The sequence below is a fragment of the Pipistrellus hanaki genome (assembly GCF_964339955.1).
Source record: "Pipistrellus hanaki genome assembly, chromosome: 1".
Lineage (NCBI taxonomy): Eukaryota > Metazoa > Chordata > Mammalia > Chiroptera > Vespertilionidae > Pipistrellus > Pipistrellus hanaki.
In genome coordinates, this window is record NC_140503.1 from 75,444,069 (window position 1) to 75,516,157 (window position 72,089).

Sequence of the window (72,089 nt, forward strand, 5' to 3'; positions counted from 1 at the left end):
TAAAAGTCCAAACCCATCTGCAGATATGAAACAGAAATGGCAAAAGATAAGGCAGATTTCTAATCAATGGAATTCTAATATGCATTAAACTCTATGCTCAAGTTTAGATCATTTATGACACAAGGTATGATTCCAACAAGGTCTCTTACCCACAGCAAATTATCTGCTAAACTTTTCATTTTTGCAAGACTGTCTCTTAACAGTTTCTATAATTGTCTTAAAATATATAAACAGAGAACTACACAAGATGAAAACAGCTGCATGGATTTAGTTCTTTTTTATTGATTTTCTATTCCTTCATTTTTTGCCTGCAGCAATTCTTAGTTTTACAAAAAATAAGAAAAAGTAAACAAAAGAGATTAAGAAGTGTGGTACACAATAATAAAAGTGAATAGAAGATCATTTTAATGTCGCCATTTTTTAACCATTTCAAAATTGCATAGTTTCATATACATAAAAACCACCTGAAGTAGGGCACTATTACCAGCAGGTCCCAAGGAAAGGATAGAATTTATAGGTCAAGAAAAGGATGTACTTGCTAAGGACATCTGGAAAAGGGTATCCAGAGCACTTAATTATCAAGATGATGGCTAAATTCCTCACCGTTGCTAGAGAAGCTTCATAGAAGGGACTCTTATGCACTGGACTGTATCCTCCTAAAATTCACATGTCAAAGTTCTTACCCCAGTAACCTAGGATATGATTGCAGCTAGAGATCTTAATAGGATCTCTAAAAAAGGTAATCAAGTAAATGAGGTCTCTGGGGAAAGCCTAATCCAATATGACTGGTGTTCTTATAAAAATATAGAGGCCTAGTGCACAAAATTTTGTGCACGGGACAAGGGGGTCCCCTCAGCTCAGCCTGCAACCTTTCCAATCTGGGACCCTTCAGGGGAGTTGGATATCCTTCTCACAATCTGGGACCAGTGGCTCCTAACTGCTCATCTGCCTGCCTGCCTGCCTGATTGCCCCTAACTGCCCCCACTACTGTCCTGGTCACCCCCTGCCAGCCTAATCACCCCCAACTGCCCCCTCCAGAGGTCTGGTTGTCCCTAACCACCTCCCCCACTGGCCTGGTTGCCCCTTACTACCCCCTCCCCCGCCAGCCTGGTTGCCCCTAAGTGCTGCCCCACCAGCCTGGTCACCCCTTACTGCCCCCCATGCCAGCTTGGGTGCCACCAACTGCCCCCCCACAGCCTGTTCACCCATCACTGCCCCCCTCTGCCGGCCTGGATGCCCCACACAGCCTGCTTGTTCAGTCGTTTGGTCATCTTTCACTACCCCCCCCCCCCCCCCGTCAACCTAGTGACTCCACGCAGGTCATCCATTCAGTTGTGATGGTCACTTAAGCTTTTATTATTATAGATAAGAAGAGGAACCCTGGATGCTGTGGCTCAGTTCCTTGGAGCATGGTCCTGTACACTGAAGGTCGTGGGCACATACCCACCAGGTTGTGGGTTTGATCCCTGGTTGATCCGGGTGTCTCTGGGAGGCAACTGAACAGTGTTTCTCTTTCACATCAATGTCTCTCTCTCTCTCTCTCTCTCTCTCTCTCTCTCTCTCTCTCTCTCTCTCTCTCTCTCTCTCTCTCTCTCCTTTCCCTTCCTCTATCTCTAAAATCATTAAAAACATATCCTCTGGTAAGGATTAAAAAACATTTTTATAAAATAAGATAAGAAAAGGATATTAAGACACAAGCATCCACCGAGGGAAGACCATATGAAGATATAAAGAAAAGATGACCAAGGATTGATTTCAAAAATAAAACCAACTCTGCTAATATCTTCATCTTGAACTTCCAAGCCCCCCAAATTGTGGAGAAATAAATTTCTGTTGTTTTAGCAACCCAGTTTGTGATACTTTGTTATGCCAGCCCAACCAAATTAATATAGTTTGGAAAATGTCAGTGTGGCTAAATCTTGAGTTTTAAAGGATCAATGATAATCCATAAGTTAAAGCATTTTTATTTTTTATCCATTCTTAATATATGTTAACTAGCTTCTTTTATTTTTCCCCATTTATCTTTTATTAAGGTATCTCCCAGAAATTATGAATAGGAATTAAAATAAAAATTAGTTTCGTAAAAGGATTTATTGAGCCTATGTCTCTAAGTGGTTAGAGCACATGTGTCAAACACAAGGCCCTCGGGCCAAATCCAGCCCGCCAGGCCTTGCAATGTGGCCCGCACCGCGCTGTCATCACTGCACTCCGCTGTCAGTTTATGACATTGTCAGTTTATGACTGTTCAGTAAACCATTCGGCCCGCGATTTAGGCTGGATCTTAGATTTTGGCCCCTTCTCTGATTGAGTTCGACACCCCTAGGTTAGAGCATTGGCCTGCACACCAAAAGGTCAAGAGTTCCATTACTGGTCAAGTGCATGTACCTTGGTTGCAGATTTGATCCCCATCCCCAGTGCAGGCACATGCAGATAACAACCAACCTCTCTCTCTCTCTCTCTCTCTCTCTCTCTCTCTCTCTCTCTCTCTCTTCCCATCCCCCTTCCACCTCCCTTCTACCTTCCACTCTCTCTGAAAATCATTTGAAAAAATATCCTATGGTGATAATTATAAAAAAAAAAGAAAAAAAAGATTTGTTGTAAGGATATAATGTAAGAAAAAATACCTGTCTTTTCTCTCCTTGAATTCTACATGAGCAGAACCAGGTGCTCTCTCCTATGTGCTGCTATTATTTATTGCACATAGAGTATTGTATTATAGCTTTCCTCTAGATGATGAACTCTGAGCAAATAGGAATTCTTTTCCTGTTGTTTGGGCTTTTTTGCACACATCTATAGATGCCCTCCTAGTGTCTGGAACATAATATTCCTCGTACTTGAACAGTCTTGACACACACTGGGCACTTAAATATAATAGATCCTTAATAAATACTGGGTAAGTAAAGGAAACCTACAACATTTGGTAACTTTCATCTTTTTTATTAATGCATAAATAGAACTTAAGTGACTTTCCCAAGATTACTTTTGGTGTTCGAGGGGACAAAAAAAAATCCTTTTGGATTCTGAACTGTTAAGAAACAAAGGAGTCTGAAAACAGAGATTGGAAAGTCATCCTTATTAGTAAGACTAAACTGAAGAACATATCTAAAATATATATAAAAGCATAATGTGCAAATTGACCAGACAGCAGAACAAACAGTGCTATGACACACACTGACTACCAGGGGTTAGGTGCTCAATGCAGGAGCTGCCCCCAGCCCAACAGCCCTGATTGCCAGATCCGGGCCTGCCAGCCAACTTCTCAGTTCTACCCTCCACCTACCCCAATGGCTGGCAGGCCCCAATCACCCAATGGGGAATAGGGAACCAGTGGTGGTGGTGGTGGTGGATATGGATGGGGCCAGGCCAAGGTGGGTGGGAGCCAGCAGGGGAAGATAGGCCCTGCCTAGAGACTCTACCCATGCATGAATTTTGTGCACCAGACTTCTTGTATATGTATAAGAACCAAGGGGTTCCTAATACAGAAACCTAAAATTAGTTGTAGAGAGACTTGTCTATCAGTCTCAAACAACTGGCTTGGCTGGCGTTCTCACTATGGGGGTGTGGGGTAGGGGAAACAGAATGACTCCTTCCTTTACAACTGAATCCTGTAGAGAGGAAGAAGGGAAAAGTGGCACTTTGATACTCATGAATAAGATAAGTCACCGCATCTCTCTTAGAGAATAGTATGAAGGGGGCAAAAACTAATCAGAAGAGTTGTCCTAGTGGAGTTCCCCTCTGCAGAGAAGGAAATTCCAAGAGAAAGTGTTCCCAGCCTCCTCCTTCTCAACAAGCCTGCAGTGCTCCTTACTATAGGATCATGTTTGGCAAACTGCGGCTCTTGAGCCACATGAGGCTCTTTGGCCCCTTGAGTGTGGCTCTTTCACAAAATGCCACTGCCTGGGCGAGTCTATTTTGAAGAAGTGGCGTTAGAAGAAGATTAAGTTTAAAAAAAAATTTGGATCTCAAAAGAAATTTCAATTGTTGGGCTGTTGATATTTGGCTCTATTGACTAATGAGTTTGCCGACTACTGCTATAGGACTTGTCTCCTTATAGTGACTCAGCTGAATTGGAAATAAAAAGAGAGTTCACATAACCTGAGTTTGAGTCCCTATCTAGAATTAAATTAATTGTGGCCATTAGTCTTTAAATTTTCTCTGCAACCCTAGCATAAAGCCTTATTATAAAGCTCCACATTTGGCACATGGTACAGACCAAATAGCAAACCCAATGATCATTTAGTAAAAGTACCACAAACAGGAATAACCTTGGAGTGCTCTGACCTGGCACAAACTTGAAAGGGCAGAGATTGAAAAAGGGAAACTCTGAATGGAGGGAGGTGGGGAGTTTGGGCATGAGGAAAGGAAATTTTTGACTGTTTTAGTGCATCTACTTGCTGTTTTCATAAATAAGGAACAAAAAAAATTTTCCTCTGGATTGTTAATTGATCCTTCTAAGAAGCCCTGGGTGCCATAGTAAAGAATTATCACCTCCCACGTCTGCGGTGCTGGTAAATGTTTAACACCCAGCTCTTGGGGTGGGAAGGCCCCTAGTTTGTAGTGTTTGCTGGTTTCTCTAACCATGGCCCATTTGGAGCTCCTACAGAGAAAACAGAAACGAACTCACACAATTCCTGAAAACGGGAATCAGCTCTCACAAGTCACTGCAGGCCAGGTCCAGAACAGCAGTGCCAGCAAACAGAGGGCAGGGAGAGAGACGCTCCACTGGAGAGGCCACAGTGCCACCTAAGTGTCTCAGCTGTGTCATGGGCCAGGTGAAACAACTCTTGGGAGCCCACGAAATCCGGAAACACATGCAGGTGTCATGCTTTGCTGGGGAGACGACCTAGTTCTGACACACTTATGGTTGAGGAACTTGCCCAGGCTCAGGCTGAGAGGGAAATCTTATAGAAGGAAGGAAGGAAGAAAAGGAGGGAGGGAGAGAGGAAGGGAGGGAGGGAGAGAGGGAGGGAGGAAGGGAGGGAGGGAGGGAGGGAGGGAGGGAGGGAGGGAGGGAGGGAGGAAAGGGAAGGAAAACACAGAAGGAGCTGTACAGGAAACAGAATCTTTTTATGCCAAAATAGCCATACTGATGGCATCTACTATCCTAATCCTACTAACAAGGACTTAAGTATTACTCAACAACCTTGTAGTTGCTAGATGCTAAGAAAACTTTGACAGAAATGAGAAACTGCCAAGGTAATTAGTGCAAAAAAATACACTGAACTTTCCACTGACCACATACTGAAAATGGTAAAACTGTTCATTTATATCCAGTGTGTGTAAAATGACTAAATGCAAGCCTTTTCCATACCGAAAGGGCTTATATGTGCACAGAAGTGCAGAATGAAACTTTAATTTTAATCGTGCCTCTTTTGGTGCTAATTAAGCCAATTGCAAATCCCTTTGTGAGTGCACAGCGACTTTCTGCAGGTAGCTAATTAGAGGCTGTGTCTGACTGAGCGCAAGGAAACCTGTAAAGGTAAATGAAGACTGGGAAACCCCAGATGACAGAAGAGATGGCAAATGCTATTATTTTATAGATGAAGCATTCGAAGGGGGTAATGGAATGCAAACTCCTTTTAACCGTTCTTGGATATTTGCATACTAGATTACATTGTTATACTTGGGAATATGGTGGCGAACAGGAAAATATAACAGTCAGGTAAGGAAAGTTATTACATCTGTCAGAAGTCATTAGTGCATCTTTTGAATTTCTTTTTTCCCCCTGTGAAACTCTGCTCTTCCATTGTTATTTCATAATAAAACCATTGTCAAACATAGTAAATTTTACAGCTTCATCTACTTATCTGTCTTCATTAATGCCTTCTCAAATTCTCATTTATTTTGATCAGAACAAACAAAACATTTTCTAATTCTGTTGTTCGGGTACCCTAAGTGATAGTTCCGCATATCAAAGACTGAGCCTTGTGCTCTTCTAAACAGTCTTATTTATTTTCCGGAGTCACAGCTTAAAAAGTGGAAAACTACGGTACGGTCTGCCTCTTTCCAACCTTCAGCTTTCTAATAGGACTTCATATTTGCCAGATGCATCAATGAGAAAAGTTCTCACAGTATCATATGAATCAGTCACACGGGCTAGTAGTCTCCGGTTCTATGAATTTCACTGAGTTCTCCAGCAAACCTCAGGCATGTGCCTAAGGATCACCACACTCACCTGTTAACCAGTCATTTCAAAACTGGATGCTGCAACCTTTGTGTGCCTCTATTGACCTCAGCACCTGCTCATTTCCTCTGCAAGCCCCTAGGAAATGTCCTTACTAGTTTCTGAGTCTAAAGAATAGAGCCAGTGCCTCAGAGTTGTCCTTCCTTCACCTCAACCTTCTATCCAAACCACTCAACATCGGTCTCCATTCTCTCCTATCTTTGCAGATGTTTTCATTTGGCCTAGCTTTTTTGGATTTTCTATCACATCCTATCTGGAAGTGGTATTACTTGCACTTATTTACAAATAATCAGAAGCACAAGAGATGGTCTTCATTCTGTTTACCTGCTTACCTAGCAGGCAGTCTTGCTCACATTTGTACCATGTTTAATTGCTCCCACCTCAGGCAGAAATCCCAAGGGCCTCTAACTCATTGCAAGGTGTGCCTCAATCGTGCATACTCAGCTGTGCATGTAACAAACTTTTGCACACAAGAGGAAATATATTTATGTCCCCCTCCCCTATTTAAAAAATCACATCCCGTACACTTGGAAAGCATGTGATGGTAGCCAAACATCCTATCAATTCACTAAGGAAAACAGGGAATTTACCTCTAAAGACTGGTCACTTAAAAATAGATAAAATGTTGAGCTCTGCAGTTTATCATTGGCACACAGCCTGGAACCTGAAAGAGAGAATGTTGTGGACAAGTAACACTTCATTAAAAATTGAAAATATCCTACTCGCATCAGTAGTATGTTCCTTTCAGCTTCTTACACTGGCCGTGTGATCTCTGTGACAGTGATCTCAGTGAAGCAGTGTGGGGTGCGCTTTGCAGGCCAGAAAAATGACATCATGCTTTTATAAGAAAAGCTTGAGAGAAAAATAAGATATTTCCAAAAAAAATATTTATAAGAGAACAATAGCCAGGAATTTGAAGCAATGGTTTGAAAAGGGTGTTTAAGGCTCAGAGCCCAACCAGATCAGCAATTTAACAGACACCTGATTTGCAAATGCTGGTAGTCTGAATTTGGTTTAATAGGGAGCTTTCTGTTGGTTGATATCCATTGCCAGAGATGTGATTTTTTTCTGTGCTTTTCTGGGCTAGTGTTTGGGGTTGATATTTGGCATGATCTTCTCTTAAATTAATTAGCCAGAATGGGTGCTAAAAAGAGAGACTCTGTACTATGAGCTCAACACCAAAGTAAAAACAATAGCAGTGTCTCAGAGCTATTTTCTTGGATATTTATTGAGCCTTATTAAATTTGGAACCAGCCAAGAAGAATACAACAGCTGTTGTGAATTTCAAACAAAAGCAAAACATCTCTTCTCTTCTTCTCCCCTGTGTAGTGTCCCTGTAAGCTGGTAAACTCCTTGGGCAGAACCTGTCTTACTTATGCTTACCAACTGGAAAGTGGTGTTTACGTATATAATGTGATACCAGTAAGAATAATCCAAGAGATTTGTTTTGATTTACTTCTCATTTCAGGGCATTTAGGAATAGCTGTTAAAGAAGGAGCTGAACGCTAAAGCCTACCAAAACTGATTTCCACAAGACTCCAAGACTTTGGGCTTGTTTTCTATGCTCTTTCTGCCATTCTCCACACCCTAAATCTCCACTAAGGAATTCTAAGAACAGATTTAAAAGTGTAATAGTGCTATATAGAAACAGTCATTGGTATTAACTTGATCCCGTGCCTCAGAAAAACTGAAAATGCGGAAGCAAGTTTCTAGTTATCTACTCTAAAGCACAGGTCAGGATGCAATCTGATTTTGAAATAGTAAGACAAAACAACAAATGAACAGAAACTATAACAGAAGCCAGCCAAAGAAAGATAAATACCATATAATTTCACTCATAGGTGGAACTTAATGAATAAATTGAACTAATAAGCAAAATAGAGACGGCCTCATAGATAGATAGCAGGCAGACAGCTCTGGTGTAGGGATTTGGGGGAGGGACTGAGGGATTGAACAAAAAAGAATAAAAGAGAGAAAGAATTCATGGACATGGACAATGGTGTGGTGATTGCCAGGGGACGGTCATTGAGAAAGGTGGGTGGAGGTGGAAGAAGGTATAGGTATAGGGGAGTAAATGGTGATGAAAAAATGAAATAAAGGAAAAAAGCCTTTACATTATAAAAATGTTTGTGTTTTGGACATTGTTTAAAATAGAGGTAATATCCATCATGTGACTTCAAAGTCACCTGGGAATTTAGGGAGCCGCATTTTCTTAATTATATCAGCGTAAGGAGTAATGTTTTCTCAGCAATAAATTTGAATTTAGTTTAAATATTAGAAAAAATGAGTTACTTGCTACACCAGGTACCTATAATTGATAAAAATGGGTGTGGGGACTTAGCCGATAATTAAAGTTTACATGAATAACCTTTCTATAAGAATTAATACTCAGAACCTGCAAATGAGGATCACTGCGTTCTATGGTAGTGAATACAATGCAGGTGGCACATTTGGTTTGAGACATTAACTAGTTTGAAGTAGTATTTAGAAGCTGAGTTGAAGTCTTATGTTTGAGTTCATTTTAGTACAATCCTATGGCTATGTCACTGTATCAGTCAGGGTCCAGTTCTAAGGTATAAACCATAGTTATTTTAACTATGAGAGTTAATATAAAGAAATTCTAGCCTAGGTATTGGCAAACTCTGAAGTCAAAAACAGAAATGCTGCCCTAACCAGTTTGACTCAGTGGATAGAGCATGGGCCTGCAGACTGAAGGGTCCCAGGTTTGATTCCAGTCAAGGGCATGTACCTTGGTTGTGGGCACATCTCCAGTAGAGGTGTGTAGGAGGCAGCTGATTGATGTTTCTTTCTCATTGATGTTTCTAACTCTCTATCCTTCTCCCTTTCTCTCTGTAAAAAATCAATAAAACATATTTTTTAAAAATGCTAAGGCATTAAGGAGATAGTAGTAGCTAGAACTAGTTTCAAACCCTAGGCTTGGCCAGAAAGAGGATGAACTTAGAATTATTGTGAGTTAGAAGCTTGGGGGATGAGGGAGACCAGAGAATGGGGATGCAGAATCCCTGAGAAAAGGTCTCTCTCTCTCTCTCTCTCTCTCTCTCTCTCTCTCTCTGGCCCACTGGTACTGGTATTTTTAACGCTCAGAGACCATGCACAGCTGGAATCCAGACTCTGAGAAGGGGCCACCAGCCAGCTGTTGCTGGTATCTCTACAGGGTCTAATGAGGCTGGTTGGAGTGTATTAGAAAAACACTTATTAGTGTATTAGTAATACTTGCTACTACTAGTAGCAAGTAAAAACACTTATTAGTGTATTAGTAATACTTGCTACTACTAGAAAAAAAGGTTTTGCTGCTAGAGAAAGGAAACATTGTTAGAGTAGCAATGACAGAAGCAAGAAATAAAATCAGGAATAGAAAATAAGTAAGAAAGCGTCTGTCCCTTCCTTATCACCCAGCCTCCTGGTACCTCCTATAAGCCAAGTGCAACAGGGAGTCCAGTGGCAAAACAGAAATGCAGTTTACAGAGTCCCAGCCTCAGCCTCCTCAAGCTGCGTATGGTCAGTTGGATTGAAGCTGCCAAACAATAGCTTCACAGCTGACACGGACACTGAAACTTGAGAGGGATCCACTGAACTGCTTCCCCAGATCAGGCACTGTTTGGAAATAGATGTTTCTGAGCTCTCCAGCTTGTTGGCCCACCAGTGGTTCACAAGATGGTATTTTTTACTGACACGATAGAGTAACTCACAAAATGAACTTGAAACTGCGGGGGGAAATATAAGAACATTGCTGATTTGTTCCATGAAGTGAGTGCATTCACACTCAAATTGTTCACATGGAGTTGACTGGTCCCTACTGTAGACTTCATTTCTTTTCATTGCTAAACTTTCCTTTGGAACCATGGTTACCGAAGAGCTGCTGAGTTATTTACTGGAAATGCAGTCACAAGTTCAGGGAAACTCACAATCTTTGAGCATGAATCACACTTTGTTTTCTTGATTGCTTTTGGAGTGTGAACATGTGTGTGTGTATGTGTGACTGAATTGTCAAGTGTCTGCCATATCATTTCAAGATGATTTGATTCTGGCTGGTAGAACTACAGCTATCAGGAAGACAGAGTATCCTGCAACTTTAGATATAAACAGCAGAACTATAGAAAATTCCAGAACTATTCTGTAATTTCTGGCTCTCTACCCACCTTTGGCTCTGCAAAAGTATGTTCTCTTTCTTAAAAACATAATGAAACTAAAGCTTGTTGTCATTCGGTCATTAATAGAATAAAAAAGGTAAGACATAGCCTGACTTTTATTACCTCAAAATCTTGAAAACAGTTCAGTTTATTAAGTACCAAACAGAATTTTTGTTGAAGTTTTAGAACTTCAATAACTTATCATAGAATGATTTTTATGAACAAACTAATTAAAGTCTTTGATTGTTTTTATATTACTGCTATAAATCTACATATTATATATTTGCTATGTATTAATAGCCACAAGAAATACAGGTCCATTTATTGAAATATGTTGAACCCAGACATATTTCAGAACTCAGAAGGTTTCTGATTTTAGAAAAGTAATATGGCACAAATACCATTCAAATATTCACATTAACTGAGATCAATAAATAGTCTCATGTTCATGCAAACCAAATCAGAATTTATTATCATATATTATCAAATGAGTTACAAGGAAACCTTTTGATGTTTAGAACATGTAAGTTTTGGGAATTGTGAATAAAGTAATGTAGAATTCTAGATTATTAACTACTGCCGTACATGTCTAAAAACTGGTATATCCAATCATGTAATCTCTATTAAGACCTCAAGAAAGCTAAGTAAACATGATTTTTTAATAGAAAAAAATTTTAGTATGTTGGCAAGCAAATGAAGAGAAGTTGGGTGAGGGGTGAAGATGTGAAAGGTAAAAGTAATAGATATCAAAAGAACACATACGAAGATGAGGAAGACCCTTCCATTTTTTTCTTTTTAAACAGCATTTACTGAATGACTTCTAGGTGCCAGATATGGATAATACAAAGACAAATAAAACTCAATTTCTGCCATCAACCTTCAGTATAACTAAAGAGATGAAATAAAGTACAAAGACTAATTGTAGGTTGAAAATCCATAGAAGTACAGTAGAATAGAAAGGATGAAATAATTGATTCTTTCAAGGCAGGGAGAGTCAAAGAATTTCATTGATAGAAGATTTTTGAAAAATCAGTAATTATTTTTTTAGGTCGAACATGGAGTAACTGAGGGGAAGGAGAAGATAACTTATGTGTCAAACACAAGGCCCGCGGGCCAAATCCAGCCCGCCAGGCCTTGCAATGTGGCCCACACCGCGCTGTCATCACTGCACTCCGCTGTCAGTTTATGACACTGTCAGTTTATGACTGTTCAGTAAACCATTCGGCCCGCGATTTAGGCTGGATTTTAGATTTTGGCCCCTTCTCTGATTGAGTTCAACACCTAGGTTTTAGATAGAGGAATAGTTTGAGGTATTGCACATGGTTGTATGACGTGCATCAGAAGAAAAATAGATGCACCTATTAACAGCATAGATGAGGTTACCTTAATCAATATCAATGCAAAAAGAGTGCCCAGCAAGTGCTTTATCCGCATTGTACAACATGGTAGCCACTGGAAATCGTAACTATGACTAGTATGTCTAAGTAACATAATTTTTTATGTTCTTATTTTTCTTTAAAATATGTTTATTACCTTACTTAAAATAAGCATAATAAACCTATTACATGTTAACAAGTAATATATTTCTTATGAAAATAACAACATTTTTCAAACTACTTATACATTTCTACCAACTAGTATAACCATTACCTAGTTACTTGGGATGTTTCTGGCAAGGCTCATACTACAGCCTTTCCTGAAGAAGAATAAGGACTGCATTTAAGCTGTTGGGTCTGCAATGTCCAAGGATGCCAGGTAGTTTTATCCACTAGCACATAGTGGCTGGTGACAAAGTCTCAGCCCAGGAGAGATTCTGCAGTTCATTATTGTCCAAAGCTCCTGGGAGACCAGGGTGAGATTAGACTTCACTTTCAACTACACCCTTGCTTAACCTTTTCACCACCCCTATCTTGCCTCCCTCATTCCCTTGTGGGCTTCTCCTGAGAACATTCCTTAAAAAGTCTCTTGTTCCCAAATCTTCATCTCAAGGCCTGCTTCGAGGGAAGCCAACCAAAGAACATATGTAAAATTTGACATCTAAGGACATCCAAGTGGAGATGTTAAATAAAATGCTGGATCTTGAGCTCGGTGCTTAGAAAAGCAATCTGGACTTGGAATATAAATTAGGAAGCTAAGAAATCATCAAATTATGGCATTTTAATCTATAAGGATTTGTGTTACCTAGAGATATACTGCCAAGTGAAAAGAAAGAATCCCAACAATATGATATTAGGTAGAGGAGAAGGAGCTGACAAAGATTAAGGATTAGAGGTGATAAAATAGAAAGAAAAATATAAAGTAATAGAATAAGAAAATTAAAGAGAAAATTTTTTTTAAAGGAGGTGTGCTCAATATGACAAATGCAGATGAGTGGTTATAAAACTCAAGGAAAGACAACCCAGACACCAGAGGACAAAAGAAAACACCACTGAGTCAGGAAACATGCAAGTTATTGGTGGCATTTTAACAGTACTTTGGGTGGACTTGATCAAGGAAATGATATGATATTGGGGAGATGAGTGATAATAGATGTTCAAGAAAATAAAGTTTGTGGGAAAAGTGGGGAAGTTGACTATTTCAGGCAATATAAAAATGGAGTATATGCAATTGATTCAATAAAAAGATATTAAAGGTTAAAAAAGAGGGTAGATTTTTAAAATATATTTTATTGATTTTTTTTTTTTTTTTTACAGAGAAAAAGGGAGAGGGATAGAGAGCCAGAAACATCGATGAAAGAGAAACATTGATCAGCTGCCTCCTGCACATCCCATACTGGGGATGTGTCTGCAACCAAGGTACATGCCCTTGAACAGAATCAAACCTGGGACCATTCAGTTCACAGATTGATGCTCTATTCACTAAGCCAAACTGGTTAGGGTTTTAAAGTCATTTTTTTTTTCTTTCAGAAAATAAGGCCCACTGCTTAATCCACAACCCTAGAACAAAGAGTGACGGCACCCACTTCCAGCATCAACAACATTTAGAATTCAATCAAGAAAAGCATAACAAGTATGAGTGACATTAAACTGGGCTTTATTATAGGGATCCCCTACTAGTGGGGATACTTCTGGGGAAATAAGGTCAGGAAGGCGACAGTTGGATTATCATAGAAATGTCACTAACCAGTGACTACAAAGCGAAGATGGAAAAAAAGTTGGATAGAGGTTGTTGCCTTGGCTTAAAGTCATTGCCAATCCACAAGGAAAGCAGTCAGGAAGGAAAGCAGACACATAGCATAGATTTAACATTTGAAGACAACTGGAACCCACAAAGACGAACTGCGAACCGTATACCTCTCGCATTATATCTAACCTCAGTAATGCAGGTGGCCTTCAGCTAGAGCTGGTACAGATTTCTACGGAGCTGTGCACATGCCTGCTCAGCACTCAGAGAACATGAAGGGCTGATCCAGCTCCCGCATAGTCAAGGGGAACCAGCCAGAAACACTGCAACAGCACTGGGAGCCCTGTATCAACCTGCATGGCCGGGGTCAGCAGGATTTTATTTACACAAACAACACAAACAAGGGTGGCTGTGTTCCAAAACAACTCCACTAGTATTCACAAAAACAGGCAGCATATTGGATCCAACCCGTGAGCCAGTTTGTCAACTAAACTGTAGAGTAAAATGACTGCTATTTCATACCCGTATGCCAAATGTTACACCAATTTATCTTGTGGACAACCCTGAACTTGTGCCATACAGATAAGGTAATTCTGAGAAAGGGAGTTCCACATCAAGTAGGTTGACACAAAATCACCAAACTATGTTTTCCAATTTTCTGCAATTATCATACCTTACTCCTATAATCAGGGAAAAAAAAGAAAAAAAAAAACAAACAAACAGGAAATTCAACAACTTACAAGCAGTGTAAAAATATACCTAGAGCCTTGGCTGGTATGTTAAGTGGTTAGAGCACTAACCCATGAACCCTAGGGTTGCAGGTTTGATAAGAACACATACCTGGGTTGCAGGTTCACTCACTTCTCCCCCGTGCCCATCAGGGGGTGCATGCAGAAGACAATCAGCCTATTTGTCTCTCACATCTCTCTCTCTCTCCCTCCCTTCCACTCTTTCTGGAAGAAAAAAAAAATGGAAAAAAAATCCTTAGGTGAGGAATATTCAAGTGTTTATGGCCCAAGGAGGTTTGGTAAATATTAATGAGAGGACATGGCTTTGGCAGGATTCAGGAACTTTCATAAGAAACGCCAAAGGAGTCTATGACTTTGATAGGATAATTCCCACTGGGATAAACAACTCAAATGGTAATCCTTAATTCAAATATTTTTGGAGAATATTTTAACTCATTCTGGATCATATAATGTAGATAGGTGTGTGTTTTTAAAAGATATGTGTTTTTTAGTAGAACAACCTCCCCTTTAGATGAAATCTTAATAAGAAGTGGAACTAAATAAAAAAGAGAGAAGAACTGCTACATCTTCTACATAAAAGTGTAAAGAAATAAGTGATATAAAGTTTGAATATTTCCAGTTGAAACAGTTCTAGAGAGGACTGTTTGTGTTACAAATACTATTCACTGCATGTCTCACCATTTTCCTTTTCTGCATAATTTAAATGTATGGTACATCTTTCATAAGCAGTATTCCCAGTTCAAGCTGCGTACTGACACCTGTTTTGCCAATAAAGGCAGATAAAAGAGCCTGGCCAGAGTGGTCATCAGTTGGTTGAGTGTTGTCCTATGCACCAAAAGGTTGCCAGTTCAATTCCCAGTCAGAGCACATTCCTGGGTTCAATCCCTGATTGGGGCAACTATAGAAGGCAACCCATTGATATTGATATTTCTCTTCTCTCTCTCTCTCTCTCTCTCTCTCTCTCTCTCTCTCTCTCTCTCAGCATGTTCTCAGGAATGAGAATTAAAATTAATTAATCAATTAAATTTAATTAATGCTTTTATAAAAAGAGGAGGTAAGAGAAAATGGTAAGTAGGGATTCAGGGGCAAAGGTGATTTAAAGATTTAAGAAGCAAGTTGTCACAATTTTTCCTAAGTCTAATATTATCTTTTGCTCTGATAACCCAGGCGACCTTGACATACTGGTAGACCAAAGTATTTCTATATTCAGATTTTCATTAATATCCTCCAAAAGGGTGGCAATTTTAATAAGACCTCTGAAAACTATTATTTCCTATAATCTCTAGACAGAAGGGGTAGATCAGCAATGTTGATGAAGGAAGAACCATCCTTTAAGAAAAAAATTTCCCCCCAGATATTGCTACAGAACGCAGATAGCTTTCCTGGAAAAACTCCTAAAGATCTGAAAATTCTATCCCTGCATCCTCTAAACACCTAGCAGATCTGCGAAACAATTTGTTTGATTGACAGAAGAGAACTATTTCAAATGCCAGTGGGTAGCCTTCCAGCAAACAAGACTACAACAAGGATTTTCCCCCTACTGCTAATGGCTAATCCTGGCACTGAGCCTTCGGCTGCTGTTTTTTAACATGGGTATCCTTTTAGGAAATGTGCCTGCCACAGCTTGCCTCAAACTGATATGGTGTCAAGATGCAGAGAAAAGAAATGAGTGTAAGAAAAAGACAATTGGACCCTATTAGCATGGTATCCATTAGGGTACAGGGGGAGTCAGTGGGAAGGGCAGCCAGGCCTTGGCCCAGACGGAAAGTCCATTTGCTCACTATTCTAACATACTGGTTCCCAAAGATGAATATTTTAACCCTCTAATCCCCAACTCTGCATTTCACTTTCATTAAGTATTTTTTTTCTCCTCTTATGAGCCTTTGATATCAAGAACAGAAATACTTTGGAATCAAGGACAATAAAAGATCTTAATTGGTATGGAGCTTCTATAGTTTTCCATACTGTAAAATGAGAACACAGGTAACAACTGAGATTCACACAGGTAGCATGGCTCAGAAAAGTGCCCTGTTTATGATGCTCAGAAAAGTGCCCTGTTTATGATTCCACAGCTTTGGGTAAAGATTGTCTCAGGGTTGTAACTGAAAATGCTAGTATAGTTCCTGACTACGCCTCCTAGGCTGAGTCATCTTAAAGTCTTTCCTCCAAAATGGAACAATAAGAGTATGTATGATAAGCCCAGCTGGCGAGGCTCAGTGGTTGAGAGTTGACCTATGAACGAGGAGATCACGGTTCGATTCCCAGTCATGGTGGCAGGCTCGATTCCCAGTAGTGGGCATGCAGGAGGCTGCTGATTAATGCTTCTCTCTCATTATTGATGTTTTTACTTCTCTCTATATCTTAATCTCTGAAATATATATATAAAGAGTATGATAAAATAAAGAATATGGTAAAACAGAGACCATGTATGTCTCCCATTTGGAAAGGCTAGCTTCCTAAAGAAATATTTTCTTGCAATATTTTCAGCATAAATTATCCATAAGACAAATTTAAGATTAAAATTGGGTCAAATTTAACAGATACTAATCATGTAAAATTAATTCCTGCTCATAAAAATTGGAATAATATATACTTCTTCAGGGTTTCAAATGTAAATGTCTAGAAGAAGTAGTTAAATAAACTCAGGAAGAAATACTAACTTTTAAAAGTAATATTTGTGAGATGTTTTTAAAGGTTAGAAAATTGGTACTTGTCAGGCCAGAACAGGTAGAAAAATTGAAATATGCATACCATCCAAAAGCATTTTAATATGTGACTTTGGCATTCTTCCATTGATATATAATTAAATTACATTAAGCATTTGTTGAAACCCACTATGTACCCAACATTGAACTAGATGTTAGAAAAATAAATACAAATTACTTTATTTCTTGCATTCAGAGTAGAGCTTATAATTTAATGGAGGAGATAAAAAGCATCCAAGATTGATTACAATGTTGACAACCCTGTTTGGTTAGGCTCACTTAGTAAACCATACCATGGAAAATCCACATCTTTTATTATGCCACTTTCGTACTGAAGAGTTAAAAACATCATGTGATAACCGAGTGGTAGACAAATAGTGTGAACCAAGTACTCTAGATATGCACTAGATGACGTGGGAATGTTTCACAAAGGTGAGAACAACTGAGTAGAGCTTGGGTCAATGAGGAAAGGGGAAGGAGGAAAGGGAAAGTTGGAGGAGACTGATCTGCGGAGGTGTGAGAGTGTCAGGAAAAATAGCCATTGTGGACAATGTCTAGGGAGATGCAGCTGAGATGGAGGAGTGGGAGGTAAAGGAAGGAGCAAAGTAATCTTTGACCTAATAGGTTTCACTGATGTAATAACTCTACCTTCTGAACTTTGTAGTTTACAATAGACAGCGAAGATAAGCTCTTGGCTATATCCAGAGATTTATTTGTTTTCCTGAAGCCCTACACCATGTTTTATTTCCATTTCACAATGAAACAAACTATGTTCTTAGTATACCTTAAGAACCATTTACTTGTTTTCTTATTTTAGTCCAGGGCACATATGGCTGAAAAATCAGATTTTAAAATTAGTTATGCAGAACGCTATATTACAATATAAGTTTAACTCAGACCCTTGTAAAGTGTATTATTCAAAAGTAAAGACATTGATGGGAAAGACTGGGGACCCTGAGACTTAAAATGGAAATTTTTAGGTGGATATGGAAGAATCTGAGCTATATTAGCACCCCTGACCAAGTAAAAGAAATGCCCTTTTTCTTAACCAAATAAACTAATCTTCCCTTGCTTAAAGCTCCTGTAATAACCTTACTCAAGGCAGTTGCCTTATAGGAGGATAGTTTCCCTTCTCTCCCCCCCACCCCCCATATCCCTAGCACCCATCATTGCTTCTCTATCCATAAGATATTTCCTAACGAGAGCAAATATAAAACTTGACCCAAGAAATATATATCTTAAATATTAAAATAGTTGCAAGATTGCTCTAATTTATAACAGCGGACACCTGGAGAATATAGGCAGGAATATATTCTAAGGGTACTAGGCCAAGTAGGATGGAATAAAATATTACATTGAACCAAATTTTTTTTTACTTTGGGTAAATTTACTCAGGAATATACCTAAAAAATGAAATGAATGGGTTAGCTTGAGCAACAAGAAATGGCTACAATAGCTAACCTTGTTAGCTGATTAAACCAGGACTCAAAATGACTTATATTCAATGACCTTTACTCAATATTTAGATGAAAGAACTTCCCTAGCATAATGTAGAGGAGGAGTCCAAAAACTTAGCAGATAGAAATGTTAGAGTGGATTTGCTATATGTGATTCATCTCATTTCCCATTGTTTCTCAAGAGGGCCCAGAAGGCATTATTTTTCTTAGGCGGTGTAAAATGTACTAGTGAGGGGAGAACCAACACATTGAAAATCTCTGTGGTGTCTTGTCCTCTGAAGGCTACAGATGATAATAGAGAGGGATAGCCCATTGACCTGAGTGCCTTCATTTCAATGGAAATCAGGGGATCTGACATAGCAAAGGACAAATGCCAGAGAAAAGATAGTCCACTTACTGTAAAAGGCAGAGGGAAAGAATGGCAATCAAAAAAGAATCCCTGTTTTGATATGGATGCTTGATATTAGTTAAATAACTATCATATCTTTAGGAATGAAAAATGGATTAAATAATTAATCTGTATATCTAGAAAAACTTTAGGAATCCAAAATTTCACTGCAGTGCCACCAGTCAAAGCAGGAATTCATGATGTTATGTGACATATAGAAATTAGACCTGGATTTGCCTTACCATGTGCTATGTACATGGGGTTGTTTGTTTCAGAATTTATAATTGAAATAGAATTTCTTGACCATGGAATGAGACACACCAGAATAGTGTCTCATTCAACATTTTTATAGAAATTGCCAACATTCCTGTCATCATTAAAACTTAGAAAATAGCAATGATGATACCTACCAACTCCCAATGTTGCCATCTGTACAAAAGGCAGATGGGTGCTGGAGAATAACTGTAGATTATGATAAATTTAATTATGCACTGATTCTAATTGCAGCTGCTGTTCATACATGGGAACTTCAGATACGGTCTAGATGTGAAGCAAATCAATTCAGAAATTAGTGGTGTAATTTTCTTCTATACTAATTATAAAGAACCATCAGAACAATTTTATTTTACCAGAAAGGGTCAGCAGTATCATTTCATTGCACATATTGAATTATGTTAATTCTTCTGCTCTTTGCTATAATCTGGACTTTGAGCACCTTGATAATCTTGACATTGCATGGGCATGTTAGTGAACTAAATGATATCTAAATGTGCTTGCTGAAACGTGCGTTCTTTGGAACAGTTAAAATAACATTGGCCTCAATTCTTTAAAGATTTCGAAAAGAATGAAGTCATATGAGGTAGTAAATTGACAACTTTCTTAATTTTTTTCATGGAAATTATTCTAGTTTTTCTATCTCTTTATTGATTATTTTTTATAAATTATACTTTCCTACAAAATTATTATTTTATCCTTTAATATTTTTAATTATTAACCACTATCATAGGCTAAGAGGTTAAAGTCTTCTATTACATGTATATTTCTCTATCTTGTCATTTTTATTTTATAAAGTTGAGGCTTTTGGCTTTTAGATATTCAACACTAACACTTTTTCATTGTGAATGCTCTTTATAGCACTTCAGGGCATCTTTTGTCAAAGTTAATGCTTTTTGGTCAGAATTCTGTGTTGAATAATGATTCCAGCTTCCTTTTGTTTGCCTTTGTCTTGAATAATTTGCCACACTTTTATATTCAATCTTTCTAAATTACTTGTTTTAATTATTTATCATGTATAGATATATAGAAAGTATATTTATGTAAAGTATTTTTTGTTAAAAATCTTTGTAAAATATGTGAGTTAAGTTCACTTACATTTATTTATATGGATATTTCATCCTATTTCTATTATATAATTTTATGTTTTTCTTTTTACAGGTTTCTAAATAGGCAAATTAGTGTTCTTTTTTCTTCATTTTATTTTTTATGTGTACTTCTTCTGTATTTATGAAGGCTTGTCTTTTTGTTCTAGTCATTATCTTTATAATTATGACTTGATATAATACCCCTACTTATCTGCTCCTTTAGACAGTGATTATCCCTACTTTGAATAATGATAAAAAAAATAGTGTTCTACTTTATTTCCTTTTCTTTACTTCCTAATTTTTGTCAATAGTATTACATTTATCAAAATTTGCATTTATACTTTTTTTAAAATACATTTATCATTTTATTACTGAATTTTCAGCTTTGAAAATTCCTTTGACACCTAGCTAATAGAATAACTTTGCAATCAGTGAACTTATTTCCTATATTGTTTCTGCCTTCCTTCCAAATTTAGTTAGATGTCTTATTTCTACATAACCTTTACATTCTGTTCTGGTATCATAAACCCCACATTTGTTTGATTCCTGATTTTATAGTTGCATGTGTTCAATGCTCAACAAAATAATGTCACCAAGTATTTTACCACAATTTCCCCAGGTCATCTCTTGGTTTAAATTTGCTTTTCACTAGTTTTCTCAAGGAAGGCTTATGGTTTTCCTTGTTTTTGCACATGTTCAAAATTGTTTGTCTGAGATATTTTCACTTGAGAATATCTCGGTCAAGTAAAAATGTCCTTGGCTCACAGTTTCTTCCCCTGAGCATTTTGTAGTTCTTCCTCTCCTCTGTTGCTGTGGAGATATCTATGTCCAGCTTGATTTTCCCCCAACTTTTTTATACTACTGCTGAAAAGATTCCTTCTTTATCTTTAAAGTCCAAGAAAGTGCATTTACTAATTTTGTTCCCAAAATGGGTCAGTTTTACATTTTTGTAGGGAGAGGAAGTGAGAAGTCTGGATAAAGTATACCCTTACAATATATAGAGTCAAGGTTTGGGATTTTATTTTTTTAATTTTAAGGAAGCCTTTTTAAGTTATTTTCTATTGCATTGTTTTTGATTTTTCAGATACTACAGCATGGGCCATTTAGATATATGTTGTCTGTCTTATAGAATGCCTTTTTCTTTCTAATCCATTAAAACTCTTTTTTAAAATTCTGCATAGACCTAGCTGGTTTGGCTCAGTGAACAGAGTGTCAGCCTGCAGACTGAAAGGTTATGTATTTTGGTTATGGGCACATCCCCGGTGGGGGGTGTGCAAGAGGCAACTGATCTATGTTTCTTTCTCATTGATGTTTCTAGTACGTACTCTATCCCTCTCCCTTCCTCTCTGTAAAATATCAATAAAATATATTATTTAAAATTCTGCATAATATTTTTCCTGTTTGTTGATCTAGTTTTGGAAGCTATTTTATGTGTTTTTGTGTATATAAATTATATCTGCCCTTAATTTTAGAGAGGATAGAGATTGTGGTGTGTTTTTTTTTTTAATTTTTTTAAAAAAAATTAGTTCTGAGCAATTTCTAAGGAGAGATGATGTCTTATGAAACCATCATCATCCTATATAATTAAAGACTAATATGCAAGTTGACCAAATGATGAAATGACCAGTCACTATGACATGTACTGACCATCAGGGGGTAGATGCTCAACGCAGGACAGAGCACCACTCAGCATCACAGGGGGAACGCCACTCAGCCAGAAGCCAGGCTCACTGTTGATGAGCACAGTGGTGGTGGTGGGAGCCTCTCCCACCTCCCAGACAGCTCTAAGGATGTTCAACTGATAGCTTAGGCCCACTTCCCAGAAGTTTGACATTCCCCAAGGGCTCCTGGACTGCAAGAGGGTGCAGGCCGGGATGTGAGACCAATCACCCCCACCCTCCCGCCGAGTGTATGAATTTTGCTTACTGGGCCTCTAGTCCTATCTAATAAAAGAGAAGCATGCAAATTGCCCATACCTCCTTCATGCCCACAAACCATGCCCACCAGCCAATCAGGAGTGAGTATGAAAGTTAACCCAGCCAAGATGGCTGTGGCCACAAAGTGAGCAGGAGGCTTGGGTTTCCCTGGCAATATAGGAAGCCAAGCTTCCTGCCCTGGCAGGCCCTGCCTTCTGCTAAAGGCTACAAAGTTTCAATTATAGAAGATAAATAAATCCTAGATACCAGGGCCTCTGCTTGGGTTGTCCGGGGGAATGGCTGGCTTGAAAACCACCACAGGCACCTCGCCCAGGCTGCTCCACACCCCAAGGGAAACCCCACTCTGATCCGGGAGACCCTTCAGGGCAAACCAGCTGGCCCCCACCCATACACCAGGCCTCTATCCTATCTAATAAAAAAATAATATGCAAATTGACCATCACTCCAATATACAAGATGGCTGCCCCCATGTGGTCAAAGATGGCTACCTCTATGTGAACACATGATGGCCACAACAAGATGGTCAGCACGGGAGGGCAGATGGGAGGTACCAGGTTTGTAAGGAAGGGCAATTGTGGGCGATTAGGCCAGCAGGGGAAGATAGTTGGGAGGGATCAGGCCAGCAACGGAGGGCAGTTAGGGGCAATCAGGCTGATAGGGGAGCAGTTAGGCATCAATCAGGCTGGTAGAGGAGTGGTTAGGGGTGATCAGGTTGGCAGGCAGAAGCAGTTAGGTGCAATCAGGAAAGTAGGCAGGTGAGTAGTTGGGAGCCAGCAGTTCTGGATTATGAGAGGAATGTCCCACTGCCCATTTAGTCCCAATTCTGGCCTGGTAGGATCAGGCCTGAACAGGCAGTGGGACATCCCCTGAGGGGTCCCAAATTGCAGAAGGTGCAGGTTTGGCTGAGGGATACACCCCCCTGTGCACGACTTTATGTACCGAGCCTCTAGTACTATATAATAAAAGCCTAATGTGCAAAATTTGACTGGGAGTTCAAACACTGACTATGACATGCGATGACCACCAGGGGCCAGTGTGGAACATTGGCAACACTGTGCTGGCAGATGGCGGGAGAAGAGGCACAGCTGGCCCTGATAGGCCCCTACAAGAGCAGGACCACAGCGGGATGGTGGAGCAGGCATGTGGGTGGCACCAGGCCAAGGTTGATGTGAGCAGGGGCCCAGGTGCTGGCCAGGGCCAAAAGTCAGCTGGGACCTGCCCTTCCATGTCAGACACTCACACTTTGATTGCCAGCCAGGCCTAGGCACCGCACCCATGCACAAACTTCATACACCAGGCCTCTAGTTAACTATAAAAGAAAAGGTAATAATTGCAACCACACTAAAATTTTAAAACCTCCATTCATCAAATGACATAAATAAAAGAGTAAAGCAATGAGCCACAAACTAGGAGAAAATATTTGTAACACATTTAATCAATAAGGGTCTATTCCAATAAATCAATAAAAATAATCTGTGTAACAACATGGAAAAAGCAAATCACAGAAGACTACACACAGTGTACAGCATTTTTGATAAGACTCTAAAACCAGAAAAAAAATAAAAATTAAAAAAAATAAAGAAAACAAGTTCTGTTTAGGATTCTATACACTGGAATACAAACTATTTTTTTTTTTTTAAAGAAAGGGAAAATCAATATAAATACAAATCTAAATGGTAGTTACTTCTAAGAAGAAAAGATAGAAATGGATAAAGTGAGAGAACATAGATAAATTCAATAGTATTGAAAAATTTTAAGTTTGTTCTTTATATAATGGCTCCTGGTATTATAAAACTTTAAAGAAATTTAAAAAGTTTTCTGTATATTTTATACCTAAAAGTACGTTACTTATATATTTTAAATCAACTTTATGTTTTAATAATAATATACACACATAAAAATGCAAAAGTCATAAGTATAAATATAGGTCAGTAAAATATCACAAAGTAATCATGTCCATCAAATACCACCCAAGGTAAGAAATAAAACATTACCACAGCCCTAGCTGGTTTGGCTCAGTGGATAGAGAATTGGCCTGCAAACTGAAGGGTCCTAGGTTCGATTCTGGTAAGGGCATGTACCTTGGTTGCAGGCTCCTCACCGACCCAGGTCCTGCTAAAGGCACATGCAGGAGGCAACAATCGATGTGTTTCTCTTGCAGCAATATTTCTCTCGGTCTTTCCTGCTCTCTTCCACTCTCTGAAAATCAATGGAAAAATATCCTCAGGTGAGGACTTAGGAAAAAAACAAAAACACATTACCACAAACCACCACCATCCCTTCTAACTACCTTTACCTTCCTCCCTATGTAACCAGTCCAACTATGCTTTTGTATTTATGCAATTGTACATATAAAAAAAAAATTTTAAGCAAGGAAGTCATGTTTCTGCTGAAGTCAACTATTTCTAGGGAAGTGTTCACCTCTAACCAGGTAAGAAATTTTATATATTGTAGTAAGAGAAGGAAGGGAGACCTACTTTGCCTACAAACTATCATCTACACTAATAAAAGATAAAAATGCTAATTAACCATACCTTCACTATGCCCAGAGCCAATCAGAGAGAGTATGCAAATTAACCCAACAAAGATGGCGGTTAATTTGCATACACTGAGAGAAGGAGGAGTGAAGACTGAAGATAGCTTAGAAGGAAGAGGGAGTAAAAGCAAAAAGCAGGTGGCTGCCAGAGGGAAAGCGCAGGCGGGGCAGGGCGGGGTGGGCTGCAGTGGTGGGGCAGTGGCAGCAGCTTGAGCATGGCTGCCGTGGCCACTTGCAGGAATCTTCCTGCAACAGGCTCCTCGTATCCTAATAGTTAAATGAAGTAGTAAAAAATAATTGTTGCAGTACCCAATTATTTCCTGGGAAACTCTTATTATATTTTGGACTCAAGAAAATTCTCACCTTTAGGTCTAAACCCTTTTCTGTTTGAGAGCTCATCAACATTTGAACACAACTATGTCCCCCAATTTTTTCTTTTCTGAGCTATGTATGATCTAGTTTCTTTAGCCATTCTTTATGCAACTTCCCTTTTAGAGAGCTTTACCATCTGGGTGTTTTCCTCCTGGCATATGGCAATTTGAAAATGCCTGTCTTAAAAACATGGTGCTGGGCACTGAATCCCAAACATCAGCTGTGCTCTGGCCATTTCAGAATTCACTGGGACTATTATCTTCTTGGCATTGGACTACTACTAATGTAGCATAAAATGATATTAACTGTATGTTTTATGTCAGCCCTGTAACTGCACTGGCTATCATGGATCACCAAGTCTACTTTCACATAAACTCTACTGTGATTTTAACCTCTGTGATTCTGCTCCTATTGAAATAATGAACTTATTTTAGTATATCTGTGTTTGGCCTTGTCTCATTAAATGAGAGTCCATCTTTGATGGTCTGTCTTCTAGAATTTTGGTTTGGGAGACAGATTGAATCTTACATCCATATATGAGTGCTTTCCCATTAAAAAATAATGATCACCTGTATTATTTTGTTTTCACAAATTCCTCTAAGAAAGGATAATGATAATCATTTCCACTCAAAAATTCAAGATACTAAAAATCAAGAACATAAGCAATTTGCTCCAAATCAGGTTGATGGAGTGGCAGATTCTACACTTGAGCCAACATATTTTACTGAACTCTACCATCTTTTTAACACTAGAATGTTTTATACTGATTAAACTTATCCTTTAAAAAGTCATCCTATCTAATTAAAGAGTAATATGCAAATTAGCCATCAGTCTGCTGCACTCACCAGCCACACCCACAAGCCACGCTCACAAGCCAATCAGAGCGAGTATACAAATAAACTCAACCAAGATGGGTGCATCCACAGAGAGCAATAAGAAGGCTTGGGTTTCCCAGGCAACTGAGGAAGCCATGCTTTCTGCTTGCCCTACCTGGCCTAAGCCTCCACTTAAGGCCATAAAGTTTCAATTATAGAAGGTAAACAAATCCAAACAGAAATGGTGTCAGCCATGGAGCAAACAGGAGGCTTGGCTCAGCTCCAGGCTACAAAGTTTCAATTGTATTGTAGAAGGTAAATAAATTCCAGATACCAGGGCCTCCTTTTGGGTCACCAGGGAGCGTGGCCGACCTGCAAACCACACAGGCCCCTTGCCCAGTCCGCCCAACACCCCAAGGGAATCCCCACTCTGATCCAGGACACCCTTCAGGGCAAACCAATTGGCCCCCACCCATGTACCAAGCCTCTATCCTATCTAATGATTCTATCTAGCAAAAGAGTAATATGCAGATTGACCGTCACTCCAACACACAATATGGCTCCCCCCATGTGGTCAAAGATCCTGTCCCCATGTGGACACAAGATGGCCACCACAATATGGCCAGAAAGGGAGGGCAGTTGGGAAGCACCAGGCCTGCAAAGGAGTGCAGTTGAGAGGGACCAGGCCTGCAGGGGAGGGCAGTTAAGGGTGATCAGGCTGGCAGTTGGGGGCAAACAGGCTGGCAGAGGAGCAGTTAGACATCAATAAGGCTGGCATGGGAGTGGTTAAGGAGTGATCAGGCTGGCAGGCAGAAGTGATTAGGGTCAATCAGGAAGGCAGGTAGGCAAGCAATTGAGAACCAGCAGTCCTGGATTGTGAGAGGGATGTCCGACTCTCTGCGGGATGTTCAACTGCCCGTTTAGGTGGGATCGGGCCTAAACGGGCAGTTGAACATCCCTCATTGGGTCCCAGATTGGAGAGGGTACAGGCTGGGCTGAGGGACAACCCTCGCCCCTGTGCACGAATTTCATGCACCGGGCCTCTAGTCCTATAGAATAGAAGCTTAATATACAAATTGACCAAACTGTGAAACGACTGATCACTAGGACATACACTGCCCATCGGGGGCAGATGCCTAAAGCAGGAGCTGCCCCCAGCCTGCAGGCCCCAGCCCAGCCAAGGCAGGTGCCAGTGGAGGTCCCCCCAATTGTCACCCCACAGATTAACCCTGATTGCCGGCCAGGCCTAGGGACCCTATTCATGCATGAATTTTGTGCATCGGGCCTCTAGTTAACTCAAAAGACCTAGAATGGGAAAGTGTATCTGGAGAAGAGTCCCCAAATCACTTCACCTTTATAAGTGTTAACAATATTGGTGATTCCAAGAATCATGCAAAGAAAATTACAGTGCATTTTGATAGCGTAAGTCACAACACACATGTCAAGAAAAATAATTAGATCTTCTTGGTTTCAATTCAGGGAATTGTCAAGGTTTCACATCCCTCTTATAATGTGGCTCACATGCTGATGTTGCTATCCCTTGCAAGAAATAAAACAGGCTGAGGATGGGAAGTCTAGCCTGAATTTACTGGAAGAAAGCCTGAGAAACATGCCTCAGCGTCCTCAGAGGCTGTTCTACAAGGAAATGCGGGGCCAAAGTAGTGCTCCAGAGCCTCGTTTAGAGGGCATGCCTGCTACATGAAATGTAACAAATTGGATGTTCCAAATTTCTCAGTTCGGTGCCTTTGCAGTAGATGTACCTGGATGATTGCAATGATCTTCAGTTGTGACTGTACCAGTCATCGGGGATCTTCAAATTAAAGAAATTAGGTGGTTCTTCAAATTAAAGAAATTCATATTGAAAACCAAATAGTGCTAATTGAAATGAAGTACAATGTATCAGGATGAGCAAGAAATAGGAACTAGTGTGAACCCTTGGTCAAGTCATTGCACTATACTGCACAGCTATTTGGCATCTTCAAACTGAGAACTATTTTCAAAACAAAACTGCAAAGAATTTCGCAATATATCCAGAAAAAAAAACTATATAAAGAGAGGATAGAAAGCCAATGAAGTTGTAAGGTCCAGAAAAAAAAAGAAAGAAAACACACTGGAATTGTTCCATCTATCGCTCATACATCACACTGTCCTTAAGCATTATGTAATAGTATTAACTGGCATAAGCAGTCATGGTAACAGATTTGTTTTCAGAAAGCAACTTCTGGACGCTGTATATATTTGAATGAACAAACAACAAGGCAGTTTGGAAACTTCTGTCTAAGAAGTTTCCAAACCAGGAATTGAAACAAAGAAGCAGCCTGTTATGAGAGACTGTCTACCTTTGCCAAGAGCACTCATTCATTGCAGTCCTCCTCTATGCGAGTTTTTGTTTTCCAGTATCATCAGCAAGTCTTTAAGAAAGATTTACAAGTACGTAATTTCTCTTTAAAAAAAAAAAAAAAGTCCTTGCCCTGGCCAGCATTGCTCAGTGGTTAGTGTCTACTCATGCACCAAAAAATATCAAGTCCCAGTCAAGGGCACATACCTGGGTTGCAGACTGGATTCCTGGCCAGGTCTGGGCATGTGAGGAAAGTGATCAATCAATGTGTCTCTCTCACATCAATGTTTTCTTGTTTTTTGTTTTTCTCTCTCTCCCTCCTCTTTCTCCCTCTCCCTCTTTCTCACTTTATCTGAAAAGAAATGGAAAAAAATATCTTCGGGTGAGAATTTAAAAAAAAAAAAAGAAGAAGAAGAAGAAAGAAAGAAAGAGAAGAAAAGAAAGAAAAAGAAAGAAAAAGAAAAAAACCTTAAGTGAGTAAATAGAGATAGCATATATATTTTGACCTGAACTTCCTTCAGTAAACACTGTGGCTAAATATAAAATTAGGCTTCATTCTTAATCAAATGTAGTGTCACCAAACAGATCTGACATTTTGCTGTTAGATAAAGGAATTTCAGCCATCTCCCGTTATCCTGGAGGATATGTTCCAAGATTTCCAGTAATGCCTGGAACCGAGGATAGTAGGACACCCTATATATGCTGTTTTCCACAAACATATGTACCTGTGATACAATTTAATTTATAAATTAGGCAGAGTAAGAGGTTAACACAATACTTAATAATAAAATAGGACAATTATAACAATATGCTGTAATAAAACTTATGTGAATGTGGGCTCTCTCAAGTATCTTACTGTATTATGCTTGCCTTTTCACTAAAGGAAGCACTTTATGCCTTCTTTTTGGCATGTCCAAATTGCCAGCAACACTGCTTTTATGCCGTATGGTCATTGTTAAGTAAAATAAGGGCTACTTGAACATAAATGCTGCAATTCCATGACAGCAGATCTGATGACCTAGACATGAAGGCTACCAATGAGTAAAGAGCTAGTATATGCCTCCTGGACACACATGAAAAAGGGCTGAGTCATGTCCTGGGCGGGACAGAGCAAAATGGCGCAATATTCCCATCATGCTATTCAGAATGGCACTCAATTTAAAATGTACTAATTGTTTATTTCTGGAATTGTCCATTTAATATTTTCAGACTGCAGGTCACTAAGACCACAGAAAGCAAAATGAATGAAACACAATAATGGGGAGACTATTGCATTTCTTCTTCTTTTTTCTTTTTCTTTCTTTCTTTCTCTCTCTCTCTCTCTCTCTCTCTCTCTCTCTCTCTCTCTCTCTCTCTCTCTCTCCCTCTCTCTCTTTTTTACATTTGTAAAACTATTGTAGAAAAGTAGTACCAAAAATACTTTGATTAGTTCTCTGGTAACCATAGTTTTTAGTTAAGGAAGTATTCTCATTCTAATGGCTGGAAAGAGAAATGAAAAGAGAGAGAATGAAGGTTGGGAGGTGCCAGTTCCATCCACTTTGAGTGTTCTACTCGGTTTGGGACATAAATACACTCCAGCATGTTGACAACTTGTGTTTGTGCTTCATGATGCTCAGAGGAAACAACCAGAGCCCGGATTCAGCAGGAACTTACATCTGTGAGGTCTGAGCAGTTCCCATACACTGAGCTTTCAGAAAAAGCCCAGGCGTCCATTTCCCATCAATAGCCAGGGGCATTGGCAGATTCTGCTTCACACCAGTAGGACCACCTGGATCCCTGAGAAGTCCCACTTAATTAAGACATTAGTGCCTAACCTACCAAAGAAAGCTTCTGAAACTCATGTGTTGAGGGTAAAATGAGGCTTTCCTCTCTGAGACAGGTTGAAATTCGCTTCCAGCTCCCTTTTGTGCCCAGCAGCCTGCACAGCTTACCATGTCAGCCTAGACTTGCTAGTTGTGTTAGCGGGAGGGCCAGTCACAACACAGCTGACTATTGAAAGAAAGGAAAGGAGTCTCTGAATGATTATAGAATCTTATAATGTGTGTAGTGTTATGATGGCACTCTGCCCAGGGCTCATCAAAGATAAATGAGGTTTGCAGAGTGGATTTTTTTATATTAAACTTAATAGACATTTCCTCTCTCTCTCTCTCTCTCTCTCTCTCTCTCTCTCTCTCTTTAAACCGGCAAGGGAATGGAAAAGACATCAAAGCAGTTTTCCTATAAATCTATACGAAAATGAATTTCAGAGTCAACTTTTCTGCTTTTATTACTTGTTGTGTTATTTTTTTGGAAGCTGAAAGGTAACATAATTTAGTGCCTTTCAAATTGTTTTAGAGGAATATAATAAATCTCTGTATATGGGGAAGTTTATAGGGTTGGATTTCTGTGGGCTGTTGTTTTATATTGCTAAATGTATGCAACTCTGAGATATTTCTCTAATATTAAGATTGTTTTTAAAATTTTTTTCTTCAAAGTTTTTTAATACATATTTCATTAAATTCCCTAGACATTTAGTAATTTATTATTCTGAAGTCCAATGGCAGGAGACAGGTTTAATATTTTTGACTATCTAAGTTGTTGTTCCTAAGCTGTTACTCCTAAAATCCTCAACCAAGCCTTCAAACACAATAACAATCTTTCACTTTGGTTTCTATGGCTAAATTTTTGATGAAAAATAGGAAAGGGGAGAATGTCCATTAATATCACACCATCAGCCCCTGAATGTGCTCTTTGTGTGTGAAATTATATTTTTATGGCACTTCTCAGGTTTTGTTTGAATCAGCTCAATTGAAAATCATCTTGAACCCAATTTTTATCCAGTAACTGCCTCTCAATACACATTACTCTTGTAACTGTTAAAGATTTGTTGGTTCAGCTTTTCAGGCAAGGCTATTTGAATGCACAAGGGTGTTGCAGAGTGTTCTTATGACTAGTCAAAGTTAAACAAATTCAAAGTTGCTGAGTTACATCAACTGTGGTTGCATTTCCATTACAAAACCTATATGTTAAGAGAAAGTTCAAAGTTCAGGGCTCCAAAGAAAAGGAACTTAGTGGTAATAATATGTGTTAAATCCAGATTAATAAGTCACAATGCCAATGGATTTGAAGGAAAATCACTTTGGTGGTAGGTAGCCTCAGAACCTAGATAAATCCTCTTGACCAGAGCTCTGGGTATGAATCCTAATTATTCTCCTAACTTTCTGAACATTGGGTTCATCATTTTATAAATGGTTCACCATTTAAGGAAATAAATACCACTTACCAGACACATATGATTAATACCTGGAATCATCAGCCCTCATTTGTCTGTTGGACCCAAGAGGATGCTGTCTGTACTGGCTGGAAGAACCATGGGTCAGAGAAATATGTTTTCCCAGGTTTTCTTCATTTACCTAAATTGTAATTGCCTTACAGAGTGAGAGGTGGGAATTAATAGGCATGGATAAGAACATAATAAAACTCTAGTGCTTTATATTGGATGCCAAATCATTAGCACAGCAAGGGAAGCTTTAAATAGATGTTAAAGAATTGAAAAGATTTACCTTTTGGAAAGCCTACCTTTCTTAAGTGTTCCAAACAAAGTTGGCAGCCATTCAGCAGTGCTAATGGGCAGAAACTATCCCAAATTTAGAAAAGGGTGGTTCACAAGATTTTTCCCAGTGGACTAGGCCAATGATTCTCAACACTAGCTAAACATTACAAGTGTCTTGAGACCCTCTGACTTAATTGGTCAGGGTAAATTTTCAAAGCTCTTCAGGTAACCCTCATGTGCAAAGACGGAGAACCATCAGATTTGAAATCTTTCAAGCAGATTGGAAAGTGCAGAAATTTTTCAAAATAGTCACAATTAAAACAGATGTCTGCAGGGTCCCACCACCTCCACCAGACAGAAGAGCATCCCTTTCAAAGAAGAAATAGTTTTCTGGAGTGCATGAGAAGAAAATGTTTGTATTACTAGATTGAGACCTGGTGAATAGTAGTAGAATTTCTCCTTTTCATGTTATCACCACTATATATAGCAGTGTTACAAAATGTAATATACTGTTAGAAATGTAAAAAATATATATATTGCTTTGATTGTCTTTGTAACTTTCTTCAAGATAATGACATCCTCTAGGTAGCAGGAAAAATATATATAAATATACATATATGTATAAATACAAATATATAATATTATATATAATTTAAGCCTAGTCTGATTCAATAATCAAAGTAGTCCTGAACAACAACAAAAACTAAATTTTACAAATATCCTCATTCCCTGCTTCATTTCCCAAGCTACTAGTTGAGCAAGATATGGTGTGTGCCCCATGAGTGTTAATGGCATAAAACAAGGGTGAAGGGGAATTCTGGTGACATACAGATCTCCAAGAGTGCATGGGTAATATCATCTGGTCTTTCCCAGGGGGGCCACTATCTACTGTTCACAGAACACTATACTTGCTTTGGTTCTCACCTCTGGCTGTGATTACTCATATGTAATCATAAAGTGATGCTTTGATGTGGCTATGGTCCACTCCCTTATGCTCACTTGACTTTTTTCCATCCTTGTTTTCTGCAGGCTCTTGGGTATCTGCCACATGACCCATCCAACCTTAGGCCTTCATACTCTACCTCTGTCTGAGTTGTAGGCTAAAATCACTAGCCACAATTATTAGAAGGCAGAAATACTTCCATATCTTTATTTTGTTCCTGAAAAAAATAATTTGATATTTCAAAGCCATCTTTAGTTGGAATAAAGTAGAATAATATTCACATATATGTAGTATTTGGGGACTCATTTTTTTAGTTTGTTGCAAGCTTCCCTCATTCACCACTCACTTTCTCTTGTGTTGGCTTTTCTTTTTTCTGTTCTTCATTTCTATTATTCTTTTTTTTTTCTTTCTCTTTTTTCAAGAAATTTGAGGATATAATGGCTAGTTAGAGTTTATCCTATTGAGTAAGAAAGGAAGAGAAAAGGAATTGCATTATTATTTTCTTTTGTTTTGTTTTCTGTTCCACTTCACTTCTCAGTTCAAGAGCCAAAACACCATGCCAGCACAAGCCCCCCAAAACAGTCCACCTGCTTGAGACTCCCATCTGTTATTTAAGAAGTGAAAGCTTCTTGAAGGAAAGTTAGAAATGCAGATGCCACCATACAATTGACCATCTGGATATTATGTGTTTAGACCTAGTGGGGCTTTGATAGTTATTTCTAAAAATGTGATTTTTAAAATATATTTTATTAATTTTTTACAGAGAGGAAGAGAGAGGTATAGAGAGTTAGAAACATCGATGAGAGAGAATCATTTATCAGCTGCCTCTTACACACCCCTTATGTGTCCACAACCAAGGTACATGCCCTTAACCGGAATCGAACCCAGGACCTTTTAGTCCGCAGGTCGACGCTCTATCCACTGAGCCAAACCAGTTTCAGCTAAAAATGTGATTTCTTCTCTTTTTTGTTTGTTTGTTTCTTTGTTTTTGTTGTTGTTTTTACTGTACTGAGTCAGAACAACAGTTCCTTCCCTTTTACTTGAGTAATTTTTTATAAGTATTCGAGGTTTAAGGGAAGATGTTAAGAACACAGTTATCATAAAAGAAAGTCCAATTTGAAATTTATGAGTTTATTCATTGATCTCAGTATTTCATAGACATTTTGTTGTTTTTAATCCTCACTAAGGATATTTTCTTCATTGGTTTTTAGAGAGAGTGAAAGGAGGGGGAGAGACAAAGAGAGAGAAACATCAGTGTGAGAGAAACACATTGATTGGTTGTCTCCTTCATGCTTCCAAGGAATCAAGCCTGCAACCAAGGCACATGCTATTGACCTGAATTAAAACAGAACCCTTCAGTCCATGGGCTGACACTCTAACCACTGAGCAAAACTGGCTAGGGTGACAGTCTGAATATAATTGTAAAAAGATATATAGTCTACTTTTGTGATTTTTTTGTCTACTTTGCGTGCTTTTTTTTTTTTTTTACCTTGTGTACAGATTTCATTATAAAGTGATTTTTCTACATTAAAGAGAGAGTGAAGTTAATTAATTAAGTAATAATAAAAAGAATATTTGGGTGTAAACAGAATTTGTAAAATAGGACATTAAAATCAAATGGCTATTAGAATTTTCAATAGCCACTTAAGAGTAAGTTTTTAAAATGCTAAGAAAAAAGACTACATTCCTATAGTTTTTGTCTGGGTATTTTTAAATGGCAGCATTTCAAAACTATCATATTCATTCCTGATATTTTTTTCCAGAAAACATGACACTTTTGAAGAAAATGCACTTAAAAACTTTAGTAAGATAGATTTATAATAATCAGTGTGTTTTTGTGTCTTTCTGTGTGTGTTGTTTATAAAGAGAGAAAATAAATTACTCCTAGCTGAAAAGATAGACAATAGACTATAAGATCAGTTAATGAGTCAGCATAATGGAGCAAATGGAAACTCTTTACATATTTACTCATTTAAAATCACCCAAGGGTACAGACTTGAGCAGTAAGAATTAATTAGACTAAACAAAATAGAACACCAATGACCAAGAACATTTAATTCCACTAAAGGTAAATTTTTAAATATTTCTCACTTTTCAACCTAAAAATGAGTTTACAATGCATCTATCCAACTAGAACAAGCAGCTAATGTCTTTCATTTTACATGTTCTATAGCCATTTTTTACAGTTCTGTCCTGTGCCTCAATTTCCTCATCTGTAATTTAGAAATTAAAATAAAGGGTGAACTTTTTTCCCTGGCTCCCTCACTGTAACAGAGTGAAAATAATTTATATATATTATTTCAGAGAGGAAAGAATTAGAGAGAGACAAAAAACATCAATGATGAGAAAGAATTATTGATCAGCTGCCTCCTGCACACCCAGCCCAAACCCAGGGCATGTGCCCTGACCAGGAATCAAACTGTGACCCTCTGGTTCATAGGTAACACTCAACCACTGAACCATGCTGATCAGGTCAGAATGAAATGTTTGATAAGGTTAATACATTATTTACCTTTAGTTTTTCACAGATAAAAATCCCATTATATATATATATATATATATATCTTAGCATGGGACAAAAGTAGGTACAGTTGTTAGTATGGAAAATAAAACAATGATTAATAAATGATCTATACATATAAAAATAACAACAGCAAAGAGAAGGTTGTAACAACTGGAACAAGGGATCACTATGACCCTACTGTGGCCAGCAAACCTGTCTGATCAGAGGTGGGGCGGGCTGGCCAACCTCCTGAAGCCCCTCCTACAGCTTTCCCCACCCCAATCACCCCTTCACACCAGTTGGGGGTGGGGCTGGCCAGCCAACCACCCATGGCCACTCTCTCCCTCTCCCCCTGCCCCCAGCTGCTGGCCCCAAATCAACCCCCTTTGTCCCATTTGGGAACAGGGCTGACTGGCCCACCACCCACAGCCTCTCCCCATTGCTGGCCCCAACCCCCATCAGCCCTCACCACCCCAATCAGCCTTCAGCCCCTCCCCCAGCCAGCTAGATCCCAATCAGCCTTCCCACACTGATCTGTGCCAAGGCTGGCAGCTACTGCCCATCGCCCCTCCCCATGGCTGGCCCTATTCCCAATCACCCACACCCCACCAATTGGGAGCAGGGCCTGCCAGCCAATCCTCTATGGCCCCTTCCTCCTGGCTGGACCAACCCTGATTGGGCCCAATGGGAGCAGGCTGGCTGGCCAAACTCCTGCTGTGTCCTCCTTCTGACATGCCCAGCCCAGATCTGCCCCGATTAGGGCCAGGCTGCCGGACCCCACCCATGCACAAATCCGTGCACTGGGACTCTAGTAATACACGAATAACCTGTGTACTCACAACTCTAAACCTAGCTTTGCTTATCTTGTATATATACATTTTTTTAAAAAATTTATTTCATGGTCTGAATTTGTAAACTTCTCAAAGTAGTTATTAAATGCCAAGAGCTTACTTAACTACATGATAAGCTCTAATCTACTTGCAACTCCATGCTAAAAATATATTTTAATGTACAACCGGCTATAAAAACTTATAAAGCTACCTAATGTCTCTGTTTATCACTGATAGTGATTCAAATGAAAGTAGATGGTGTTCATAGTGAGACTGCCTTTTGATGTGTCCAACTCCAGTCTATCATTCATCAGAAACCAATGCTAAGGAAAATGAGACTGAGGGGGGAAAAAAACAAAACAAAACAAAACAAAAAAACACATGCCCACAAGATGTACTGTTTCCAAATGATTCCATGGAGTTTCACAAGCTTGTGGCTGTATGCCATGTTCACTGAAAAAGGCATAGACAATGGTATCTATCTGCTCAAAAAAAAAAGAGAGAGAGAGAGAGAGAGAGAGAGAGAGAGAGAGAGAGAGAGAGGGAGAGAGAGAGAGAGAGAAAGAGATTTAGGTTCAATGCGATAAATGATTCAATCATGAAGTCAGGGAAGAAGCAATCAGTACCTGAGTGGGAGGCTGTTGCAGCTTCTTCATCTGACCATACAAGGGCTAGCTCAACAGTCACTGAAAGAATGGATGGTCAGATGTTTCCACACAGTAGGGGGGCATGTGAATACAAGGCCCTGAGGTCCTTTAAACAACTACTCCCCACTATTTTTATTATTTCATTAATTCTGTCAATTTTCTTATGAATGTCTTAAGCGGTATTATTAGATCTATTTTACTGGAGGAAAAACCCCAGGAAAGGTGAAGTAAAATTATGTGTTTGAGGTCAGATGAATCATCAGCCAGGCCTGGAGTGAGCCACTTATGTACTTTTCACACTAATTTTAATCTGTGGTCTCTCTGATAATGGAAGTTGCAGGATGATTGAGCTCTAGACCCAGTTTTCTCCAACTTGATCTACGCTTTTCCCCAAAATACTAATGTATTGAATATTAGTCACAAATGAGCAAACATCATGCATGGCTCCCTAAACCAATTAACATGTCAGGTTCAATTTACTGTTAGACAAATAATTTGAAATATTTGTAAGAAAGCAGCATGAGAATTTATTCTCTGCAATTAGGCAGAGATTTTAGTAAATTCTTGATAGTCCTTGAGGGAGCTCAAACTGAAAAAGAGCCACCATTTTTTCTGCCTCTGGGTTGTGTAAGAAGAGAACTATACTGGGAAGCTACTGGTTCCCAATCCTACTATTAGAGAGAAACTTAAATATGCCGTCAGGTTAATAAACAAATAAGCCAATCAAGAGAATTACCATATCACGAAGATCCAAAGAGGCAGAAGTTGCAAATTCTTTAAATTTAAGATTCTAAAAGGTGGCAAAATGTTTTCTGTGGGTCTTAAATAATTTTTTTTCACTACAATTACAGACTGTTTCTTTTAATGCTATGAAATGAAATAATTAAGTAGTCTATAATTTCACATACGGTTCTCAAAAATCTTAACTAAATTCCTTCCAGCATACTCAAAATCTTTTCACTTCTTTCATCAAAGGAATTTGCCAATCATTTTATCATTTGAATGACGAAAAATCTGGAGGACACAATATAGTCTATGTCTACACAACTATAGACTATAGTCTTTCCACTGTTTGCCAATATGGTTTCCTGGGTCTGAACAGCTGGTCATACAAATGTCAGATTTAAAGGGCACTGAAAGGACCATCACATCAAAATACATCTTTCTTATCATTCTCATATAGTTTCTAAAAATGGATATTATTTCTTTGGAATAAGAAATGAGGAGTATCTTGTTAAAATGAAAATACTATCTAGAATGACTTATTAAGTCTTAAGTCTTAAGAGCTAACACTTATCATCTATTATTTAGATAACTAGAGGCCCAGTGTCCCTTAGCCCAGCCTACACCCTCTCCAATCCAGGATTCCTCCGCGGATGTCTGACTGCCAGTTTAGGCCCACTACCATGGGATTGGGCCTAAACTGGCAGTCACACATCCCACTTGCAATCTGGGACCACTGGCTCCTAACCGCTCACAAGCCTGCCTGATTGATTGCTCCTAACCTCTCTGCTTGCCTGATTCCCCTAACTGCTCTCCCCTGCCAGCCTGATCACCCTAACTGCCTCTGCCTCAGCCTTGCCCCCATGGTTTGTCCAGAAGGACATCCAGAAGATCGTCCCAAAGATTTCCGGTCTAATTAGAATATTACCCTTTTATTAGTATAAATTATTTAGTTTAAACATAATTCAATCGTATAATTTAGATATTTTTTCTTCAAGATTTCACTAACTCTTATTACATTTGGGGCTCTAAAAGTCTGGGATACTGGCCAAGAATATTTTGAGGGATCTTGGAGAAGTTTCAGCACACCCACATGGACATTTACAGGAGGTTTGAGTTGAGTGGCAATGTATGTATTATGACTGAACCCAAATAAAGACTAAAGATCAAAGAAAGAGAAATAGAAATATTTTGAAAATAATTCACTTACATTATACTTCTGCCCAGAGTTGGTCATAGGTGTTATATATCCTTTCATGACAGAGCAAATTACACACTGCTCATGATGAAAAGGGAACTCATTGTTCTCTGTGGTTTTCTTCATTTTGGTTCCAATGACTTCAAAATCCTATATAATAAAACACTAATGTGCAAATCAAATAAATGGTGGAACAACCAGTCGCTATGAAACACACTGACTACCAGAGAGCAGACACTCAATGCAGGAGCTGCCCCCTGGTGGTCAGTGAGCTCCCATAGGAGGAGAGAAGCCGGGCTCACGACTGGGCTGGCGAGTGCAGCAGTGGTGGTGGGAGCCTCTCCAGCCTTAAGGAGTGTGAGAGGGCGCAGGCTGGGCTGAGAAACCTCCCCTACAGTGCACAAATCCATGCACCAGGCCTCTAGTTGTATAAATATAGAAAAAGGAACCAAATTCTGTACCCTTTTATTTCTTGTCTTCTATTGCTTCATCCTTTTTCTTCATTCTACAGACGTTCTGTGTCCTACTTCAAAATCCACAAAACCACTTGCTAAAAACATGTATTTTTTATGACTTTACCTTCACACACACACACACACACACACAGACACACACACACATTAATATAAGGATGACTCACATTTATTGTTTAAAAACATCAGGCAATGCTATAAGTATTCACCTACTTCAAAATCTGAAAGCAAGTCCCCAAACTGAAAGAAAAGTAACACACATTCGAAAAATACTGGAAAAGTGTAAATTGTCATGTTCTCCTCTTAGTCTAAACTTTATATCTTATCTCCCTATTTTTTCCTCTCAATTTATACAGCTTTAATATTTCTAGATGATTTAGTTTTCTCAAAAAATTTGGGCACTAGAACCAGCAGTTTCAAAGGTAAAACAAGGAACGTTTCAAGGCAAACACCGAGAGCTCCTCTTCTTCCAGCCATCTAAGACAATTAGACTCAGGCATCAAAGCCCCGGCCACATGCTTGACCTACTATCCTACTGCTGTGCACTAGCAGGGCCATTCATTATCTGCTAGCTGGCTATAAATGGGGAGGACTGTCAGGCCGACACTTCTCAGTTCCTTGATGAAAGTTGACCTTGGACATTTCATTAACTACACCAAAGAATAACACATAAACCAATGATCAGGTATACTCAGAAATAAATCCAAACACATGGAATTCTAAATAAAGGTGTACTGGCAATGTCAGAGATACCCTGAATCTGCAGACCTCCAGTGAGTGCTTGTGATACTTTCTCCATCAGCTTCACGGCATTATTTACATTTTACCAAGCAGCATTACACAAGTGCTGGCCATGAGTGGGCCCACCCAGGGAATAGTTGACCATGAGTGTGGCAGCCATGTAAAGAGCTGACATCGATACAGATGAAAAGTATTTAATAACTCAATTAATGGCCATTAAAGGAAAGTATAGTTAGAACAAATAAATCACATTGCATTGAAGAATGAGTTTTAAATGGCCATTTTTCATTAGTTTCCTTTCTCATTAGGGCTCATCATAAATTCCATCTGGAGAAAAAAAAAGATAGCCCAGTGACTTTCACCAAAATTAGTGAATGCCCAATGACAAGCAGAAATTATCAAAACCAAGAGGCCACCATTGCTTCCCTTGTGTCTCTCTATGTGTTCAGTTCATGGACACTCCATCCTCTTATTTGTCCTGTCGGAAAAGTTTAGAGTCATTTTTAACATTCCTTCTCTCAGGCCAAATCCAGCTCATCTGGAGATTCTCTGGCCCTCAGCTTTAGAAAATATTCATTATATGGATATATTTTAGATATTTCCATATCTGAAGATTGGGCTTCCTATTCAATATAATTGTTTGCCTTTGTACAAGCATCATTCTGGGGAGGAAAAGGAAAAAAAAAAAAAAAAAAAAAAAAAAGTCCACAGGCTTCACCAGATCTCAAGAGATCCATGACACAAAACATTTTTAAGATCCTCTGGTGTAGATGAAGATCTGGAGCCAACTTCTATCTGGTACCCTACAGAAAGCTAGCGCCAGACAATGATGTTCACTACCTAAGTAGTAAAGGAAGACTCTTTGTTTTATTAGGGTATGAGTCTTACATTGTAATTTGAATAATTCTATTGTTTATTTCACCACTCTCCCAGGATTTTCTTTCCTTGTTGCACATTTGTAAAATATTCTTAAAATCATTTCTTGTTCTAAAAAGTTTTATTGGAATTGAAACCAGTTTGGCTCAGTGGATAGAGCTTTGGTCTGCAGACTGAAAGGTCCCAGGTTCGATTCTGGTCAAGGGCATGTACATTGGTTGTGGGTACATCCCCAGTAGGGGGTGTGCAAGAGGCAGCTGGTCGATGTTTCTCTCTCATCAATGTTTCTAGCTCTCTATCCTCCCTTCCTCTCTGTAAAAAATCAATAACATATATTTAATTTAAAAAAAAATTATTGGATACTAGAGGCCCAGTGCATGGAATTCCTGCATGGTTGGGGTCCCTAGGCCTGGCTGGATATCAGGGCCTATCAGGGCCAACTGGGGCTGAGCCTGGGGGCTTACCGGACAGTGGGAGAGACCATCAGAGGTTGGCTGTAGGAGCACACTGACCACCAGGGGGCAGCTCCTGTGTTGAGTGTCTGCCCCCTGTGACCAGTGTGTGTCATAGCGACTGGTCAACCAGTTATTCTGGCCATTCAGTCAGTAATGGTAGCTTAGACTTTTATCCTATCTAATAAAAAGGGGATATGCTAATTGATCCTCATGCCATCACAAAAACGGCATTGCCGGTAGCCAATAAGAAGGGAATATTCTAATTGACTGCCACACCCTCAAAGATGGCAGTACCTAAGCCATAAGATGGTGGTTCCCAATCCTCTTAGCCCCACAGGGGTAGCAGGAGCGAGCTTGTCTCAGCATGCCTATCTCTGGAGTCTCCAGTCCCTTTAGTTTCCCAGCCACCCAGGGCCAATCCAAGGTGCAGGCAAGCCTAGGATGGTGGCTTCCCAGCCACCCAGGGCAGGCCCAAGGCACATGCAAACCTTGGATGGTGGCTTCCCTTCTGCCCAGAGCTGCCTGAGGCTCAGGCAATTAGGGTCAGCTGAAGCTTGTGCTGCTGGCAATGGCAGCAGCAGAGGTGTGATGGGGCATCACCTTCCCCTGATCACCACATCACCTCCTGCCCCTGAAGGCCCTGGACAGTGAGAGGGGGCAGGTTGGGCTGAGGGGCACCCCCCCCCTCCAGTGCATGAATTTTTATGCATCAGGCCTCTAGTGTATTATATATATAAATTACTCATTTCTAATATATCAATAGTTATGACCTTAATCTCAGAACAGGCCTACAAATCTAGGACACAGTTTGACTCCAGGACAGCTATGTAAGTAGAAGGAGAGCTGACACACAATTCTTCATCAGGAAAGCTATCTGTAGATCCCTTATGCTCATGGCTCTAAGTAGGTAATAAAAGTAAGGTGATTTTAAGTATCTTTTGCAGGGTGCCAATCATCAGATTTATTATCCTTTTTGAGGAAACCTTCTGTGAAGGGTGACTTGACCACTACCTGTAGGTACAAAGGACATCATTAGCATTTCTAACCTGAATAAGCTTCTTATGGCTTTGCAGTACATAAAGAAACCTGAAATTTTCTTCAAACTTTTTCATTAAACAGGACCCGTTTTATATATGTGGTTTTTATCTCTTAACTTTTCTCAGTCCTGGTTTGTTTTTTCACAGAATCTTGCTTATCTCCTCTTTAAGATCTGATTGTATGTTTTTGCACCTTGCTTCTTTACACTTGCTTAAGTGGACTGTCAGATGATCAAGCTTCTCAGTGTAAGTTCTGTTTGTAGCATGTAGTTTCCACATTTAATTTTTTTCTATATTTCTTGAAAAGCATTCAGAAGAATGTGTGTTTATGTGTGAGCATTTGTATGTATGAGCTCTAAGTGAGTAAAATCCCTGGATAACTTAGGAATTATAGACAGATTAGATACTACATCTTAGAAAATCATTTATCCAAATTGCTTGAAACCCTATAGTGTGTAAATAGAAAAATTGATGCTTTTTTTTCTTTTTTTTATCTCATGGCTTAATCATAAAAAGTTTCAGTGCCTTTAAGTAATTTGATTTTAAGTAGCTCCAATAGATGTGAAATATATTAAGTAGAACAAATTAAATGGAAAATTTAAGTGAAGACTACAGCCACATCTATGATGCAGATGGCTCAAATTTTTCATTCTAACCTTTTGTGTTCTGCTAATGCTGAACTCTGTAAAAACCTCTTATTTGATAAAAGATCTTTCTTGTCCTTTCCCCAGCTAAAGATGATGACATTTTGAAAAATTTCATAAGAATTAGTTCAGCATATATTATAACTATGGAGAAGCAAAAGCTGTCTTCTGATAGTAAACTCGAGAGCCAGTCAAATGTCAACTGATCCAAATGGCTGCAAATAAAATTAGTAGCTTTTGCTGAAAACATGGTACTTTAAATAGCTGTCACGAACAGGACTCAAGGGTGAGTGTGGTCACTCTGTGGATAAGAACTGCAGTCCAGAAATCAGAGGAGTATATGTGCATTCCTTATTCTGCAAAGGAGAGACAAAAAAAATCACATACCGACTTCCTCCTCAGGGTAGACCACCTTCAGAGCCCATCAATAATGCAATCCCCCTGTCATCAAGGGCATGTGCTGTAGGATCGGAACACCTGGGCACCAACACCCTCCCCTCTCCCTTTCCCCCCCATCCCCTACTCACGCCACAGAGCCACCCCAGGCTCTTGTTACTAAGTAGATGTAATTTGTTCACTTGTTTATTAACTATTTATTTTCTTTTTCTCCTATGACAGTCAGTGTTGTTGGCTCGTGTGTAGTTCAAGATCAGCCTTTCCTCTCTGGACCACAATCCCATTTAATTCCAGTCGAACAGCTCTCTCTGCAGGGCCCCTAACTCCACTCTGGGCTTCTATTTCTCTATCCTTGATTACCTTGGTTTCCCAGCCCCAAACCGATTTTAATCGAGTTTCCCTCCTCTGATTTTTTAATAATACCTCACATAGCAGCATTCTGCTGCAAATCTTGCATAATGATTTAGTTTTCCTAGTATAATTCTTTGCTCTTCTTATTTCTAAAAAACAAAAACAAAAAAAAAACCTCATGCTAAAATCAATTGGTTCTGAAAAGAATATTAATCTCTTTCTTCTAGAGCCAGTCTCATTTTCACTTCCTCATCTCTTATTCTGGCTTTTAATTTTTAAATTTTTTTTTGTAAAAAAACAAAACAAAACAAAAGGCTAAATACAGAATACAGATTACATATCTTCATTGTCTTTAAAGCACAATAAAATTACCATTATTTTTCTCATATCTAAAGAATGTTACATTAAATCCACCCAGATTCAGGAACAGGGTGTTCAGCAAGCTGTCCTTAGAAGTTGAAAATGTACCTATGTTTTTGCATTATTAAAGTACAGTACGCTTAAACGTATCTCATAAAAACCTGTTCATAGTTTGAATTTCACCACATAATTTGCCTTCATTGTGAAGTCTAATATTAACACACCTGATTATTGTAATGCAATGCCCACATGCACTTCATCTGCAAGTACCTTGTGGTAGTAAAGACGAAAGTGTCACTTCCTACTTCAACTCTGCTCTGCTCTGCTTGCTTTGTAGGACAAGGAGTCTCAAACTTCTTGGTTTCATGATCCTTTAACATTCTTGAAAATTATGGAGGATCCCAAGGAAGTTTTTATGTTGATTATATCTATCAGCATGAATCATATTAGAAATTAAAACTCATAAAGTTTAAACATATTTATTCATAGATTAAAATAAAAACAATCCCATTATATGGTAATACAAGTAATATATTTTTAATGAAAAATCACTATCTTTTAAAAAATTAGTGAGAAGAAGGGTATTGTTTTATATTTGTCATAAATTCTCTAAAGTCTGGTTAATAAAAGACAGCTGGAATTTTTGTATCTGCTTCTGCATTCAATCTGCTATGATGTCACACATCATGTTGCTTCTATACAGGCCTACTGCACACTTGTGAGAGAATAAGAGCACAATAGACCAATCACAGGGCAAAAACATTGCTTTGAACTTGAAAGGGACTTGAAACTCTCCCAAGAGTCCCTTGACCACATTTTGAGAATGGGTGCTATTCTATCTAGGAAATCAAGGATAGATAGAGTGGGCAAAAGTAGAGGATATAGTAAGTGTAGAATGTTCTATTGTAGCTAAATAAGAAAGGACATGGTTGTGCTATATATAGAGCAAATTTGCTGGCAATGAAGTGATTTTGTGACCATAACATGGGACCCGCTATAAACAGTGTTAGAGGACTTATCTGATAGAAGGGATGGGTGGTATGGGATGGTGGCGTGCTCTGGTGAATTTAATCTGTCCTTTCTTCCTTGCATTTCTGTAAGGAATGATCGCCACCTTTCCCTGGCAAAGACTCCTGTCTGAAAGCATCCCATTTTGCAGGTTATGGAATATATTCTCAAGGATATGATTTTACTTCTCTCTCAGTTCTAAGCATCTCTTTGCCCCTTTGTTCCAACCATATTGGGAAGAGACACCTGCCTTGCATAGTAAACAAAAAAATCAAAACAACAAAAAGCAAGCAAAACAGTCACACAAAAGACTCTTATATATATAACTTTTCTTATAGAACAGAAAATTCTGGAGTATTGTCAAGTTTTATTAGTTTCTGTTTGACAAATTTCAACTTGACATAATAATTTTCTACCACCTTATTTTTCCAGTTGCTACTTCATTGTTTGCCATGGAAACAGAAAACACCTAAATAAACCTACTGGAAATGGGAATCAGATATTTACCTGGGAACATGGCCTTTCTCTGGCTATTTGATCATTCTCTCTGAAGGCCTCTGAATTCAGGGATGACAGTAGGGAGGGGAATGCTTTCTGCTTGGGGATGAGAGTAGGTTCCCCATTATATAATGGATCCTGCTTTGGGGAAGTGGGTGCAACTCTCTTTCTATAGCCACCCAAATGTCATAGGAGATATCATACATTCCTACAAAGTCTTCTTTCTGGTCGTGATTTTTTTAATGATGTAATTAGAAATGAGTTTTGCTTTGAAGCAATGATTACACAAAATTTATTTTCTATAGTCCTCATAGAGTGAAGAGTAGTGGTTACTTAATTTTTAAATTATTAATAGTGTGTGTGTAAAAGGGAGAGATCAACCAAAGGACTTGTGTGCATACATATGAGCCTAACCAGTGGTCAAGAACAAAGGGGGGGGGGTGGATGAGTGGGGAGGGGTGGGGGACTGGAATGGGGGTTGAGAACAAATATGTGATATCTTAATCAATAAAGAAATTTAAAAAAATAGTGTGTGTGTGTGTGTGTGTGTGTGTGTGTGTGTGTGTGTGTAAGAGAAAGAGAGAGAGACAGAGACAGAGAGAAGCAAAGAAGCAAAGATGATATTATTTCTGGGATTAAAAAGCTATGTCAAGAAAGATCTACTGGACTAATTTACCAAGGTCATAGTATGGTTTGGACTAAGAGAAGCTAATCTTTTGTTGACCAGTCTAACATAATAAAATGCATTTGGAAGGCTTTAGATTTCTGTACAAACTCTTCAACCAGATCTAATTGGAAGTGCTGCTCACATAGCCAGGGGCATTCAGAAAGAAAAAATAAAAAATCAGTGGATTAACACCATTTTTAAAAGTCAAGAAGTCTTTTCTCTTCCCAAAACACAGTTTTCCAGACATTAACTTCAACTGCCAAACATTGTCTTCTTCTTTCTCTCTCTCTCCCCCTTGACACTCTAGTCTTACCTTTTCTTTCCATCCCACCTCTCTCTTTTCTGCCCCTTTCTCTTTCCATCCCCTGCCAATCCTCTGCTACCAGTGAGTGCAATATTAAAAGCAAAGGTTGTTTCATAAATGACCTATCAATCAGCTATTTCCTAGATATTTTTGATGAGGGAAATGGGCTTTTAAAAACCTGAGCTGCAGTCAAATGCTCTGCCACTGATCATAACTTCAAATGCTTTATCAATAATTATAACTTCAAAAATAGTCATCTCTATAAAGTCATAAGTTATAGAATTTTCTGATGTATTTGCTACTTTAATATCACTGATTTACTTAGAGTAACCTTGTTGGAATAGTGGGATTTTATGTAAGTAAATAAAGCCTAAGCTGGTTTCTAGTCAAATAAGAAAATGTTCAAATATATGTCTGAAGCTTTGGTTAACTTAGAAAGCTAGGGGTAAGAATTACAGTATAGATTACTACAAAAAAAAGTGTTTTACTCTTTTTTCCCCCTAAACTATGGACTTGTCTTATATGGCAACACTTTGACAATTTACCTGACAAACATGAATAATCAGCAGTGTAGACATAACAATATTTAAAATGACCACCTTAGATAGAGACATACAGGATTGGCAAATGTAGGTCTACCACAAGTACAAGAAAGGCAGTTTATTCTATTATTATAGATTGATTATTACATTATTTCCCATAGGAACAACAGTGAACCTACTTTTGTCCCAATCTGAATAAATAGGGGATAGCAGACTTCTTAAATCTTTGGAGCAGCTTCAGCAAGGGTCTAACAAAAATAAGAGCCAGAGGTAAGACATCAGCAATTTCAAGTTAGCAAAATAAAGTTTGAAAATGGGAAGTAATACATAAAAGTGAGAGCTTGTCTTCCAGAATTCTGTGTTTCCTCTTCACATTTGCATTATGTGCAGAGGATTTGCAACATAGAAACAAGAATATTTTGATTGATCACACAAAATATAAGAGATGGCAGAATTTGCCAGAGGAAAACTGAATATATGAAACATTTAAATGTGTGGCAAAAACCCCAAATATTGATGTATTCTCAATATTCTCAGCACGTCCAGATTTTGAATGAACATTTTATTTTCTTGTCAGTGGTTCAGAATTTCTACCACTCCTGTTGAGCAACGAGGGAAAAATCATGCCAAGTGGGAGAAAACTTTATTTTAAGGTGGAAGGCATGGAATAAGCACTCAGAAGACAATTGTACACCTGTTTTCAAGAGTAAAAACGCATCTCAAATCTGCTATGCTTTTGAAAATTTGGCCAAGGAGTGTTATTTCAAAGGCCCAACCGCTCATAACATTATTCCCAGGGCTCTGTGCTCTCTGCCTAATTGGGCTTCTACACATTTGCATAAGCATGATACTTCATGATTAATGCATAAGAGGCAGCATGGAGCTCACTATCAATTCATCTGTGGAGGCCTTTCCCCCCACACTGAAAACAATCACTGTTCCTAAAATATAATCCATCATGTTGGTAGGTCTGACTGCACTGTAGAATATCAGACTACTTAAATGCCATGATAAAACCGTCGCAGAATTGTAAACCTCTTCTGTGGGAGACTTTTTCTTTGAGGATGCCCATGGCCCTGCTGCCATGGAGCCAACGTGGGTGCCAGACAAGGTTTATTTGCCAAATGAGGTGTCCAGGCCATATTTCCCCCCTTTTTTGCTCAGGCAATGAATAAAGAGGGAACAATATTAAAATAAGCACCTTAGGATTGCTTTGGATTTATAAAATGAACAATAGCTCTCCCCTTGGCACCTTCAAACACTACGCAACCGCAATGATGACTTCTAGAACGAGGAACCAGATAGGTGAGAGGAGACTCAGTCAATCATGTTAGAAGGTGTTCAGCTACAGGAATGAAATCAATTCCAGCTGAGATGGACTGCCACACAATTAAGGAGTGCAGCCCTCAGCGTGAGTCCTGGTGCTCCAAATAGGATTGCCTGTATCCTCCCTGCTGGCTGAGTTGCTTAACTAAACAGGGATCCATTCCCTGGGGTGGGAGCCGGGAACTTGGAGTTTAACAACAGATCCCAATGTGCTCTGGGAAGAAATACAGAAGACCCTTTGAGAGACTCTTTCTAAAAGAATCTAAAATGCATTTTTTTTAGACAAAAGTAATATATGATTATGAGAAACAAACCATTTGCAAATTCCATGAAACTAAGAGAAACAATCTGACATACCCTACCTTTTCCATGCAACTTCCTAGAGGTGACATCTTGAATGAGGTGTGTTTTTCCCCAGATGTTTTATTTTTAAAAGATATATGAGTGCATTTGTGTGTGTGTGTGTGTGTGTGTGTGTGTGTGTGTGTGTGTTCATAAGTTGGGCTAGGGGGACAAAATGCTACAATACATACTTTCTGTGGCTTGCTTTTCAGCTTCAAGAGAGTTCATGAACTTTTCCCACAAAGTAAAGTTATATTTATTTCATTGTCTATAATAATTTCATTTTATCATGTATGGATTACCAACTGAAAAAATTATCCCACTATCTAGTTTCTTTTCTTTTTTTTTTTTTTTTTTAATCATTACTAGAGGCATGGTGCACAAATTTGTGCACCAGTGAGGTCCCTCAGCCTGGCCTGCAGAATCAGGCCAAAACTGACTCTCCGACATCCCCTGAGAGGTCCTAGATTACAAGAGGGTGCAGGCCAGGCTGACGCCACTGGTGCACAATCAGGGCCAAAGAGGGAAGAAGGAGGTTGGCCAGCCTGGGAGGGACCACAGGAGGGCTCCAGGGTGTGTCCCGCACATTTCATTCAGTCTTTTTTTTTTTTTTAATATATTTTATTGATTTTTTTACAGAGAGGAAGGGAGAGAGATAGAGAGCCAGAAACGTTGATGAGAGAGAAACATCAACCAGCAGCCTCTTGCACACCCCATACCGGGGATGTGCCTGCAACCAACGTACATGCCCTTGACCAGAATCAAACCCGGGACCCTTTAGTCCACAGACAGACACTCTACCACTGAGCCAAACCGGTTTCAGCTTCACTCAGTCTTGATATGCAGGACCCCAGTAGCAAGCTAACTTACCAGTCAGAGCATCTTCTCCCTGGTGGTCAGTGCACATCATAGCAAGTGGTTGAGCAGTCTTAGCATATCATTAATATATTACACTTTGATTGGTTGAACGGCTAACTGGTCTACCAGACACTTAGCATATTAGGCTTTTATTATATAGGAGAAGTGATGCCACATTTTACATTATTAGTAACATAAGAGCTAAAATTCTCTTGGTCTTTAACATAGGCATTTGTTAAATCCCAGGGTTTTAACATAGAGAATGGCACATAGTAAGTTTACAATAAACATGTGTTAAAGTTATAAATAAAGTCTTCAGGGAAAATCACAACTTTATTTATGGACTATATGAATTTAAAATTTGTATATAAATTGCTTATTTATCTTCAAAATATTGTACCATTTTGTATTTATACAAGTATTTATTTAACTAATTAAAAAATCAGTTACTGTATTTTATTTTGTCAACAATTGGATTATAGACTTGTTTAATTTTCCCTAATGTGATTAATGAGAAGGTGTTTCATTATTTTAAATTGAATTGTATTGATTTTGAAGAATATTAGGAATATTTCTAAGGTTATTAACCATTTGTAATTTTTTTCCTTAACTGTTTATATTGTTTGACAATTTTTTATAACAACTCTATGGAATAGATATTTTTTATTCCCATTTTAGAGATGAGAAAAGACTATTAAAAATATTATCTTGTACAAATTAGCAGAACTAGGGCATGTGGGAGCTAAGATTAGTATACTCATTTCCTATAGCAGCTGTAACAAATTATAACAAACACGAATTTATTCTTTTACAGTTCTGGAATCTGAAATCAGTTTCAGTGTGCTAAAATTAAATGGTATTATTTGACCATTTTTATATTAGACTAGAGGGCCAGCGAGCGAAATCTCGAGCCCACGCAACCCAGCAGGGCATGCCCCATCTACCCGTCCACTGTCCCATCACCCTGCCTTGCTCACAGCCCCACCCACCGGCCCCCAGTGCACCCACCCATCCACTGCCTCACCCGCCAGCACCACCCTTGCTGCAATTGGAGCCTGTGGGCCATAGGGGAGGGCCTGGAGGTACTCCATGCACCTCATGGTGACTGGTCATTTGGTCGTTTCAGTCATGATGCCTTTTGGCCTTTTATTGTTATGATTACTTGTTAATTATTTTATGTACTTTTCTGTATATTTAAGAATTCAATCCTTTTGCTTAACATATATTTTACAAATACGTTTTGGTCAGTTTAAAAAAAAAAAAAAAAAAAAAAAAAAAAATCTTGCTGAAACCGATTTGGCTCAGTGGATAGAGCCTCAGCCTGCAGACTGAAATGTCCTGGGTTTGATTCCAGTCAAGGGCATATACCTTGGTTGCGGGCACATCCCCAGTACGGGGTGTGCATGAGGCAGTTGATCAATGTTTCTCTCTCATCAATGTTTCTTTCTTTTTTTTTTTTTTTAAGAAATTTTTTTTAAAATATATTTTATTGATTTTTCACAGAGAGGAAGAGAGAGGGATAGAGAGTTAGAAACATCGATGAAAGAGAATCATTGATCAGCTGCCTCTTACACACCCCCTACTGGGCATGCATCTGCAACCAAGGTACATGCCCTTGACCAGAATCGAACCCAGGACCTTTCAGTCCCCAGGCTGACGCTCTATCCACTGAGCTAAACCAGTCCTGGCTCATCAATGTTTCTAACTCTCTCTCTCTCTCTCTCTCCCTTCCAATCTGTAAAAAATCAATAAAATTATTTTTTTAAAAAACCTTTTGATAATATCTACTCATTCATCCATTCATCTATAATATTTTGTCCAAGAGAAAAATATTAATACTTATGTTCAAAATATATGTTATTTTCATTTAAAGTTTCTGTATATATTCCTAGAAAAAAATATTTCCATGAAAAAATAAAAAGTAATTCAACCACGTGCACTTTTAATATTTATAAGTTTTACTTGTTCATTATATTTTTACTAATTTGGAATTTATTTTGAAATAAAAGAAAAAGGGATCTGCTTTTTATTTAAATCTGTGTTATGCAAGTAGCTTATTATCTGATTACTATATAGTAAGAAGTACAGGTTTCCAGATTAGAAAAGTCAACTGCATTACATACCAATTTCTCATAGGTAGTTGGGTCTATTTTGGACTTCCTGCCCTGTCTCATTGTCAGCAGTCTATTTCTATATCAGTGCCATACTGTTTTAATTACCATAGCATTCATGCTACATTTTATTTTGGGGTACAGTTAGGCAGCCCACATTACTTTTTTTTTTCTTTCTCCATCTTCATCCAAATCTATATTTTAGAATTATTTTGTCAGACTCAAAAAGTGAAAAATAAAACACTGGTATTTTGATGGGAGTACATCTTAGCAATGTTGAGCTTTCTAACTAAAAAACAATGTATATCTTTTCATTTCTTCAGAGTTATTTTTATTCCCCTCATCAGTGTTATAAATTTTTCTTCATATATTTTTACATATTTTCAAAAACTTTTTGGAGGGGTTATTTTTCTCTTTCTTTTTAGCTTTGTGACTAAGATATTTTCTTTCATATCAGTCACTGTTTTTAAAAAATATATAAGCTAAACTATTTATTTTATAAATTAAGTTTGTAACCAGTCACTTTATCAAATATTCAGAATGCTTGTAATAGCATTTCAGCTGATTCTTTGGTGCTAAATAGGTACATTACCATCAGAAACAAATTTGTCTCCTTCTTTGGAAAGTTTACACTGTTATTTCATTCCCTTGTCCTCCTTTGACATATTAATATGATAAATGATTTTGAGATGAGCCACAGTCCCCCATGATTTATTACTTATAAGATTATTCATTAAACTCTGTTTTATTTTAATATTTTACTTAACATTTTGTTTAGAGATTTTGCATTGACAGTCATTAATAAAACTAGTTTGTCATTTTCTTTTTATGCTCTTTATCAAATTAAGTGATGACTCTGGGTGGGCTTTATAAGAATAGCTCAAAAGCTTTTCTTGTGTATCTGTCAGGTTTCCAATCGAAAACACAAAATCCACTCAGGGCATTTCAAGCAGAGAAGGGGTTAAAATAGGAGGTTGGATCCCAATTTATTTGGAAGGGCTGGAAGAGTACAAAAGATGTTTGTTTCAAGCTGAAATCAGGAAATACAGGAGGCAGCTGCAGCCCCTCAAAGAGAACTGTCCCTACCTTTGCTTGGCCACCACTGCCAGAGCAGACTTTGACTTCTTCTTCCTTCTTAATCTTGCATTAGTGTCTCCGCTTGGCAAAACACCAGGACCCTGCTAGCAAAAGCCCTGCTAGCAAAAGACCCTTGAAATACAGAGGAGAACCCAGATGGTCAGACAAGAGGCTGGATACCAATAAATAATACCTGGCACACCCCTTTCTCAGCTTTCTAGGATCATGTAGATAACACTGAGATTATCCATTCCTTGACCATTTGAAAAAGTCAACTGTGAAACCATTTGGACCAGTGCTTTTGAGGGAAATTTGATATTCTTAATTTTTTTCTCTGAATTGATATTTTTTCTGCCTCTTTTCATGTACAGTTTAGTAAATTATATTTCCTTACAAAGACATCTATTTCAGTAGGTTTTCATGCTTATTTGCATACATTTGTGCTTTATAATGATTAGTGACCCAGTGCACAAAATTCTTGCACAGGGAAGAAGGGTTGTCCCCCAGCCCGGCCTGCACCCTCTCCAATCTGGGACCCCACAGGGATTGGATCTAAACCAGCAGTTGGATAGCCCTCTCACAATCCAGGACCGCTGGCTTCTAACCGCTAGCATGCCTGCCGGCCTGCCTGATTGCCCCTAACTGCTTCTGCCTGCCAGCCTGATAGCCCCTACCTGCCCTTCCCTTCCCTGCTGGCACCTGGAGACTTTCTTAAGTGGAGACACAGCTACTTCAGCTAAGTCTGTAATGTTGAATTAGGCCACCTGGAGTCCAGATGCATAAGTTACTTCAAATAAATATTTTTGGGGTGTGTGTGAAAATTTAGGTCTCTGATATTGAGAGGAAAAAACTATTGCTTTAAAATAATGACAACACCTATTTCAAATATTGTAATGAAAGTATGAAAAAAAAAAAACCAAACACCTCACATAAAAAGGCCGCAAAAATGTTATTTTACTTTGAAGACAGTAATAACTGAAAATAACAGGTTTCTTTCAGGCCACATCCTAAAAAGGTAGTTTTTGTTTTTTGTTGTTTTTGTTTTTATGTTTTAGGCTTATACAAAGGTCTTAAAAGACCCCGACCCTGCCTTCTGAAGATTTTAGGTTAATATGTTTGTCTTAAAAACTCTGAGGTGCCTAATTTTTTAAAACAATAGCCACACCCCCTTCCTCAACCATATTGTCACATCATCCAAGTTATTCTTTATAAACAGCCTTGATGTGCTACACACGTGGAAAAAGTACACAAAGTGGGTAAACTACTTTGCCTTAGAAGTATATATTTAGTAATCACTTAGTTACATTATTTTATTTTTGTGAAATGAGAACTGATCGACCAAACATTTCAAACAGACCCACCAGATGCTAAATATCTCCATATGTTTGATTCACAGTACATTTGGGCATAAACACTTCAATTACAGCTTTGTGTTTAGTATCAAAAACCTTTTCTTGTGTGCGTGTTTTCACTACAGATCCCTTGCTCTGGTTACATTTTGAAAACTGCCTATTACAGATAAAGCATCTTTCCAGGTACGCTTCTGAGAAACAGATGTATTTATGCACACAAAAGTGCGTGCACACCTTTTCATGCACAGATGTCCATATAATGTCTGTGCCACACTCTCAGCACATGCCTACCCCATGTGTGAGGCCGTGCACCTGGGTCCCGGCATAAACAGGCTGCCTCCAAACACACTGGAGCCCTGCTGGCCTCCCCAGCAAAGTTTTTGTTGTGTGTTTTTTTGTTTTGGTTTTAGTTTTTTTGTTTGTTTGATTGATGTACTTTGAAATAGTTTTATTCGCTCATAAGACCTTTGCCTATATTATATATATAAAATACTCCAGTCCTAACTGGTTTTGCTCAATGGATAGAGCATCAGCCTGCTGACTGAAGGGTCCCAGTCAAGGGCATATACCTTGATTGCAGGCACATTCCCAAGTAATTTGCATAATTATAAAGAGGAGAAGAAGAAGAAGAAGAAGAAGAAGAAGAAGAAGAAGAAGAAGAAGAAGAAGAAGAAGAAGAAGAAGGAGAGAAGAGGAGGAGGAGGAGGAGGAGGAGGAAGAGGAGGAGGAGGAGGAGGGGGGGAGGAGGGGGAGTGGAGAAGGAAGGGAGGGAGGGAGAAAGGAAGAGAGAAAGGAGGAGAGAAAGAAAGAAAGAAAGAAAGAAAGAAAGAAAGAAAGAAAGAAAGAAAGAAAGAAAGAAAGAAGGAAGGAAGGAAGGAAGGAAGGAAGGAAGGAAGGAAGGAAGGAAGGAAGGAAGGAAGGAAGGAAGGCAGAAAGAAAGAAAGAAAGAAAAAAAGAAAGAAAGAAAGAAAGAAAGAAAGAAAGAAAGAAAGAAAGAAAGAAAGAAAGAAACATCCTTCTGCTGTCAGAACCTCAAGAGCCAGCATCGCCCCTGCTTGAAGAAATCCAATCCTCTCAATTCTTCAGGCAGGTATTCCTGGTCCACAGGCTCTCTGTACATGGGGTTGTATTTGTAGCCCTTGCCACAGCCCAGGTCTTTCATGACCTGAGTCGGTGTGTTCCTCAGGTGCAGCGGGACGGGAGCAGGGGTCCCTGGTGGTTCTGCAGGCAGGCTTTGACGTTTGTGTAGGCGCTGTATACAATAGATTTTGGTGCTCTGGCAAATTAGACTACACACGGCCAGAAGCACCTCACATTCGGGCATACCTATGAAGTGACAGCCCTGGTGGGCAGCCACTGCTTGTGGTAATGCAGATGGGTCTGTCAGACCTATGTCTTCCCTAGCGAACCTCACCAGCCTCCTTGCCACAAACAGCGGGGCTTCTCCTCCTTGGAGCATGCGTGCCAGCCAGTAGAGGGAGGCGCTGGGGTCTGAGCCCGCATTGACTTAGGAGGAGCAGAGATGTAGTCGTAGGCTCTTCTTCTCCTCATCTAACATGTGAGACTTCTGGAGGCCTCCCTTCACATCATTCTAGCTGATCAGAACTCTTCTGGGAGAATAGGCTTGCCCACTCTTCTTACAAAACGTCTTCCTGGAGCTTAACCCGGCCAGCACCGTCAGCTGCAGTCCATTCCGTCCAATTCGCACTCCCCAGCAAAGTTCACCAGCGTCGCTACATCGGCTGCTATGCAAACCTCTCCACCCCCACGGGGCCTGGGGCCACACGGCCCACACCCACCGGAGCCACTCAGCCTGGGGCTCCGTGCAGGGTGGGGGTGGGGGCAGCCAGTGCCGGAGGCGCCTCCGAGCACCAGCGGGTCTTTATTTTTATTTATTTAAAAAATTTTAGGGCAAAAGTAATATATATTACAGAGAGGAAGGGAGAAGGTTAGGGAGCTAGAAACATCGATGAGAGAGAAACATCAATTAGCTGCCTCCTGCACACCCCCCCACTGGGGATGTGCCCGCAACCAAGGTTCATGCCCTTGACCGAAATCAAACCTGGGACCCTTGAGTCCGTAGACCAATGCTCTATCCACTGAGCCAAACCAATTTCAGCAAAAGTCTATGATTTTCAACTAAAACTGAAAAACTGTCAGGGACAGGACTGACAGAGGACCCTTCCTAGGTGGATGGGATCCTGAGGGTGGGAGGCGGGGAATATTGAACAGTTGTCAGAATTCAAATGGGGTCTGTGGATTGAAACTTAGTACCATTTGAATAGAGATTTCCTCCCGTGCTCGGGTGGAGAAGTGTTATGTAGGAGTGTCTGCTTTGGGGAATAATCAGGGCAGTATCCGGGCATCCTGTAGAGCATGCTCTCAAACAGCTCGGAAAAAGGCTGGGGGAACGGGCAGATATGTGTGTAAATGCGCACACTCACACAGTGTAAACTTGCTATTTTCGACTCCACCTTTGTGCACCTGCCTACTTGCTAACATCTGTAACACTAGAACCAAGGCTTGCAGAGCTTCCTCGGCCCCTGGGCCACGGCCAGGGTGCAGGAACCTGCGGACAGACCCGCACGCAGTCCCAGCTGAGGTCCAACAGGTGCCGCTGTTTTCTTGTTTCCGCTCCAGTGTGTGAACCTGTTTCAGGTGGGTACATCAGGGCTTTGTCATTTCTGTGCTCCCTGTGGCACCTGCTGTGCGGGTCCCCTGAGCCTAGAAGACTGGGTGGTAAAACACGGAGAAGAGGTCGCGTCCTAAGCAGGTCCACGGCTCCCCGGTTCAGTCTTGAGGAATGAACAGCCCCATCACACGCTGTGCTTTCCACGGAAACACAGAGCGCTGCCCGAGCAGCCCGGTGACGGCTCACGGGCCCACAGACCACAGGGATGGCCACCTGCAGGTGATGCTGAGGCGACGCCAGCGGTGAGTCTGGCTGCCAAGGCCATGTCCGGGCCCACACCTCACAGTGAACCTGCGGTCAGCACAACAGGCGGCTGGGGAATGACACAGCCATGTCATGTCTGTACCGCCGCAGGTTCTCTGTGCATGTTTAAAACATCCGGGTTCTGCCGAAACCGGTTTGGCTCAGTGGATAGAGTGTCGGTCTGCGGACTGAAAGGTCCCGGGTTTGATTCCGGTCAAGGGTACCATGGTTGCGGGCACATCCGCAGTGGGGGGTGTGCAGGAGTCAGCTGATCGATGATTCTCTCTCATAAATATTTCTAACTCTCTATCCCTCTCCCTTCCTCTCTGTAAAAAAAAAAAAAAAAAAAAAAAATCAATAAAATAGAATTTAAAAAATAAAAATAAATAAACCATCCGCGTTCTTCCGGAAAGAAGGACTTTTCCTCTCACTCTGGACGGCCATGCTCCCCCAGCTGCACCTGAGGACCTGAGGCCTCCCTGGCACCCCAGCCTCGCTGACCCCATGGGCCACGGCCCTGACAGCTCCGCAGCTCTGAGGCCCGCTGCGCACCGTCCAGCAAGGTCCGTTATCTGCACGACCCCCGAGGCCGCCTGGCCACAAGCACTCGGGCTGCTCCAGCCCAGACTCCACTTTCCCGAGCCTGCCGGTGGGCCCAGTGTGCCTGCACAGAGCTGCACCTCTGTGGCTGCACTTCCAGAAGCTGCCCTTTTTAAAAGACTGCACCACACACACCCGGCCCCCAGCGCTGCCCCAGCCTGGTCTAGGGGCCGCCAGTGGTTTGCAGGCCGGCCACCCCCGATCCAGGCGAGTCCCCTCATGGTGACCAGTAGTCCATCTGGTCGTGATGGCCCTCAGCTATTCTTAGTATAGATTTTATGCTTTTCTGCATCATTGGCTATTTCTCCCTTCTCATTTTGTTTCAATAAACAGATAAATGCTATTTCCTTGTCCCGGGACACTCAGGATGCTCATGCCCTACTCCCTAGAATTTGTAAATATGTTACATTATAGGACAAAAGGACTTTGCACATCTGATTAAGGCTAGACCTTGAGAAGAGATTTTTCTGGATTATCTTGGTGGACACAATCAAAGTACCTGAACTTTTAAAAGCAGAGAATTTTCTCCAACTGGAATCAAAAAGTGTAGCAAAAAGAACAGGAAAGAAATGGGACATATGAGAAGGATTTGATGCACTGATGCTGGTTTGAAGATGGAAGAGCAGGTTGAAAAGGAATTAGGAAACCTGAAGGAGCTGGGAGAGAAGCCTTGCTGACCACCTGCAAGGAGACAGGAATCTCAGCCCTACAAGCACCAGGAATGAATTCTGCCAACACTTACAGGGCTTGAAAGCCGATTCCTCCCCAGAGCCTCAGGCTGAGAGCCCAGCTTGGCTGACTCCCTGATGTTGTCCTTGTGAGTCCTGGGCCGAAGGAGCCAGATGACCAGCTGAGCCCCCCGACACCTGTAACCTGCAGTATCGTGAGATCATAAGTGTGTGTTCTTTTAAACTGCTTTGTGGTAATTTGTTAGAGCAGCAATAGAAACCGAATACATTATTCATTGTGTCTGTGTATTTGTGTTTCTTCTACTTTGTTTCTTGATTACATTAGGCAGCTTTATCCGGCTTATGGCTTGGTTTTGATTTTTCAAAGATCCAACTCTTATATTTATTCAGTGATTCTGCCTCGTTTTTTTTCCAGCTCAATGTCTGAAAAATCATCTCATCATCTCAAACTTTGCATTTACATCCTATGTATCTTCTCATGACTGGCTTTGTTCCCCTCGATATACGTTCCTGAGATTTATCCACGCTCTTGCAGCGGATGCAATTTATTCCTTTACAAAAGTTTCTAGCATTCAGTGGAATAAATCCACAAAGCATTCGTTCATTCTGTGTCTGAATGATATTTGGGTTATTTCCAGAGTTGGTTTGTCTGGTTGTTCTCACTTCTACAAAGTGTGCTGCTGCAAAGGTTCTCACACTTTGCCCCGGTGTTCACATGCCTCATTTCCTCTGGGGCACATTCAGGGAGGGAGGTGGCTGGGACTATTCATGAGCTAATGAAAACTGTTTCCAACATAGCTGTACTGATCTGTAGCCGCACAAACAATGTCTATGAGTTCTAAGTGTTTTAAAAGTTCACCTATACTTTTTAAAGTTATCTGGTGATAAACAGAAGTCACTGGTTTTACCCATCTCCTCCCCCTTCCATTCTGCCTTTTCTATGTCTGAAGAACTCTTTCTTTACCTAAGATAACTAAGTGATTTTCTTCTATTTTCTTGTTAAATTTTAATAGTTTTGCCACTTTATATGTGGGTCTGAAATCCACTTGAAATTTACTTTTGCATACATATAAGTCTGTTGTCCAATTTTTTTTTTAATTTTATGTCTAATTAATTATCCTTGCACTATGGAGTGAAAAGTCCATTTTTCATTACTGATCTGCCATCCAAGTTTGTCATAAATCAAGTTTTGTCATATAGGTTGACATATTTGGGGATTATCTATCATGTTAAATGTGTGTATTTGTTCATCCTGTACCAATACTACATGGTCATAATTATTCTAGATAATTATACAGCTAGTGAGGCAAGTCCCCTCATCTTCTTCACGAGTGTTCTGGTATTATTCACGCTTTGTTCTGTAGGGGTTCAGAGCTAGCCACTCCAAGGTGATAAGTGGATTGTTTTAAGCTAAGAGCAACATTAGCTTCATGCTCAGGAGAAACTTTTGCTCTTTCCTTGACTTCCTGGAAGAATTTATAATAGAGGCTTTGCCCATAATGGGAGATTATCAGAAATAACCTGTTTCAACCTGTCTGTAGAACAGGACAGACTTCTGTTTGTTAAACATCTGCTCCTATTATCATCATTCAATGACCCTCTGAAGCCCCCAAAGCATCTTATCTCATCACTAGCTCAGAATGTGTTATATACCCATCTTCCCTTTCTGTCTTTGAACCTCTCCTGCATGTGTGGTCCCTGAATCTCTCATGTATGTGGGATTCCCATACACATGCATGTATTCAATTTGGTTGTTTCCTCTTGTTAATCTGTCTCATGTCTATTTGACCATTAGACCAGTCAAAAAACCTTTGAGGGTAGAGAAAAATTTCTTCCTCCCCCACAGTTCCTTGGTATAAATTTTTAAGTCCTTGACAAATTCTATATATACATGAGTGTGCACATATAATGTATACAAATATACATCTACATCCACACAAACTTGAGATCTGTAGCAAAACAGCTTTGAATCTATGGATCAAAATAACACTTTATCTTTGAGGGAGTTTTCCATTTTCTGAATTTAAAACCAAGGAATTGTGTGTGTGTGTGTGTGTGTGTGTGTGTGTAGTAACAGGGGTCTGTTCTTGAAATTCAATAATCTCCCCCAGCATGTGTTTACGTATATGTTATCTGCCAACAGTTTTTCATGGTTTAGAGCAAGACTTTTTGATGAACAGGTTTATATCTTTTTTTTAAATTTCTTTCCTAATTTATATTTAGTATGGTGATTTCTCTCTTTTTCTTTTTTTCTTTTTCTCCTTTCCAACACCATTTATCCCTATACTCTCTTCCACCTCCACCCTCCCCTTTCCAACATCCCCCAATCCCCGCAATCACCACTCTGCTATCCATGTCCATGAGTTCTTTCTCCCTTATTTTTCTTTTTTACTCAATTCCTCCACCCATTCACCCTTTCTAGACCTGTCACAGACAGATATCTTCTTTTATTTCAGGGAAGTTTTTTTTTTTATTACATCGTTGAAAATAGTTATTTTAATTGTGTTATTCTCCACTTCAGAGGACACCAATATTGACATGTTTAATCTTCAATTTGTGGCCTCCATATATATATTAGAGTCTTTTTAAATATTACTTCTTTAACTTTTTCTGCTGTTATTTTTCTAAGAATCTCCCAATGTTACAGATTTATTGGAACCCATATTGATTCTACACTGATCTGTTTGTAATTTGTAGATTAATTAAGAAGCGTAGTTTTACCTAATGCATTTTATTTGACTTCTTGATATCCACTTTTAATTTATGCTATTTTCCAAGTGTTAGTCTTTTTTATTTCTCCCTGCATGTATTTAACATCAATTTAAATTTTGAGAGTTCCCAGCATTTGCTATAAGAATTTTTTTTTCTGTTTTCTGTAGCACATTTTCTTCTAGGATGGTCACTTTACCTGAAATGATTATCTTTACCCTTTGTTTGTAGTTGCTGTTGTTGTTGTTTTTTTTTTTTAATAATTACATGTTGTTTCTTTTACTATGCATACATTTTATTCAAAACCCCTATTGTAGTCATTAATTGTGCTTCCCCAATTCTTCTTCTTCTGTTTTTGCAATGCACAGTACTGTGCTCTGAGAGTGGGCTGTGATTATTTTAAGCCAATTAAAGCATCTTTATTTCATTTGTCTGAGTTATTGGTCAGAGGAATGTGTCCAGTAATTGACAGAGAAACAAATTTGTGCCAGTTTTGAGAAAAAAATGTTTCCGAGAGGTTTCAGATCTAGAATGTCTGTCAGAATTCTGAGGATGCTACTAGACAGCAGTCCTCTTCTGTTTTCTGAAGAACTGTGCCCATGTGAAGTCTAGAATTACTGCAGCCAAGTTGCTGCTACTAGGGATGGTTTATAAGGATGGAAAGCAGAGCTTCCTTTGATGACAGAGTTGAATCCAAGAAACAAATCCATCCAGAATCCTAGCCCATCTTTGGACTTTTCAGTTAATGAGCCAGTGAATTCTCTTTATTGTTTAGTGAATTAGAAATAGGGTTTCTGCTATTTACAACACAAAGTATCCAAAATTATATAACTGTCTCTTGGAGATATATGGGTAAATTATCCTCACAGTTTTCCCCACCTTTTTCTTGGTCCTGTTTATATCCTGCCATTTTTAATTAAACTCAGAGGCTCTAAATGGTAATGATTTGTATCTTATATATTACTTTTTATTGTCTATTTTATACAACTGCTGGACCTATTTTTTATGTTTGTGTGTGTATGCATTCTTTTAATTGAATATTATACATTGTGTATAAAAAATGTATGCAATCTTAAAATAATATTGTCATCTTCCCCATTCCACTAGAGTAAAAACAGAATGCCTTCTTCTAATCCAGGACTGAGCTGAAGGTGGATTTAAGTTTTAGGACGTTTCAGGCTACCTCAGTACTGCCCCCACAATACTAAAGTACAGCCCTTCACATACCCTGACTGAGAGCCTGAGATATTTACTGGGCCCCTCTTCTGTAAAATATCCTGAACCCTATTTTTTTCCTCTCTTTGAAACACGAGACTACAGAAACCTCCCCGTTGTTTTCAGCACACTTTTGCTTACCTCCCTAAATTCTAACCTTGAGCAGTTTAAGAATTGCACACGTTCCAAAAGAGGAAAACAGGGAGCTTCAGGCTTACTTCCTATGCATCTCTTCACTCCAGAAACCTGAGCGCTGGGGTCCTGGCTGCTTTGAGGACCCTGTATCCAAGCTTTGCCTGTCCACAAAGCTTTGCTGGCTCCTCTGTCTCTGAGCAAGAGCTCTCCCCAGAGTCTCAGTCACAAACCTAGTACCAAGAATCAGCTTCCAGAAGATATAGGCAGAGGATAGAATATGAGCCTCTCTCTCTCTGTAATCCTGACCTCTCGAGAACTGGCTGCCTCTCTCTAAAGCCTTCAAACAGTTGTTTATAGTATTTTATCTGATTTTCTAGTTCCTCTCAGTGGGAATGTTTGGTTGATGCCAGCGACTCTCTCACAGTGGGAAGTATAATCGCAAGTCTGAACTTCTCAGAACCCTCCAATTTTTGCTTCCTTTATTTTTCCAGCTTTATCTCTTATTATTGTTAGCTTTTAGTGGCATATCTAAAATTTGTAGAATATAGCCCAGCCTGTGTGGTTGAGCATCAACCTATGCTCTAAACATACCCAGGTTGAGTGCGGGATCCCCAGTGTGGGGCGTGCAGGAGACAGCCAACCAATGATTATCTCTAATCATTGATGCTTCTATCTCTCTCTCCCTCTCCTTTCCTCTCTGAAATCAATAAGTAAAATAAAATAAAATGTATAGAATATAGAACCTTACAATTTTATTTTTTTAAAATATATTTTATTGATTTTATACAGAGAGGAAGAGAGAGAGAGATAGAGAGTTAGAAACATCGATGAGAGAGAATCATCGATCAGCTACCTCTTGCACACCCCCCACTGGGGATGTGCCCGCAACCAAGGTACATGCCCTTGACCAGAATCGAACCCGGGACCCTTCAGTCCCCAAGCCGACGCTCTATCCACTGAGCCAAACCGGTTTCGGCTTAGAACCTTACAATTTTAAAACTAAAAGGGAAAAAAAAGATAATTTGACTTAAGAAACTGATTTCCCAGATGAGGAAACTGAGGCCACAGAAGATTAGGTGGCTTCTCTCAGACCACATAGCAGAGTTGGTACCAAAGCTCAAGTGCACTTATGCTTGTGTAGGAGCAGCCAGCAGAGCAAGGAAAAGAGCAGAGCAGAAGAGTCAGAACCACATGCCTCACATCAAGAAGAAATATCGCAGTGCTTTTTCCCAGTGAATAAGATCTGTTGCTTTCTAACACACACCTCTACTGACACCACACTTGTCTCCTAGCATAAATTACACCTTGCCCCCCAAGTTATTAATTCTAACTCTCATTTCTCAGCCCAGAGCCAGAGGTAATCATCATGCTGAAACACAGGTTGCTTCTTAAATGGAGAATGAGGAAACTTGGTATAAACATCTATAAGCCACCCCTTCAACTGTTTCAGGAAGAAAGAAACCTGTGTCTCAATACTTGATAGTCAAGCTTGTAGGGCTCTCAGCAGAAGAGTCACATAATTTATTGTCTAAATAGGATACTTTTTGAGAGTGATAAAAGATGCTATTAATAACTATGCCTGGACAGCAGGCATAAACTAATATTGGTCTGGGCACCCTAGTTACCCAATAATTTATCTCTAAATTGCAAAATATTTCTCTAATATTTTCTTAAGGTTCTAATCACTTTCATAAATTAAAAGAATTTTTGTCAGGAAAATGCATTGTTTTAAATCAATAGACTATTTTTAGAGCAGTTTAGGTTTACAGGGTGGAAAAAAAGAGTAGAAAAAACAGAGAATTTCTATATATCCTCTAACTTCCCCCAACTCATTTTCACCTACTATTAACATCTTGCACTAGGGTGGTATGTTTGTTTTCCTTGAGACAGTATTGATACATTATTATTAACTAAAATCCATAGTTCTTACATTAGGATTCTTTTTTTGTAATGGTACATTCTATGAGTTTTTACAAATGTATAATGGCATGTATCCACCATTACAGTGACAACAGAATAATTTCACCACCTTAAAAATCCCCTGTGCCCCATCCCCTCTCCTCCCCTTGAGATCCTGGCAACCACTGATTTTTTACTATTTCCATAGTTTTGCCTTTGCTAGAATGCATGGTTGAAATCATACAGTATATGGCTTCTTTTCCATAATTTGATTTTAACATTTTTTTAATTTTTAAAATTTTCATTATTGCTATTATAGCTTCTGGGTAAGTTAGAATTAAATTGTTGCATCTTTTTATTTCTTCTATCTGGGTTCTGGCTGAGATGTTTGTGATTGAAGACATGACAACAATAAACGGGATTAAGAACAATAAAATTAAAAAGGGATACGTAATTCACAAACTATAGATATAACAATATATAGCACATATTGTATAATGTGCTATATGTAACACTATATATAAAATAAATACAAATTATCAGGATTTTATTGTTTATTTACAACTTCAGGCAGAATTTAAATTCTTTAACACTATTCTGCACACATTGCCATGTATTTTAATTTATAAAATAGAAAAGTATACATTCAAAAGTATGTATTTTTCTAGATCTTAGGAAAAGAAATATAAAACATTCTAAAAATACTTTTCATGTGTTTAAGTTCTTTATATTATTACTTTAAAAATAGCATTACAAAAGTTATATTTCTGAGTTTTTGTCAGCTATGATTAAATTCATATTGTTTATACCTCACAATGTATTTCACAGTATAACAGCGTGGAACCACAAAAGACCCCAAATAGCCAAAGCAACCCTAAGAAAAAAGAATGAAGCTGGAGGTATCACACTACCTGACTTCATATTATACTACGAAGCTACAATAATCAAAACAGCATGATACTAGCAGAAAAATAGACCATAGATCAATGGAATGGAATTGAGAGCCCAGAAATAAAACCACATATATATGAGTCGATAATTGTAGACAAAGGAGCTACAAACACACAATGAAGAAAAGAAATCCTCTTTAATAAATGTGCTTAGAAAATTGAAAAGCTACATGCAAAAGGATAAAACTATATTATAGTTTACCCCATGAACAAAAATTAATTTAAAATGGATTAAAAAAAAACTTTAAAAATTACATAAAGAAAACATAGGTATTAAACTTATAAACCTTGATCATAAACAACAATTTACAAATTTGAGCCCAACGACAAGGGAAATAAAGGCAAAAAAAAAAATTAATGGGACTATGTCAAACTAAAAAGTTTCTACACAACAACAACAAAAAAAACTGACAATAAAACAAAAAGGTAAGGGATCAAATGGTAGATAATATAATACTTGCAAACAACAGCTTCAACAAATGTTTAGTATCCAAAAGCTGTGGTACATTTACACCATGGAATACTATGCAGCAGTAATCAAGAATGATCTCTTACCCTTTGAGACCATATGGAGGAACCTGGAGAGTATCATGCTAAATGAAATAAGCCAGGCAGAAAAAGACAAGTATCACATATGTGGAATCTAATTAACAAAATAAATAACAAAATAGATCCAGAGACAGAGGCATGGAAGAGACTGTTGAATCTCAGAGGGAAGGCGGAGGGTGGGAAAATATCAACCAAAGAATTTACGTGCATATTTGCATAACCCGTGGACACAGGTAATAGGGTAGTGAAGGCCTGGGGCAGGTGGCCAGAGCAGGTGAGAAAGGGTCAATGGGGAAAAGGAAACATATGTAATACTTTCAACAATAAAGATTTTTTTAAAGTATATAAAAACTCAAGAAACAAACCAATTTAAAAATGGGCAAAGGACCTGTACAGACATCTCTCCCAAGAAGACATACAAATAGCTAGCAGATATATAAAAGGATGTTCAACTTCACTAGCTGTTAGGGAAATGCAAGTCAAAACTACAATGAGATACCACCTCTCACCTATTAGGATGGCTATTATCAACAAGACAAGTAGTAAGTATTGGAGAGGTTGTGAAGAAAGGGCAATCCTCATTTACTGCTGAAGGAAGGTAAACTGGTGCATCTACTATGGAAAACAGTCTGGCAGTTACTCAAAAAATTAAGAATAGAATTACCATATGATCCAGCAATTCCTCTCCTGGGTATCAATTCTAAAATATGTATTCGGAAAGATATATGCACCCCTATGTTCATTGCAGCATTATTCACAGTGGCTAAGACATGGAGACAACCAAAGAGTTCTTCAATAGAGGATTGGATAAATAAGGTTTGGTACATATGTATAATGGATTACTATTCAGCCATAAGAAAAGACAAAATACTGCTATTTGAGAAAACATGGATGAACCTTGAGACTATGCAAAAATGAAATATCAGTCAGAAAAAGCTAAGAAGCAGGTGATTTCATTCACATGTAGAATATAAAAATAGAACTCATGGACACAGATAGCAGTGTGTGATTACCAGGGTGGGGGGGGGGGAGAGACAGGGAATGGTGGCGGGTGGAGGGGCTAATATATGTGAGGTGGAGGAGCTAATATATGGTGATGGAGGAGCTAATATATGGTGATGGAAGAAGGTTTGACTTTGGGTGGTAGACACACACTTGTAATATATAGATCCTGTATCATAGAAATGTATACTTGAAACCTAATGATCCTGTTAACCAATGTCATTCCAACAAACTAAATAACATTTTTTTATAAATAAAATATAAGTAAATACAAATAAGAAAATTAAAATAACCTGAAATGATAATTACACTCGCAGCAATTCAGATATAAAGTGTGGACCAGAATAAGAGTTATAGCAGTAAAAACTAGAAAACAAACAAACTGGGTTGAACAAGAATTATTAAAGACTAACTTTAGTACCACATTCACTTGCTCCCACCTCATTGTTTTCACACCTCCCCTTTCCACCGCTTTGTTCTGGCATCCCCTAGGACAGTGGCCGACAAACTGAGGCTCGTAATTCACATGCGGCTCTTTGACCCCTTGAGTGTGGCTCTTCCACAAAAATACCATGGCCTGGGTGAGTCTATTTTGAAGAAGTAGTGTTAGAAGAAGTTTAAATTTTAAAAATTTGGCTCTCAAAAAAAATTTCAATTATTATACTGTTGATATTTTGTTCTGTTGACGAATGAGTTTGCAGACCACTGTCCTAGGGCAATGGCCTCAAAAATAGGCATAAGAACCCCAGAGGTTCCTCTGAAGATTCCCTGTGGTATGGGGAGAAATACTAGATTGTTCTATTTTTCACCTAAAAGAAAAAAAATCAGCTTTACTTTTTGGTAATAATATGACTATTCTGTATTCTTTCTTGGTCCGCATATTAGATGTTCAAATATCACACCAGATTGGCAAAGGAATCTTACAGAAAGTGAGAATTCTATAACATAAGTGGTTGACATTATTTTACTAACATTTTTTATTTTCTTTTAACTTATCCTAAGCATCACATTTCTTTCTTTTTTTAATGGAATCATGTCTCTCTTTATTCACCCATTTCATTTTATTTTTGAATATGTTTTTATTGAAGGGAGGAAGGGAGAGGAAGAGACAGAAACATCAATGATGAGAGAGAATCATTGATTGGCTGCCTCCTGCACGCCCCTACATTGAGGATCCAGCCCACAACCCTGGCATTTGCCCTTTGCCAGAATCGAACCTGGGGTCCTTCAGTCCACAGGCAGACACTCCATCCACTGAGCAAAACCAGTTAGGGCAGCATCACATTTCTTAGCAAGTGAGTTTCCATATCATATTATCTCATTTTAACAAAATTAGCTTTTACCACAGACACAGGGCTTAGAAGGATTATTGCAAACAAACAAATGAAATCTACATAAATTAAGGTTAAACCTAAAAAATGTAAACACAAACAACCCTCAAGCAAATGGAAGAATAAAACATTTCCTATTTTTAGAACAAGGTCTTTGTCAGCTGCATTATGATGTGTAAAGAATGAATATCTATCATACCTGACAAAAATTCACAAAGTTATAAAGGCTTTCTGAAATTAGAAATTATACCCATATCTTTCCAAAGTATATATTATGCCTTGAGATGCTAGTTAATTAGAGTTGAAAATAGAAAGACAGAAAAATAGTGACAGATCAAAAGTTTTTCAAGAAAATTACACTTACCTGGTCGTCCTGCCTTACATTCTTCCAACTCATCTTCCAAGGGCAAAGATACTTGCTTTTTCTAAAAATTTAAAAATGAATTGTCTGTTGACAATCCATCATATGTCAGACAATTTGATAATGAGTGTGCAACAAACATTTACTGCACAGAGAAAGGACTAAATGGAGAAATAAAGGAATTGGACAGAGAGGGAGTGTGAAGGGTAACAAGATGAATTTGGTAATTTGCATATTGGTTCTAATGATGGGTCTCAATGATAAGCATATTGAAAAATTAAACAAATGTTTATTTTTTATCCATTTAAAATTGGGGCATTGTTTTGGTGAGGATTGCTGATTTGGAGTAAGAATGGAAATCAATAAAGCAGTCAAAGAGCATTTATCTGGAATCCATTGTACAGATGTGAACCCAAAGCACAGAGGAATAAAGATTTAAAATAGAGCTTTAAAATAATGTACTTTTCTTCCTACATTTCTATACATTTTTTTTCCTATTCTCCAAATAAAATGACTAGGCTGACACTTATAACAATAATGCATATTTCTTACCACTTAATTCACTGTTTCTCCTGCTTTTGTCTGCCAATTCATCTATTATTCATTCAATCAATAGGGGTTTAAGAAAAAAAGGAAAACAAACACCATTTCTCCTGTTACTGAGCTTAAAATCCCATGGTTTAGATGATAATCATTACATTTTATTAAAACCTGGTGTGGTAACTGTCTTGATCATGAAATGGCATCTTCCTTAAATATTCACAACCATGTCAATGGAATCTTTATTCAGCAGTTATATACTATTTCCTTTAATCTGTTGATGTTCACTGAGCCATTGACTCAACAGCTATTGATTGAGCATTTGTTATGTGCCTACACTGCTTTGCACAAAAGATACAGCAGAAGGAAGCCTCAGCCTCATGAGCTCTATCTTCTGGTGGGGAAGGCAGACAAAACTTTTGTCAGGAGGTCTGAAGGCAAGATGGAAAGTTAACACTCTTGTCATTCGTCTAATTTTCTTTTCTCCTCGGTTTGATTAACATATCTTCTAAGCATATTCTGCTCTTTGACTTTTCCCATTTCCTTATAATTAACTATTAAATGATTCACTGACAACAGTTCTAACTCTTCCTAATACGTATTTTATTTTTAGTAAAGTCTCATCTATACTCTTAAAAACCAACCTGGCCCTCCCATGCAGCATCATCACAAGATGGCCACCACAAGATGGCCACATGCACAGCAGAGATGGGGCCTGGTGGCTGCTCCACACAGTGAGGCCTGGAGGGGTCCTGCAGCTCTGTGTGGCACAGAGGAGGCGGTCCGTGGCACAGAGGAGGCAGGTCCCAGCTTCTCTGCTGCCTCATGCAGAGAAAGCAAGTCCTGGCAAAGGAGGTGGGTTGCAGCAGTTGAGGGTAGTTGGGGCTATTTAGCTGGCAGGCAGAAGTAGTTAGGAGCAATCAGGCAGGATTGCAAGCAGTTAGGAGTCAGGTCCAGATTGTGTGAGGGATGTCCTAAATTGGAGAGGGTTTAGGCCAGGCTGAGGGACACACACACACACACACACACACACACACACACACCATGCACAAATTTCATGCACTGGGCCACTAGGTAATAAAAACTACAAAAAGTGGAAATTAAGGAACTATTCTCTGATCTGAGGGACATTTTAACGTATTTGGTTTTGTAAGAATTATTTTTGCAGAGCAGCTCACAAAATATTGGGAGCAGGTTGGCTATTTACTTCTAAGAGAATAACCCACTGCATGATAGAGTTTGGGTGCCTTGATCAACAGCTCATACGGTTTGACAGGTTATCAAGGAATCTTTAAAATATGGCTGTCATGAATTTATGTGGTTCTCAATTTTTTAAATTTAATTATGAGGAAAATCACTTAGTCTTAGACATTCGATGTCCTAATCTACCTGAAAAAACACAGCATACACTTTTGACTTTTAGTTCTTTTCCATTTGACACTTTTATGAGCCCAACACTTTGACACATAGAAAAAGGAAACTAGATGGTTTCTACATTTGCTCTGAAAATGTCCATGTATCATTGGAAAACCATTAGCACCTTGGTATCACAATATATCTAAAATAGGAAAACACCATTCACTCCCAGTATTCTTCATATTGCTCGGCTTGAAATCCTAACCCTATTGCTTACTAGCATTGTGATTTGGGCATTGTCACTTTCCTCAACTTCCTCATCTGCAATATGAGGAAAATCAGAGTATCCACCCATAATTACTGAATCAACCAGCGATGTGAAGTCTGTGAAAAGTCCCTGCTGTATAGAAGTTCTATGTAAATACAGAACATGTGAGCCACAAGGGAAAAGGCTTTTATTTGTATTTTTTTCACTGATATAGCTTCAACGCCTAAGTAGTGCCTGGCACAGAGTAGATGTTTAATAAATATTTGTTGAATAAATGAATGGCAAACATAATACAATTAGACATCTGGACATACTCATCTAATGTATGGAATTATAAAATGAATTGTGTTTCTGTCTCTCAGATAAAAATAAAGGCTGTGCTATATCTGGGTGACAGCTGAGGGTTCCCAAGGCAGAGATGAACACAGAGCAGAAAGAAAAGTGTGAAGGCTGAAGGAAGGCATTGAATTTCTTTCCTCCCCAATTCTCTCAGAATAACAGTAAAACAAATACCTTGGGACAGTGAGAAGTAGGGAAAGTAGAAGAATAGAATACAGCTCCCCACACGGTCAGCCAATGCCTATTTTAGGCAATGACATAAACCAGAGCAGAATCAGCACATGGAGGGAGAAAGTGAGTGGAAGGGACTCCAGGTTTTCCCAAGGTGGGAAGTATGTGTCCAGAAAGCCTTGATGGCAAGAGAGGCCCAAGAACGTCATAATGAAGGACATCAGAATTGTAGAGTTACCCCACTCTCCCTCTGAACCAGGATTCCCCACCCACCAGGACCTCACTCCCAGTACTTGATGGAGCTTGCTTTTCTTTGGTGAATTCAAAACCCTCCTGTGGTCTACCACTCCCTCCACACAATGAAAATCCACCTGCTCTGCACCGTATTACACTGAGATTTTCCTCAACTTTCTGCTCCATTCAGAGAATCTAACAAACCATCAAGGATAAAATAGACATGAGTGATAACAAGTTTTTGTTGATGACAAAAGAATCAATCTCTGCTTGAGTTGGCTCATATCAGTGATGAAAGGCTGGGGGTGAGGGTTGAACACGAAGGAGGCCTTTCTTATCAAAGGAGTCCTTCCTAGGTTCTCAAAATACCCTGTGTTGGTAATAATCTAGGTCCCTTAGATCAGAGGATCCTGCATCTAGGCTATGATCAAATCAAGAGAAAAGGAGGAAAATGAAAACGAGCAGTCAGAATGTAACCTACAAAACATTTCAGATGAGGCCTGCTAAGGAGCAGAGAATAAAAGACATATTTAAAGCAGAGCTATCAAAAATACAGTGCCCCATCAGAGACTGTTTGCCTACCAATTAGAAAAAGGGGTAAAATAAACCACTACATCAGTTTTCTGGACAAACTTTATATGAAATCTCAGGACTATGAGTTAGCACTCTTGGTTGCATTTGTATTCATGAGAGAAAATACAGCTAAATTGCTTGCTGCAACACCTAATCCTAAGAGCAAATATTGTTGCTGAGATGCTCACATTGACTTCATCCCACAGTGCAGGATGGATTAGGCACACAGGCCAGGAAACAAGTACACTCCCTAGGGAGGATTCCAGCTCAAAGACAATAAGGCCCAATAGGTGGAAGGATCGACACAACCAGATAGTAGAAAG